General features: G+C 48.7%; 1 protein-coding gene across 4 annotated transcripts; it reads right to left on the bottom strand.

Annotated features, from left to right (window-relative positions):
- Positions 1 to 15,456: 15,456 nt before the first annotated feature.
- Positions 15,457 to 56,952, bottom strand: RIPK2 (receptor interacting serine/threonine kinase 2). 4 transcript variants are annotated; one of them, XM_079796277.1, is made up of 12 exons: positions 56,547 to 56,952; positions 52,069 to 52,222; positions 49,461 to 49,616; positions 33,159 to 33,316; positions 32,150 to 32,199; positions 29,468 to 29,629; positions 24,222 to 24,307; positions 21,006 to 21,092; positions 19,984 to 20,077; positions 18,511 to 18,660; positions 17,371 to 17,747; positions 15,457 to 15,471 (listed from the first exon to the last, which is right to left on the bottom strand). In XM_079796277.1, the coding sequence occupies exons 1-11, from the start codon at positions 56,717 to 56,719 to the stop codon at positions 17,410 to 17,412; spliced, it is 1,608 nt and encodes a 535-aa protein (XP_079652403.1). In that variant the 5' UTR covers positions 56,720 to 56,952; the 3' UTR covers positions 15,457 to 15,471; positions 17,371 to 17,409. The 4 variants fall into 4 exon arrangements, with proteins under 4 accessions (XP_079652403.1, XP_079652402.1, XP_079652401.1 ...); XM_079796276.1 differs by lacking the exon at positions 15,457 to 15,471 and adding an exon at positions 15,486 to 16,436; XM_079796275.1 differs by lacking the exon at positions 15,457 to 15,471 and having other exon boundaries at positions 17,346 to 17,747.
- Between the last annotated feature and the right edge of the window lie 14,888 nt (positions 56,953 to 71,840).

The following is a 71,840-nucleotide window of genomic DNA, read 5'->3' as shown; positions in this document are numbered from 1 at the left end:
CACTCCGCTACTTGCTGGGTTCCCGGGGTGTGTTGACCCCGCCCCCGCCCTCCCACTTCCGGGACCTCCCCGCCTGCATGGCTCCAGGTGAAGTCCGAGCCCTCCGGACAGGGATGACTCTCAAGGTTACTTAGTTCTCTGGTCACAGACTTGCGGGACTTCTCATTGCCACTCCCAACTTAATGCACCCCAAGCTGGTTGCCTCTAGCCCAGTGGTCGGCAAACCGCGGCTCGCGAGCCACATGCGGCTCTTTGGCCCCTCGAGTGTGGCTCTTCCACAAAATACCACATGCGGGCGCGCACGTACAGTGTGACTGAAACTTCGTGGCCCATGCGCAGAAGTCGGTTTTCGGCCTGGGCGAGTCTATGTTGAAGAAGTGGCGTTAGAACACTCAGGGGCCAAAGAGCCGCATGTGGCTCACGAGCCGTGGTTTGCTGACCACTGCTCTAGCCTCTTCTATCTCAGAAAATGGGATTATCACACAACCACATTTTAAAGCTCAGACCTTGGGACTTGTCTTGAAGCCTCTCTCTGCCCCATCCCCGATGTGGACAAGTCTAGTTCTTGTCCTTCTTTCGGCCACTTGTCTGCCGCCAAGCCCCTGGTCCCAGCCACACAGCCTCCCCCATGTTATGTGGTCTTGGGGTCGGAGGGATCAGACACAGACCCTAGCGATGGTTTTTCTAAGTGTAATGGAGGGTGTGCGGCGAGAGGGTGACGGATGGGCTTTGTTCAGGCTGACGTGGCTGCCAGGCAGAGAGGCTGGGCTCGCAGCCCAGGAGTGCAGTGGGGATGGAGAACGTTGTCACTGAAAATCCTCCTTTGGAGGCAGAATGACAGGACTAGCGATTCCTGGGACATGCAGGTGGGGAGGGAAGCAGGCTTGGGCGTGGCAGGGAGGCATGGAAGGCAGCTGGACGTGGCCTTCCCTGAGGAACCACGGGGTGGGCAGGTGAGCGTCCAGGTCAGGGGGAGCCCCTGATGTCTACGTGTCCAAGCTCAGAGGGAGGGGCGGCCAGAGAAAGGGTGCAGAGCACGGAGGCAGGAAGGCCAGGCCAGACGGGAGTAAGAGTAATGCCTGCAGACCCGGACCGGAGAGGAGCCCACCTGGACACGAGCAGGCTGCGGTGTCTGAGGGAGGAGCCGCTGGAGAAGGAGCGCCACGGCCACATCACACCGGCGCCCTGGCGACTCCCCTGGCCTGCGGGGCGCCTGCGCCCAGTCCCTGCGAGTGGCTGGCATGCAGGCTCCGCTTTTGTTTGATGAGTCGTTGGTCTGTCTCTGCCACTCTGCACGCACATCTCTACATCCGTTTACCATTTTAACTGTCGGCATGTGTGTTCCTTTACGCCTGGAAGGGGGCAGCTGAGAGCATGGCCACGTCCTGGTTCTTTCCCGGCTGACGGTCCCGACACAGAGCCTGGTACACAGGCCTGTAAGGTGGTTAGCGCTCAGTCAGCCAGGACCGATGCATCTGTGGGATGTGCTCACGTTGGTTCCCCTTGGCTTGGGACCACGTTTCGTTTAGTGTAAAAAATGCAGGTCTGGGCTTCAGTACAGCAGCCACGCGTGTCATCAGGGGCTCGGCGATGAAGGAGGAATCATCTGTTCAGTAGCAGAAAGGGTTTGAGAGCTGGCTGGGGAGGTCCAGTGGTTGCAGCATTGCTGACGACTCAGCAGAGACTCAACTGGTAGCTGGTCCCCTAGGAAGGTCACTACCCCGTGACTCCTCACCGTTTCCTCGTCTCTGCGTGGGGTAATGACAGTACATGCTCAGAGCTAGTGGTCCTTGCAGAGGCGCCGGACAGGGCAACGGCAAGAACTTAGGTGCTCGCTGCTGCATCGCTGTTGACAGGTTCAGAAATCATCCCGCTCACGACCCTGGTCTGTGTCTCTGGCTGGTGCTCTTGCAGGATCTCCAGGAACCTCCTGTCTCATGTCTCCAACTGGGGTCCACAGACCTCTCCAATGTGCTATATCCAGAACAGGTCTCTGCTCCACCCCTACACCCAGCATCAACCCAACCCAACCCAACCCAACCCAACCCAAACCAACCCATCCTGAACCAACCCAACCCAATCCAACCCATCCTGAACCAATCCAAACTAACCCATCCTGAACCAACCCAACCCAAACCGACCCATCCTGACCCAACCCAAACCAACCCATCCTGAACCAACCCAACCCAAACCAACCCATCCTGAACCAACCCAACCCAACCCAACCCATCCTAAACCAGCCCAACCCAACCCAACCCAACCCAAACCAACCCATCCCAAACCAACCCAACCCTAACCAACCAACCCAAATCAAACCAACCTAAAACAACCAACCCAATCCAACCCAAACCAACCCATCCCAAACCAACCCAACTCAACCTAACGCATCCCAAACCAACCAACTCAACCCAACCCAACTAACCCAAACCAACCAACCCCAAACAACCTACCCAATGCAATCCAACCCAATGCAATCCAACCCAAACCAAACAACTCAACAACCCAAACCAACCCATCTCAAACCAACCCAATACAAACCAAATCAACCCAAATCAACCCATCCCAAACCAAACCAAAACTTACTCTCTTTTCCATCCACTAAATTAGTCAGGCCCAAACCTAGAAGTAGTTCTTAGTCCTCCCGTGACCACACTGTGCTGGCTCTAAGCCTGAAGTGCATGTGGAATCTGCTCTGGTGTCTGTCTAAATTGCCCATGCTGTCCAGCCTCTAAGTGGAGCCCCCTTCTGGCTCCCTGCCTCCCACACAACCACCATCCATGACATTAATTACTCCTTAGAACTCTTTGGCTATTTCCCTTCATGTTTAGAATAAGATTAAACTTCTTCCTAGAGCTAAATGCACTCCAGTCCTAGACTTCATTCATCTCTTTGTTCTCCTTCCATCCCTCTCCGTGGCCTCAGCCATCATGCCCCATGAGCCTGGGAAGGGCTCCCGCCCCCTCTCCCCACCCCTGTTCTCCTTCACACTGAACTCAGTGCTCAGTGTCACAGCTGAGAGGGGTTACCTACCAGCCCAGGAAAATTAATTCCCTCCATTTCACACACAGATTCTCTTGTGAGACCTGTTCATGTCATTTGTAGCTCTTTGTAGAATTTGCAAGGATCTTCCTTTGTGTTGTTTGTTTGGGAGAACATTGTTTTACTCAGCATGAGAAGGTAGTTTCCGAATGATATATGAAGGAAAAGTTGTGTTTACGTCGTGGAACCAGGAGCCCAATTTCCAGGGTTTCAAAATGCCCAGTTTGGTGTAGTCAGTGTAAGGACAGATGCAAACAAAACTAGCGGCCTCCTTCTCTCCAGTGAAGATGTTTCCCTCCCTCATTTCTACTCAGAACCCGACGTTAGGAAGTGTTGATGTTAAGCACTGCCTCACTTACTGGGATGCACACAAGTATTTCCCTTGCTCAGCCTGCAACCCAGCTGGGTCTTTCTCAGGGGCCTGGGGCCCCTCGGAAACGCAGTCACCGAGCAAAGACAGCCTGCCTCCTTGTCTGTGGAGGGTCTGACCCAGCCGGGTGGGGGCTGCCTGGCTCCTGAAGACACGATTTTATTTCCCCTTTGGATATCGAGAATTGGCTCACACCGATGGTCACTCCAGTGGCCGGGAGAGTCTAGGGTGGACTGGGTGAGAAACGGTGTGTCCGGGCCCCGGATGGGCGGACCGGCGGCTGTTTGCCTGGAGAGCGTGGGGAGCAGGGGTGTCTGCGGGCTTCTTGAGCATGTTTCCGACTGAGAACGGCCTCGGTGCACACCACGTGGCTTAACGCTTACGCAGTGACTCAGCTTCCTTTCTCTCCTGCCTTTGAAGAGAGAAGCTCTGGGTTTGGGAGAGATTTTATTTTTAATTATATTTCTGATAGCAGTAGTAAATATACTTCAGGTTTAAAGAAAACTTTAATTGTTAAGTTCTTAATACAGTATGTCACTGTTGGCAAATAAAATATCTAGTTCATTGATTTTTTAAAAAGTTTAGTTGTCCTTCATGGTCACACAGCATCTTGAGGGCAATTGTCTATGTGCTGATCGATTTCCCTTTTTCTTTGGTGGGAGCACTGTGCAGCCTAAAATAACCAACAGAAGAGACCATGACATCACCAGCTGGGCCTCCTGAACAGGCCCTTTAAGGAGCAAGTTTACCAGGAAGAACCGGCACAGCTGTCGGACACATCACATCTGCTTTCGTCCGAGGCAGTTACACGGTGGGTTTCATCACTTTACCTTTTGCACTCGGATGTCGAGTGTGACTCGACACGGTTAGCATCGGTAGCAGCTCGTATGTCGAATGTTTCAAAAAACATCACACCATGAAAAATTATAGAGATTAAAATTACTCTTTGAATGTATCAATAATTTGAAATATAAAAAAATCCAAATAAATAAGTTTGTATGAAAAGAAACTCCAGTTTTTTATTCTACTGCCGCGCTTTGTAAAACCTGGGGTATTTAAAAAATTAAATCCCGAGTAGAATAAAGGAATCGAGAAAAAAGCAAGCGAGTGTGAAGGGCTAACTGTCACTGTCCTTCCTCAGTGGCGGCGGCGAGACTGATAACAGACCAGGAACCGGGACAGGGGGTGTGGTCTGCACCGTTCTGTTGGCGGTCGGTGCTTCTGAAATGGCAAACGTCGGCCAGAGGCTAATCTGGGAATAAAGTGCCTGACATTCTCCTAGGACTCGGGACTCGGCGCCTCAGGGCAGGACAGGTTTCCCGACCCCTGAGTCCCCGCTGAGGCTGACTGACACCCTGATAGAGGCAGATAGGAGAAGAGCAAACCCATTTCATTGACGGTTCCATGGAGCCTCCACAGCAGGACCAGGGCCAAGGAAGTTTCCAGAACAGGAGCCATTGGCACGACTGGGGGTGTGGGGAGGGTGGAGTAGTGCAGAAGTACCGGGAAGATGAGGGTTTGTGGGTACAGATTTCTCGGATCCGGTGCCCTCGGTGGGTATGTGACCTGTTTGTGGGAAGAAGGTGATGGGGGCTGTCCTGCTTCCCTGTTTTACCAAGGCCTTCAGGTGAAGATGCTCAGCGGGCCACTCGGTACTGTTTTGGGTCCTGGACCCCTTGGCCTCTACTGCAGGTTCTGAACACACAGCTGGTTTTGCTCCAAGTGCAGCGCCATGAGGGAGGTGCTCTGGGGAGCTGTGAGCTGGAGGGAGGGGCTCCCAGGAGGGGCTGTGAGCTGGAGGGAGGGGCTCCCAGGAGGGGCTGTGAGCTGGAGGGAGGGGCTCCCAGGAGGGGCTGTGAGCTGGAGGGAGGGGCTCCCAGGAGGGAGGGGCTCCCAGGAGGGGCTGTGAGCTGGAGGGAGGGGCTCCCAGGAGGGGCTGTGAGCTGGAGGGAGGGGCTCCCAGGAGGGGCTGTGAGCTGGAGGTAGGGGCTGTGAGCTGGAGGGAGGGGCTCCCAGGAGGGAGGTGCTCCCAGGAGGGGCTGTGAGCTGGAGGGAGGTGCTCCCGGGAGGGGCTGTGAGCTGGAGGGAGGGGCTCCCAGGAGGGGCTGTGAGCTGGAGGGAGGTGCTCCCAGGAGGAGCTGTGAGCTGCAGGGAGGGGCTCCCAGGAGGGGCTGTGAGCTGGAGGGAGGTGCTCCCAGGAGGAGCTGTGAGCTGGAGGGAGGGGCTCTCGGGAGGGGCTGTGAGCTGGAGGGAGGGGCTCCCAGGAGGGAGGTGCTCCTAGGAGGGGCTGTGAGCTGGAGGGAGGTGCTCCCAGGAGGGGCTGTGAGCTGGAGGGAGGTGCTCCCGGGAGGGGCTGTGAGCTGGAGGGAGGTGCTCCCGGGAGGGGCTGTGAGCTGGAGGGAGGTGCTCCCGGGAGGGGCTGTGAGCTGGAGGGAGGGGCTCCCAGGAGGGGCTGTGAGCTGGAGGGAGGGGCTCCCAGGAGGGGCTGTCACCCAGGGCCTTCAGCAGAGCATGCGTCCTCCCCAGGAATTCTGTGTACTCCTAGAATCCTCTGTTCCTGGTAACAGGAGTGTTGCTTACAGCACCAGGAAGGAGACAGACACATCTCCATACTTCTAAATTAAATCTGGCTCAGTCTTGCCTGAGGGGTTGGGGGAAGTCTGAACCAGTGTTTTCTCAGAGTCGTGAGGGCCGTGCCCGCTGGCAGGTGGGCGGGAGAGCTCTCATCTGCCCCTTAGCCTGCCCTCTGACTGGCTGCTTGCTGCCTCAGCTGTGCCGTGGGCGCGGTCCTTCCGAAGGCCATCCACACTGGCTCAGGCCCTAGGACCCAGGAGAGCTTCCTGATGCGCCGGGACTTTGTAGGCTCGTGTCCACCAGGAAAACAGAAAACAGGGTGTTGTATGGCTACATGCCTAGAAAGACTTTCCGTACTAGCTGCATTTGTTGCAGTCACGTTTTCCTTCTGATTGTAGCAGAAATCAGCATTAAAACACCTCCCCAGCCCGGCCCTGTCCCGGGGAGCCTGGACAAGTGTGCCAGCCGCCGCGTCCCCCTCCCGCCCAGGGCTGGTCAGCTTCTTGCCCAGGAGCCCCAAATTCGGAATCTCTCAGCACCGCCGGGAGGGACGGAAATGGAGGAGTCGGAGCTCCTTTAACCTTCTTGGGGGGCCAAGGGAGCTCCCTCTCTGTGCTTGCACAGTTCTGTCCCCCAAACCACTTTTCCAACGTTGTTTTCTGTCCCTTTAACCTGTGCACCATCTACTGAGGGCAGAGGTGGGAGAGGGTGTGGCCATCCTGCCAGCTGAGCCTTTCTTAGTGAGCTCAGCCCTCAGCCAGGCACAGCCTCGGGGCGGCGTGGGGGGCACTGCTCAGGGCGGCGTGGGGGGCACTGCTCAGGGCGGCGTGGGGGGCACTGCTCAGGGCGGCGTGGGGGGCACTGCCACAAGGGGCCTCTGAGCCTGAGGAGAGGCCCCTGAGCCTCGGCCTGCAGGTCCGGCTCAGCCTCTGAACGCCCAGGAGTCACGCCAGGGGCGGCCGTGGCGGTGGGCGGCACCTGTGGAGACGCTGGTCGCCGGGCCGGGCGTCCAAGGGGAAGTGGGACAGCTGTCAGGAAGGACGTTTGGGGTTGTTACCTTGCGGTTCATAGTTCAGAACTTTTCCAGATTCACAAGTGTGTCTATAGCACAGTAACTTCTGATTTTAAAGATACACACAATCAAATCTCTAAAATATTACTTAAGGATTTAGGGTTGTTTTCTGTTTAATCTTTAATTTTCTACGATTTGTTTGTTTTCAGATGTTGAATTTGGGGTTCTTTCTACAAGGGTGTCACAGGAGAGCTTGAGCAGTGCCTCTGTTTCTATGTGAGGAGAGAAGGTCGCTTTAATATTTAAACTCTCACTGCCAAAATAATGTGCTTACATCAAAACACACATTTTAAATGAAAACAGAACAAAACCACACACACACACACACACACACACGCCAATGCTTTACAAACTGCCCTGGGAGGAGAGATTTTGGTCACACTTACAGCTCCACCGTCTGGAATGATGGATAATGTGTCCGCACTGAAACAAAGAGCGGTGACCGCTGAGCTTGGCGGAGCTGGGAGGAAGCCTGTGGCACCTGCAGACTTTGTCCTTGGCCCGTCCAACATCCTAATTTTAAAAGGCACCTGTCAGCTCTGTGTGACCAGCTGGCGATCCCGGATCTAGGAATCAAACTATACTGAGTGACTGGGTCTGGGGATCAAAAGTTAGAAAAGTTAGTTTAAGGGGGATAAAGGCCAAGTGTTTTATGTGGACCTAAAAACCCAACTCAATCTCCTAAAAGGCCTGTGTTCGTGACACGGCGTCACGACCAACTCCCGACTCACCAGGAGGCGCACTGATGGTCCCGCAGCAGCTGCAGCTGGCGGGACTTCAGGAGCGTCGAGGGGCGCCGCGGGGCAGCGGACACGGCCCTGGGGGACCCTATACGCACAGATTTAATTGTGCGCTGGGCCTCTAGTTCTGAGTATAAAAAAGGAGAAGAAACGGGGAGGGGGGAACAGCATGATAAGAGGTTTTTGGCTGACAGTTAAATGTCAATCCAACAGTGACATGTGACTGCTGGCACGTGGCTCTTGGTTCATTAGCGATACGGACAGACCGCTGTGCGGGCGAGAGCTCACCAGGGAAGGGCCCTTCTTCAGAGGGACACAGCCCTCGGAGGGAGCGGGGAGGGGGACACAGCTATTGGGGGAGAAGGGGGACACAGCCCTGGGGGGAGAAGGGGGACAGAGCTGTCAGGGGGAGGGGGACACAGCCCTGGGGGGAGAAGGGGGACACAGCCATAGGGGGAGAAGGGGGACACAGCCCTGGGGGGAGAAGGGGGACACAGCCATAGGGGGAGAAGGGGGACACAGCCATAGGGGGAGAAGGGGGACACAGCCCTGGGGGGAGAAGGGGGACACAGCCCTGGGGGGAGAAGGGGGACACAGCCATAGGGGGAGAAGGGGGACACAGCCCTGGGGGGAGAAGGGGGACACAGCCATAGGGGGAGAAGGGGGACACAGCCCTGGGGGGAGAAGGGGGACACAGCCCTGGGGGGAGAAGGGGGACACAGCCCTGGGGGGAGAAGGGGGACACAGCCATAGGGGGAGAAGGGGGACACAGCCCTGGGGGGAGAAGGGGGACACAGCCATAGGGGGAGAAGGGGGACACAGCCATAGGGGGAGAAGGGGGACACAGCCCTGGGGGGAGAAGGGGGACACAGCCATAGGGGGAGAAGGGGGACACAGCCCTGGGGGGAGAAGGGGGACACAGCTGTCAGGGGGAGAAGGGGGACACAGCCCTGGGGGGAGAAGGGGGACACAGCCATAGGGGGAGAAGGGGGACACAGCCATAGGGGGAGAAGGGGGACACAGCCCTGGGGGGAGAAGGGGGACACAGCCATAGGGGGAGAAGGGGGACACAGCCCTGGGGGGAGAAGGGGGACACAGCCATAGGGGGAGAAGGGGGACACAGCCCTGGGGGGAGAAGGGGGACACAGCTGTCAGGGGGAGAAGGGGGACACAGCCCTGGGGGGAGAAGGGGGACACAGCCATAGGGGGAGAAGGGGGACACAGCCATAGGGGGAGAAGGGGGACACAGCCCTGGGGGGAGAAGGGGGACACAGCCCTGGGGGGAGAAGGGGGACACAGCCATAGGGGGAGAAGGGGGACACAGCCCTGGGGGGAGAAGGGGGACACAGCCCTGGGGGGAGAAGGGGGACACAGCCATAGGGGGAGAAGGGGGACACAGCCATAGGGGGAGAAGGGGGACACAGCCCTGGGGGGAGAAGGGGGACACAGCTGTCAGGGGGAGAAGGGGGACACAGCCATAGGGGGAGAAGGGGGACACAGCCATAGGGGGAGAAGGGGGACACAGCCATAGGGGGAGAAGGGGGACACAGCCCTGGGGGGAGAAGGGGGACACAGCCCTGGGGGGAGAAGGGGGACACAGCCCTGGGGGGAGAAGGGGGACACAGCCATAGGGGGAGAAGGGGGACACAGCCATAGGGGGAGAAGGGGGACACAGCCCTGGGGGGAGAAGGGGGACACAGCCATAGGGGGAGAAGGGGGACACAGCCCTGGGGGGAGAAGGGGGACACAGCTGTCAGGGGGAGAAGGGGGACACAGCCATAGGGGGAGAAGGGGGACACAGCCATAGGGGGAGAAGGGGGACACAGCCCTGGGGGGAGAAGGGGGACACAGCTGTCAGGGGGAGAAGGGGGACACAGCCATAGGGGGAGAAGGGGGACACAGCCATAGGGGGAGAAGGGGGACACAGCCCTGGGGGGAGAAGGGGGACACAGCCATAGGGGGAGAAGGGGGACACAGCTGTCAGGGGGAGAAGGGGGACACAGCCCTGGGGGGAGAAGGGGGACACAGCCCTGGGGGGAGAAGGGGGACACAGCCATAGGGGGAGAAGGGGGACACAGCCCTGGGGGGAGAAGGGGGACACAGCCCTGGGGGGAGAAGGGGGACACAGCCCTGGGGGGAGAAGGGGGACACAGCCCTGGGGGGAGAAGGGGGACACAGCCCTGGGGGGAGAAGGGGGACACAGCCATAGGGGGAGAAGGGGGACACAGCTGTCAGGGGGAAGGGGACACAGTCATAGGGGGAGAAGGGGGACACAGCCCTGGGGGGAGAAGGGGGACACAGCCATAGGGGGAGAAGGGGGACACAGCCATAGGGGGAGAAGGGGGACACAGCCATAGGGGGAGAAGGGGGACACAGCCATAGGGGGAGAAGGGGGACACAGCCATAGGGGGAGAAGGGGGACACAGCCCTGGGGGGAGAAGGGGGACACAGCCCTGGGGGGAGAAGGGGGACACAGCCATAGGGGGAGAAGGGGGACACAGCTGTCAGGGGGAAGGGGACACAGTCATAGGGGGAGAAGGGGGACACAGCCCTGGGGGGAGAAGGGGGACACAGCCCTGGGGGGAGAAGGGGGACACAGCCCTGGGGGGAGAAGGGGGACACAGCCATAGGGGGAGAAGGGGGACACAGCCCTGGGGGGAGAAGGGGGACACAGCTGTCAGGGGGAAGGGGACACAGTCATAGGGGGAGAAGGGGGACACAGCCATAGGGGGAGAAGGGGGACACAGCCATAGGGGGAGAAGGGGGACACAGCCATAGGGGGAGAAGGGGGACACAGCCATAGGGGGAGAAGGGGGACACAGCTGTCAGGGGGAAGGGGACACAGTCATAGGGGGAGAAGGGGGACACAGCCCTGGGGGGAGAAGGGGGACACAGCCCTGGGGGGAGAAGGGGGACACAGCCCTGGGGGGAGAAGGGGGACACAGCCCTGGGGGGAGAAGGGGGACACAGCTGTCAGGGGGAAGGGGACACAGTCATAGGGGGAGAAGGGGGACACAGCCATAGGGGGAGAAGGGGGACACAGCTATTGGGGGAGGAAGGGGGCACAGCCGTCGGGGGAGGGGGCACAGCGGGTGAGGGGCTGTGTGGGTGACAGCTTCCACCATCAGGGGGAGTTTCTGAGAGGAATGTCCGGCCGCTCAGCCTCCTGTGGGTTCTCGGAGGCACACCCAGGCATGCTTGTCCCCGTCCACCAGGACTCGGCACCGATGGCATCAGATGTAAGCGATGAGGAAGGAAACCAGTGACGAGGATGCGGCCGTTAGAACCATTTTCCAGGAAGAGGACTAGAAGGGAGGGCGGTGAAGCGAAGGGTTTGGTTTCACAGGAACCGAGAGGTCTGAGAGGAAACCGGTCCGTGGAGACGAGGGTGTCGGGGAACCAGGCTCCGGGCGTGGGAGGTGCGTGCGGCGTTAGAGGAGAAACGTTCTGCTGGGACTGAGATGCTGGTGGGATGGCCAAATGCGAACAGTTACTGCTCTGCTCTCCCGACGGTCGTATTTTTCTGCATAAATCAGATCAGTGTCTGACTGGGAGGTGGGGAGGCAGAGGGTCAGTGACGGGGAGGGGGCGCGGTGAGCAGCGGCCTGGCCTCCCGGAGGCCGGCTCCCTTGCGGCCTCAGCTCAGCCGGCTCCCTGCCTCTGGCCTTCCTCCGTGGAGAGCCGCGCTGTGGCTCCCGCCGGGTGACCGGGCGCTCCTGTCAAGTGATCTTTCTAAAATACCAGTGTGACAACGCTGCCCTCGGAGGTCAAGTTGGATGCAAAACGTGAGTTGTGCCCGTCGGAGAGCCGTTCGAGACGCAGGAGCCAGAAGCGGCCCCGAGAGACGCTGCCTCACACACAAACCTCCTGCTTTTAACAAGGGCTGCAGCGCGCATCGGGCATTCCCGGCTCCCGCCGAGCCCACAGAGGCCGGCGGCCATGGGTCTGCGTGTCCGGCCCCACCAGTGACGCCAAGGCGCTCGCGGTGCCGCTCGGGCTGTCCTCCCCCGTGCGCGGTGCCATCCCAGCCTCCGCTGGTTCACACACAGGGTCCGGGCTGTGAGGTCCCTCCCGGAGCCACGGCACCCTAACCCGGCGTCCTCCTGCCGGGGGGCCCCGCCCAGGACCAGCGTGGACCTCGGCACTCAGCTCCCCTTTCGTGAATGTTGTAAGTGAGCCTCTATGTCGCACAGAGAACTTCCACCAGTGTCACATGCAGAAGGTCATTTCCAAACAGTGCACTTTGGAAAAATGAGAAGATCATTGCTGTGCTGTGGCTGAAGGTCTGAGCCTGAAGCCTGTTCTCTGTCAACAAGGGGGTTAAAGGTGACGGCTGGGACCCCTCTGTGACTTAACTAGAAGGTGGAGGAACTTCCAGACCACAGGCCCCAAGGCCAGCGAGCTCCGGGTCCCCAGACCTCAGGCAGCTCCGCCCCCGACGTCAACCGAGCACCCCAACGTCACTGAGGTCCCCCGACGTCACCGAGCGTCCTCGATGTCACCGAGCGCCCCAACATCACCAAGCGCCCTGTCACCGAGGTCCCCTGACGTCACCGAGCGTCCTCGATGTCACCGAGCGTCCTCGATGTCACCGAGCGCCCCAACATCACCGAGTGCCCCCGACGTCACCGAGGTCCCCCGATGTCACTGAGCGCCCCAACATCACCGAGCGCCCTCGAAGTCACCGAGTGCCCCAACATCACCGAGCGCCCCCGACGTCACCGAGGTCCCCCGATGTCACTGAGCGCCCCAACATCACCGAGCGCCCCAACGTCACTGAGGTCCCCCGACGTCACCAAGTGCTCCCAACATCACCGAGCGCCCCAACATCACTGAGCACCCCCAACGTCACCCAGTGCCCCCAACGTCACCGAGCTCCCCCGACGTCACCGAGCGCCCCCATGTCACCGAGCGCGCCCGACGTCACCGAGCGCCCCCAACGTCACCGAGCGCCCCCAACGTCACCAAGCGCCCCAAATGTCACCGAGTGCCCCAACATCACCGAGCGCCGCCAACATCACCGAGCGCCCCGACATCACCGAGCGCCCCCGACGTCACCAAGCTCCCCGACATCACCGAGCGCCCCCGACGTCACCGAGCTCCCCGACATCACCGAGCGCCCCAGCGCCCCCATGTCACCGAGCTCCCCTGATGTCACCGAGCACCAGGTCCGCAGGCCACGGGCAGCACAGCTGCTGCTGCACCCGGAGTGTCTTGGGAGCTGTGATGCCAAGACGTGGTGCCCTCATTTGTCTCCAGCTCATCCCAGGGAGTGACCACGAAAAAGACATTCGAACGTGCCTCCTCCATGCTAGGCCTGCTTCTCATCTGACATGGTATACTCGGCATACATGTTATCCTTTTCCTAAACACACCTACTGCACACCCGTCACCCCTTCCCTAAGCACACCCACTGCACACCCGTCACCCCTTCCCTAAACACACCCACTGCACACCCGTCACCCCTTCCCTAAACACACCTACTGCACACCCGTCACCCTTTCCTTAAACACACCTCCTGCACACCCGTCACCCTTTCCCTAAACACACCTACTGCACACCCGTCACCCTTTCCCTAAACACACCTACTGCACACCCGTCACCCTTCCCTAAACACACCTCCTGCACACCCGTCACCCTTTCCCTAAACACACCTCCTGCACACCCGTCACCCCTTCCCAAACACACCTCCTGCACACCCGTCACCCCTTCCCTAAACACACCCACTGCACACCCGTCACCCTTTCCCTAAACACACCTTCTGCACACCCGTCACCCTTTCCCTAAACACACCTCCTGCACACCCGTCACCCCTTCCCTAAACACACCTCCTGCACACCCGTCACCCCTTCCCTAAACATACCTACTGCACACCCGTCACCCCTTCCCTAAACACACCTCCTGCACACCCGTCACCCCTTCCCAAACACACCACCTGCACACCCGTCACCCCTTCCCTAAACACACCTACTGCACACCCATCACCCTTTCCTTAAACACACCTCCTGCACACCCGTCACCCTTTCCCTAAACACACCTACTGCACACCCGTCACCCCTTCCCTAAACACACCTACTGCACACCCATCACCCTTTCCTTAAACACACCTCCTGCACACCTGTCACCCTTTCCCTAAACACACCTACTGCACACCCATCACCCTTTCCTTAAACACACCTCCTGCACACCCGTCACCCTTTCCCTAAACACACCTACTGCACACCCGTCACCCTTTCCCTAAACACACCTACTGCACACCCGTCACCCTTCCCTAAACACACCTCCTGCACACCCGTCACCCTTTCCCTAAACACACCTCCTGCACACCCGTCACCCCTTCCCTAAACACACCTCCTGCACACCCGTCACCCTTTCCCTAAACACACCTACTGCACACCCGTCACCCCTTCCCTAAACACACCTACTGCACACCCATCACCCTTCCCTAAACACACCTCCTGCACACCCGTCACCCCTTCTCTACATACACCTACTGCACACCCGTCACCCTTCCCTAAACACACCTACTGCACACCCGTCACCCTTCCCTAAACACACCTACTGCACACCCGTCACCCCTTCCCTAAGCACACCCACTGCACACCCGTCACCCTTCCCTAAACACACCTCCTGCACACCCGTCACCCCTTCCCTAAACACACCTACTGCACACCCGTCACCCCTTCCCTAAGCACACCCACTGCACACCCGTCACCCTTCCCTAAACACACCTCCTGCACACCCGTCACCCTTTCCCTAAACACACCTACTGCACACAGGTCACCCTTCCCTAAACACACCTACTGCACACCCGTCACCCTTTCCCTAAACACACCTACTGCACACAGGTCACCCTTCCCTAAACACACCTACTGCACACCCGTCACCCCTTCCCTAAACACACCTCCTGCACACCCGTCACCCTTTCCCTAAACACACCTCCTGCACACCCGTCACCCTTTCCCTAAACACACCTACTGCACACCCGTCACCCTTTCCCTAAACACACCTACTGCACACAGGTCACCCTTCCCTAAACACACCTACTGCACACCCGTCACCCCTTCCCTAAACACACCTCCTGCACACCCGTCACCCTTTCCCTAAACACACCTACTGCACACAGGTCACCCTTCCCTAAACACACCTACTGCACACCCGTCACCCTTTCCCTAAACACACCTACTGCACACAGGTCACCCTTCCCTAAACACACCTACTGCACACCCGTCACCCCTTCCCTAAACACACCTCCTGCACACCCGTCACCCTTTCCCTAAACACACCTCCTGCACACCCGTCACCCTTTCCCTAAACACACCTACTGCACACCCGTCACCCTTTCCCTAAACACACCTACTGCACACAGGTCACCCTTCCCTAAACACACCTACTGCACACCCGTCACCCCTTCCCTAAACACACCTCCTGCACACCCGTCACCCTTTTCCTAAATGTCACGCTGCACATGGGCTACAATGAAACCTGGCTGCAGGGGTGGCAGCAGGTCTACAAGGGCTGACTGCAGGTCCCCCGGGACCCTCGGCTTCATCTTCTGAGTCACCATGCGTGGTTATCTGTGCATGGCTACATGCTCCCTTATGGTAAGTCATGGGCGACAGTGATTGCTGTGCACGGACCACACGCAGAGTGGCGGGAAGGCCGAGTGTTTAGATCTAGGCAGAATGGAAGAAGCAGGGCAAAGTTCACTTTACCACTCAGAGGACCACATCATCAAACCGATACGAAGGCTAATTGGAAAGCATCAAGATTTAAAATAATTGAAATTTTAGAATATGTGTACAGAAAGGGTAAAACCTTCAAAAGAAAAGACACTTTTTTTCTCAATTTATTTCTCAAATTGAACCTTTATCCTCGCACTTTAAAAACGATAGGCGTGGTAACAGACAGCTCACCCACTGCTCCATCTCTCACGTTAATTCCATATTCCCAGAGGCACCGCAGGTTAATGTCAAGCTCCAACATGGAGATGGAAATACATATTTTTAGTAAAATATTTAGCTGCCTCAACGCCATCAGTCATTTCGCTTTTCCTCATGTTCTCACACTGAGGGGGCAGTGCTCCTGAGAGCGGTGCTTTCCCATCTGTCCTGTGTCACGCTTTCTGCTGACATTGCTAACAAACATTTTCAGGGAAGGGCATTTTCACTTAGTGACATAACCCAATTAACCAAAAAAGAACTCACTATATCTTAAAAAAAAAAAAAAAAAAGGCCACCCAGCCAGTGTGGCTCAGTGGTTGAGCGTCAACCCAGGAACCAAGAGGTCAGGGTTCGATTCCCGGTCAGGGAACATGCCAGGGTTGCAGGCTCGATCCCCAGTAGGGGGCATGCAGGAGGCAGCCGAATGATGGTTCTCTCTCATCAATGTTGCTATTTCTCTCTCCCTCTCCCTCCGCTCTCTCTAAAAATCTATAAACCATATTAAAAAAAAGGGAAAAGAAAAAAGCCGCCCTGGTGGTATTATGCAGCCGTTAAAGAGGACGGGCGAGGTACTGCGTGACGGACCGAGGCTGCTCCGGGCACAGAGCAGGCTGCTGCTGCAATGCTGCGAAGGAACGCCGCCCCAGGTGAGGGAAGGAGGGGCAAGGACCAGCACCTGTCCACACCCAGGCTGTCGGCTGAGGGCAGAAAGGGAGGTAGAAACACATGTTGAAAGATGAATATTTTTCTTTATATACTTTGTATTGTTTTACCCATAAAAGAAGAATTCAATAAATAACATTTAAAAATGTAATCTGGCCCGGCCGGCGTGGCTCAGTGGTCGAGTGTCGACCTAGGAACCAGGAGGTCGCGGTTCGATTCCTGGTCAGGGCACATGCCTGGTTGCGGGCTCGGTCCCCAGGAGGCAGCCGATCAGTGATTCTCTCTCATCATTGATGTTTCTCTCTCTCTCCCTCTCCGTTTCTCTGACATCAATAAAAATATATTAAAGACAAAAACAAAAACATGTTCTGGACCACAGTCTAATGCACACCCTGTAGGAGAGGATGGAGCTGGATGGCCGGTCAGAAGGCTGTGCTCTGCTGAGTGTAGAGGGCGCAGTGCAGACGCGAGACAGCTCACACAGCCATGCAGAACCCAGAGTGAATGTGAGGCGCTTCCATGGACGTGCCTGATGCCGACACAGTCACCGTGTACAGGAAGTGCGCAACATCACATTGGAAAGCAGCTCCCATTGCCCCGGCCGGTGGTGGCTCGGCTGCGGGGAGCATTCCCAGTCAGGGCACATACCTAGGTTTCAGCTTCGCTCCCCAGTCAGTGTGTGAATGGGAGGCAACCAATCCATGTTTCTTCCTCCCTCTCGCTCTCCTCTCCCCTCTCTCTAAAATCAATAAAAATAAATAAGACAAAAAAAATAGTTTCAATTAACCAAAGAGACAAAAATTGAACTATGTAGCAAAATGCATACCTTCTACTATTTTAATTTTAAAAAGACTGTAATGTCATGGAGGAGACTAATATTTACCTGAAGGAGAAACTTCATTAAAGCTACTAAGACTCACATGGATTTCATAAAAACAATCTGGTCAGGGCAAGAGAAATATAAAATACCTTTTAATAAGCTGACTTTTCTTCTTGAAAACGAGTCCCCTATAAGCTTTTGTTTTGAATTAAGAGTAGGGATGGTGACCGAGAAGCGGGCAGCATGTCCGGGTAGGGCTGGAGGCCCATCTGCTTGTTGTCCTTCAGCTTCTGCACTATGACTCTGGCAAATCCCTCTCCCTGGATGTCAGTGGTGTCCAGCAGCTGCCTGACTTTGGCGGTCCTCGTGGGCTTGGTGCTGATGAGTTCATAGTCCTCCTTCATGATCAGGTCCCGGGACAGCAGGGCGTCCAGCGCCTGGTTGAGGCAGGCCTCGGTCATCTGGCTCACGACATCCTCCCTTTTGCTCTGGATCCACTGCTGGGCCACCCCGGGCTGCGAGCGCTCTGCAGGGAGCCGGGGACAGGCAGAGGCGAGGACAGACACGTGCAAGGAAGAAAACAGGATGAAAACAAACGAGGAGGCACAGACCTGTTCTCACTGTGACTGCGGATATGGAAAACCAGCATTTTGGGGGATGCTGTTAATTTTCAGGAAACATTCAGATATTTGAGTTATCTCTTCTCATCCCTCCCGGAAAAGCACTGCCTTTTTATCTGCTATAAATCGTGGGGCAAAACCATTTTCCAGGTTTTTAAAAAATGTGTAAAAGATACCTGCATATTTGTTAGATAAACAAAAGCAACTTTGCCTTTAGTAACGTATCCGGTCACCCCTTCACCCAGCCGCCTTCCCTCCCCAGACCTTGAGGGATTGCCACTGAGCTGTGACCACGCGGCCACTGAGCGGTGACCACGCGGCCACTGAGCTGTGACCACACGGCCACTGAGCGGTGACCACGCGGCCACTGAGCGGTGACCACACGGCCACTGAGCTGTGACCACGCGGCCACTGAGCGGTGACCACACGGCCACTGAGCGGTGACCACGCGGCCACTGAGCGGTGACCACGCGGCCACTGAGCGGTGACCACGCGGCCACTGAGCTGTGACCACGTGCGGCTGCTGGGGCTGGAAGTGCTTCCCGACTGCAGAATGCACGTGTTTGCCATCTTGGGGAGTGAAGACAGCACCACTGACCTGGCAGACCTACTGGGCAGAGTGCAGAGCTGAGCGGCATCACTGATGCGTGTCTCGCAGCCGAAATTTACCTGAGTTTCCCTCGGCTGAGAGGGGGTGTATTGCCAAGGAGCACGGGGCGGTGTCCTGGTCACAGAACAGGGCCGTGGGCGCCGCGGACACATCATCCCAGCTGTGGCTGGCCGGGCGGGGAAGCAGGGCGGAGCGGTCCTGGGTTTTTCCTGAAAGACAACATTGCCGCTGGGAGGACGTCCCAGCTCCTCCTGCAGCTCCGGGCAGCACGGGCCACGCGGGGGAGGACAACAGTGTCCACCGCGCTGCTGCTCGAGCTGCGTGCACACCTGGGTTGGAAATAAAGGCTCTTGAGAACAGGAGGGCTTACACCGAACGCTTTCCCAGACTCTCCCTGTCTGTCTGTCCATGTGAATGACACCTCATGGATCTTACTTCTCTCGCCGCCCCCCCTCTGCGTCTCCGCAGTTTGAGCTGTCCTCTAACTCGGTGTGTGACGTGTTTCCCATGCTCTCCTTGGTACCCAGCCACCGCAGGGCCTCAGCGGTCACCTCTCTTCCCAAGTCCGTGTAATTACCTTTTCTGACTTCACAGAACCTCCGTCTCCCATTTTAAGCAGCCAACTGGACATCGCCCTCATGCACGCTGCTGAACGCCTCATTAAAAACATTAAAACTTAATACCTGAACTTTAAACCCGTCTTGGTCACTAGCACCCATGCTCTCCCAGTCCCGGCTTCTCTGTCCCTCCTGCCAGAGGAGGGCCTCACCCTATCGGGGACCACACCCGCCCCTCCTGTGCTCTGATCAGGCCTCCTAGTCTCTCAGCTGTCCCCCCCACCCCCCATCTCCTTGCTCTCCCCAAATAGACTAGAGTCCGGCCAGGACAAGACTTCCTACAGCAAAGGACTTCACCCTGTCACTCCCTTGCTCAGAAGCGTGCAGTGGTGGCTCCCCACCCAAGGGAAAGCCAGACAGCGCAGCCTGGTCGGCCTCACCACACCTGGCCTCCCTGTCCGTGCGCCCCGCGAACCCGAGCCCCAACGCTGTCGCTGGGCCTGGAATGCCCACCCTTCGTAACGACGGGTTCAGCCTCCTCCAGCAAGTTCTTGGTGATGGCAGAGCTGAGCAGAGCGACGTGAAAACACGGATCAAAACACCTGCTCCCAGCGCGGACGTGCAGCTCCTGGCCATGGGACCCAGAGTCCCTTAGGCTGCTAGGAAGACGCCCTCCCCATCCACAGCTCCGGCACCTCCCCTGCACCCCCTGCGGCCACACTGTGTGCACGCAGACACACTGCTCCTCTTTCTCACAGAGACTGTTCCGTATTTCCCTGTACTGCCCAGCAGCATGCCTTTCACACGTGAGGGGGTCTCTTGAACACCCCAGGACTGTACTGTCTGTCCCTTTGTGAACATGCGCCATGGATGCAAATGGGAGACGTGTGCCATACAAACCGATTGTTTGCCAAGAACATCAGCTTGGAAGAAAATGGAAAACGGTAAGCCGTACCGACTACAAACCGTACGTACCAGATGCACAGTCACTGTGCTGAGGCGCGGACAGGAACCCGGCGGCTCCGGGAGAACTGCTGCGTCTATGACGCTGAAAAGACCCACACGATTCCTGAGGCAAACAGGGACGCAGGGTTTAGGTTAAAGAAAAGTCATTTAAAGTTATACAGCTTTAATCTCTAAACAGTTCTTGCTTGTGGCTTATCATAAGCAAAGAATCAAAACGACAGTTATACCGTACAAAGAAAAAACCACATATATCAAATAAACAAAAAAACCTGATTTTTAAAATCAACTTAAATTGGGGGTGTACAATAATTAAATATATTAGAAATCATAACTTTCCCAGTATTTGCTATATGATTTTAGAGGCTCTGTACAGTTGGTGAGAAATTTGAAATCTGCAACTCTGGTTACCTAAGCAGGTGCCCCCTCTGCCCACAGCCCCCCCCCGCCCACGGAGCCCACGGAAGTGGCGGAGTCACGCATGCGCCTCGACCAGGCTTCCGCCTCGGGCGCCGGGCTCTCCCGGTGATGTCTGCCTCTCTATCTACAGTGTGCACGGGGGCTCTGAGAGCAGGAGGTGGTACGGAAAGCAGATCTAAAGACCATGGGCGGTGCGGCAGCGCTCATTTTGAAGGTCTTTTCTGAATCTGCAAAGTGAACATACGTGTTCTTAAGAGAAGTGACCGATGCAGGAAGCCCGGGTGAGTGCCTCTCAGACCTTCCTCGCGACAGCATCACCGTGGCGCCCTCCTGCCGCTCCTCCCGGGAGAGGGAAGGACAGGCAGACGGACAGTGCGGAGCTCGGTCAGGACGGGCCCAGCACCACCGGAGCAACGTCCCCCACGCCGACCCGCGGGGACACAGCGCGCCACACAGGCCGAGGGATGGCGGGCGAGGAGCAGGGACTGGATGAGGGAGTTCCAGCCGTCAAGGCCCTGGGCCATGGGCAGATGCCAGGACCTCCCCGGACTTAGATGGGATGACCGTCCGTATTCTTCTCATGTTTTGAGTTTATCAGCCGAAGCTGTGCTTACCTCTTGTGGACTGTGACTTAGAGAGAGGTTCAGAGACACGTCCGATTTCTTGTCACCTAAGCGGACAGCACTCAGATCGCTCTGCACCTGGAGCGGACACATACGTGTGCTTTAACTGGAGTAACAAATCACATGAGTAAAATTCTCAAACAAATCAGCTTATCCTAAATGGTGATCTTTGTTTTCAACAATTTCTTTATGAAAAACCTTAAATTTATATTCTATTCCTGGCCCCGTGTGGGCTGGCTGTGTGGGCGTGTGTCATTGACATCCACGCACCTTTGTGCAATGGCAAAGAGATTCCTGTCCTACGAGTTTCACAGTACTGATATAAGGATTTGAAATATATATCTTTTTTATTGATTTCAGAGAGGAAGGGAGAGGGAGAGGGAGAGGGAGAGAGAGAAACATCAATGATGGAAGAGAATCACTGATTGGCTGCTTCCTACACACTACTGAGGATTGAACCTGGAACCAGGGCATGTGCCATGACCAGGAATTGAACCATGACCTCCTGGTTCATAGGTTGACGCTCAACCACTGAGACACACCGGCCGCGCAACATAAACTTTTTAAAAAAAAGTTAAAGAATAACTATAACAACTCTAAGTGAAAACAATACAGTAAGTTAAAAACAATGAGGAAAGTGATGCTATTATTAAATAACTAGAGGCCTGGTGCACGAAATTCGTGCACAGGGGCGGAGGGTTCCCCTCAGCCCAGCCTGTGCCCTCTCACAGTCCGGAGCTCTCGGGGGATGTCTGACTGACAGCTTAGGCCCGCTCAGTCAGACATCCTTAGCGCTCCTGCCACCACTGCTGCGCTTGCCAGCGTGAGTCTGGCTTCTGGTTGAGCTGTGCTCCCCCTGTCAGAGCGCACTGACCACCAAGGGGCAGCTCCTGCATTGAGCGTCTGCCCCCTGGTGGTCAGTGTGCATCATAGTGACTGGTCATTCTGCCGTTTGATCGATTTGCATATTAGCCTTTTATTATATAGGATATTCAAGTACTTAAAATTATATAACTTAAAGTACTTTATTTAAAAAGCCAAAACTTCTAAAAATTAACAGTTTTAAATACAGATCCTAATATGAGTTGTTTGGGGAAAAAGGAACTGGAATGGTTCTTTTCCACTTTAAAACCAAGAAAGCAGATCCTTCTGTCCACCTTGCTTAGAAGAAGAGAAAGTTATGAGGAAAGAAAAGAGAACTGAAAAGATAAAGCAAAAAGAAATGTTGAAGTTTGTATCTACTAAGAAGTGGAGAAAATGGAATGTTCTGGAAAACACTGTCCCTACTCATAAGTGGATAAGTCAGTAAAAAGTTATCAAAAGCATTAACAAAGTTTCTCCTTAGTTCCTTAGATCACTCAGGCTCCAACTAGCATTGTCCCATCAATTCTTAGCTTGGTTAAGGAAAGCCGTTTCCTTTATGCATGTCCCTTCTACATCACAGGCTGTCGTCAATCGACCCTGCAAACGGGACCATGTCACATTTCAAAGGCAACATAAGGAAATCCAAGTGCTGAGCTATGCTTACTCTGCCCCCGAGGGACTGCAGTGGCTTTTTAAACAGCTTTAATGTTGAGAAAACCTGCAGTGTTGGGTTCCTTCAGTTCTTCTCATCTGCACGAGCCAGGAAGACAACTGCCCTGGACCCACATCAACAGAGACAGTTTACACAACATCCAGTGACAGGATAACAAAACCAAAAAGCAATTTAAAAATAAACATTTTGTGTATTAACCCTCAAATAATACACAAAATAAAATGCACTTAATAAAAGTCCTACAGCTTAACTTACTATACATCACAGAAAAGCCAAGGACACTGGACAAAGAGAAGTCTAAGGACCCAGACAGATTTAGGGAAACACGTGTGGATTAAAAAGTTGATTTAAGGAATTCATTGTACACACTGGCATTCATGACACGTTATTTTTTCCTTTCTGTCTTATTTCTTTTCTTTCCTCTCTTTTTTTTCTTTATTGTTTAAAGTATTACAGATGCCCACTTTGTTTGTTTTTTAAAAATATATCTTTATTGATTTCAGAGAGGAAGGGAGAGGGAGAGAGAGATAGAAACACCAATGATGAGAGGGAATCATTGAGCCTTTTGCATGCCTCACACTGGGGATTGAGCCCTGACCAGGAATTGAACTGTGACCTCCTGATTCATAGGTCGATGCTCAACCTCTGAGTCACCTGGCTGGGCATGTTTGTTTGGTTTTTCCACTGAACCCCTCCCCCCGCACCCACCCCTCCCAGGCCTTCACCACTCCATTGTCTGTGTCCATCCGTGCATGTAAGTTCTCTGGTTAATCTCTCCCCACCTGGCCCCCACCCCCTGCCTTCCCTCTGAAATCCGTCAGCCTGTTTCATGCTTCCATGTCTCTGGATCTATTTTGTTCATCAGTTTATTTTGTTCATAAGATCATGTAATATTTGTTTTTCTTGGCTCATTTCACTTAGCATAACACTCTCCAGGCCCATCCTTAAAAGATAAGAGTTCTTTCTTTGTTACTAGCTGCATAGTATTCCCTGGTGTAAATTACCACAGCTCTTTTATCCATTCATCTGCCGATGGGCACTTGGGCTGTTTCCAGATCTTAGCTGTTGTAAATTGTGCTGCTATGAAATAGGGGTGCATATATCCTTTCTGATGGGTGTTTCTAGCTTCTTGGGATATATTCCTAGAAGCGGGATCACTGGGTCAAATGGCAGTTCCATTTTTAATTTTTTGAGGAGACTCCATAGTGTTTTCCACAGTGGCTGCACCAGTCTGCATTCCCACCAGCAGTGCACAAGGGTTCCCTTTTCTCTACATCCTAGCCAGAATTTGTCATCTATTGATGTTAGCCAATCTGACAGGTGTGAGGTGGTACCTCATTGTCATCTCTCTGATAATTAGTGACTCTGAGCATTTTTTCCGTATGTCTCTTGGCCATCTGTATGTCCACTTTGGAGAAGTGTCATGACACATTTTATATTACAATGTAATATACAGGAGTTCTGGAAATGCCTGGAATCTGGAGGTGCCATCCGAATGGCATGGAAAAGCCCTCAGTGACAGAAGGACAGCATTTATAATCTCTGACAAACTCCGTCCCAGTACAGTAGCCCATACTTGTGAAAAGTACACAGGTAAGAATTACGAACTAAACTGAAAGTCATAGTTGTTTAAAGTCTGATTTCCAGCATTTCATTTAGCAATTATTTACCTTGGTTTTCTTTAGTTGCAAAACAGCTTCAAGAAAAGTTATCTCTTCATATGTTCTCAGGACTGGCTCAAGTTCTATTAAACATTCTAAATAAGAAAAAAATTAGAGTTCAGATTGCATCCAGTCATTAAATCAGCTAATATTTAACTGATAAGGCCCTAAGTCAATTTTTCCCACTAATGACAATTAACTGTCTTAACAGCCTTTATTACAGGCATAAAGATATCATATATACACCATAAACAAAAGCAAACGTAAAATGGATTAAACTTAAATATAAGACCCAGAACAATAAAAATTCTAGAAAAAAACAGGCAATAAACTCTCTGACATCAGTGTTAGTGATATCTTTTTAATATTCAGATTTTCCTAAAGAAGCAGCATCTAGCCTCCGCATGTCCCATCTCTCTCTAAAAGGCCCCAGGCCCAGTGTGTCTCCTCAGACAGGCCAACAAAAACAAAAACAAACAAGTGGGACTACATAAACAAAAAAGTTTTTGCACAGCAAAGGAAGCCATCAACAAAATGAAAAGACAACATACTCAATGGGAGAAGATTATTTGCAAATAACCTATCCTATAAGGGGTTAATATCCAAAATATACAGTATAAGGAACACATACAACTTAACATGATCCAACTGAAAAATGGGCAGAGATCCTGAACAGGCATTTCTCCAAAGAGGACATACAGATGACTAATAGATACACGAAAGTCCTTAGCATCACTAATCACCATGGAGATGCAAATTAAAACCACAATGAGGCATCACCTCACACCTGTCAATGTTGATCATTAACAAATAGCAAAAAAGAAAAAGAAAAAAATCAACATATAGGAAGTGCTGGTGAGGATGTGGAGAAAAGGGAACCCTCGTGCACTGTTGGTGGGACTGTAAATTGGTGCAGCCCTGTGGAAAGCAATATGGAGGTTCCTCAAAAAATTAAAAATAGAACTTCCCTATGACTCAGCAATCCCACTTCTAATATTTACCCAAAGAAAACAAGAACACAAATCTGAATAGATATGTGCACTTCCGTGTTCACTGCAGCATTTACGAAGCCCCGACGGGGAGCAGCCTCGGTGTCCACTGACAGCGGGGATCAGGCTGCGGCACACTTCCCAGTGGAATGCATAGACCGGCCACGCAGAGCAAGGAAATCGTGCCATCGGAGACAACATGGGTGGACCTAGGGGTGTTATGCTAAGTGAAATAGGTAAGACAGAGAAAGACAGATGCCAGATGATTTCATTTATATGGGGACTCTAGAAACAAAACAGACTCATAGATACAGAGAACAAACGATGGTTGCGAAAGAAGAGGGGAGCAGGGAGATGGAAAAAATAAGACAGACATCTAGATCAATGAAACAGAAACAGAACTGAGAGTCTAAAGTTAAATCCTTCCAATTATGGTCAACTGGCTTTTGACAAAATTGAAAAGGACATTTAACGGGGACAGGATAGTCATTCCCACCAATGGCGCTGGGACAGTGGGAGAGCCACATGGACACATAAACTTACTCTTCCCCTCACACCAAATGTGGACTGAACTGGAAACGGAACAAGCACCGAAGTGGAAATAGAGGAGAGTCTTCATGTCCTGGGTTAGGCAAAGAATTCTTAGACATGACATAAAAAACAGGGTCCGTGCAAAATTGATAACTGAACTTCAAAATATTGAAAACTTTTATACTTCAAGAGACACTATTAAGAAAAATGAAATACTGGCCACAGACTGACAGACCACCTCTGCATGTCCCGTGTCTGCTGAAGGACTTGCGTCTAGAATATACAAAGAACGCTGGGCGACTTAATCAGACAAATGACCCAATTTAAAATGGGCAAAAATAAAATTTCACCAAAGGGGAGATACAAACGAGTAAAAGCGCATGAAAACAGGTTTAACATCATCAGTCATTAGGAAATGCAAATTAAAACGACAGTGAGATAGCACTCCACACCCACGGGAAGAACTGCAATTAGCGCGCAGACAGCGGCGAGTGCTGACAGCCAGGCAGACGCAACCTCACGCCTGCTGATGGGAACGCACGTGATGCAGCCACCGTGGAAAACAGTTCGGCAGTTTTTAAAAAAATGGCAGATAAATTTATCATAAACTGAGCAATTGCACTCACAGGTAGTTACTGAGAGCAATGGAAACACATTCACACGGATCGGCAGGTGAGCAGTCACAGCGGCAATGTTCCCAGTGGCCCACTCGTGGGGACACTCAGAATTACCATCATCACTCGGAGGAAATGAACCTGCTGCTCGAGGGAGAGGCCAGCGCTCCCGATAGAAAACTGAGCGCCACACGGAGGTGGTGGACAGGGCCACACAGGAAGTGTCACTCACACGGAGGTGGTGGACAGGGCCACACAGGAAGTGTCACTCACACGGAGGTGGTGGACAGGGCCATTGCGGGCCTGTGGCACTAGGCAGAGTATGGAGGAAGGAGACAAGGACCTGGATGGGGGCTGAGGCTCTCTGACAGTTGGAAGCTGAGGGGAGGAAGAGAAATGATGGAGGAGGAGATGTATTCTCTTGTGTCTTGAAACCACCAGAGGAGAAGATGTCAGGATGATCATCTAAGATAGCAACCCCCAAGCCTTTAGGGCTCGGACTCTTCAATTACCCAGCACCCCAAGAGCTTCTGCACACGTGGCCATGTCTCCTGATATTTAGTGTATGAGAAATTAAAACAGAAAAGCTTAAAACAAGAGTACCGTATTTTCCAGCGTATAAAACGACTGGGCGTATAAGATTTTCCTGGGTTAAAAAGTCGTTTTATACGCCGGAAAATACAGTAGTCCAATATATCTCATCCATTATATCTAATCCCATCAATATAGTCCAATATACCGTATTTTCCGGCGTATGAAACGACTTTTTAACCCAGGAAAATCTTATACGCCCAGTCGTCTTATACGCCGGAAAGTACGGTATATGAGAACACATTGCGTTATCTGTTAGAGCAATGATACCATCACGCCTTGTTTAGCTTCTGCAAAATCCACTCTCGAAGGATGAGTAAAAAGGGAAGCGTGTTCTGCATTTATTATTTTGAAAACAGTGCTGGTTCTGAGAACCCGAGTCTCTGGGAGCAGCCCCGGAGCCCCGCCTCTCCAGACAGCGGGTGCTTCCGTGGGAAAGCTCGGATCTTTCAGAAGCAGTGTGAGCGCCCAGTTTGGGCCATTGACTGGAAGAGAAACCGGGGCCCTGGCTGGTTTGGCTCAGTGGACAGAGCGTCAGCCTGCGCACCGAAGGGTCTCGGGTTCGATCCTGGTTAAAGGCACGGACCTCGGTTGCAGGCTCCTCCCTGGTCTGGGCCCTGGCTGGGTGCGTGCAGGAGGCAATCAATCGATGTGTTTCTCTCACATCGATATTTCTGTCTCTCTTCCACTCTCTCTAAAAACCAATGGAAAAATATCCTCGGTAAGGATTAAAAACAACAAAGTAAAATAAAGAGAAACCAGGGACTTCCACTTGGCCAAGATGGAACAGGGACCGATTTACCCTCCTGCCTGAAAAAGCCAAAAAAGCCAGACAAAATATATGAAAGAGTGGGTTTTTAAAAAATATAGTTTTATTGATTTCAGAGAGGAAGGGAAAGGGAGAGAGAGATAGAAACACCAATGATGAGAGAGAATCACTGATCAGCTGCCTCCTGCACACTCCCTACCAGGGATCGAGCCCACAACCTGGACATGTGCCCCGACTGGGAATAGAACCATGACCTCCTGGTTCATGGTTGATGCTCAACCACTGAGCCTCACGGGCCGTGCAAAAGAGTGGTTTTTAAGACAGCGGCTATCGGGCAACAAGGACAATGACCGGAGAATGAGGGAGCCTTAGGACTGCAGGCTCACTGCCTGGGAGAGGGACCTGCGTGAGGTGGAGGCTGCGGACAGGCAGACAGCTCACAGGCAGAGAGGAACAGCACACAGAAGGCCAGAGATGCTCGCGGGCTCCTCCGGGGGCCAGAGCCCTGACCCATGGGGTGCGGGAGTCAGTTAGCCATCACCCAGTCGTCAGGGAGCAACGGGAAACCCAGGAGGTGCGTGGAGAAGTGGGTGCTGCTGGCGCATGATCAGCAGGAGAGCCAGGCTTTCAGGAAATGGGAAGAAGTAACTGCTTCGAAGGGCTCTGGGGACAAGGGAGGTGCGTGCCCTCCCACAGCTGTGGGAGGTAAGAGACACGGTGAGCCCGTTATTTTAGCAGCTTCCGGCTTTCACTATAATGCTGATGAACACTGGACATGAGTTTTGAATGGAAAATATATTTCATTGCTTATTTGGAATGAATATGCCAAGTGTGTGGCTGTCCTTTTATTTTTTATAAATCTTTGAAATGTAAAAATTTTCAATTTCTGGGAAGGCCAAGTCTCAGTTCTTCCATGGATCTTGCCTGGGTCTCACCCTAGAGCTCTGCCCCGAGGTCATGCAGGGGTCAGACAGGCCTCCTCCGGTGCCTGCACAGAGGTCCCTGTGCCTCCCAGGCAGGTCTCACCTGGCCTCATTCCCATCTGCAGGACAAGCACTGGCTGGGAAAGTCTCCTGGCTGGTCTGCCTCGGGCCACACAGCAGCAGGAGTGACTTCTACACTCCCAGTGGGTCAGCTCCGTCCAGGAGACACCCCTCCATGGCTCCCACTTCCTGGGGACAGCCAACCCTCCATGAAGCGGCAGCCTCTCCTCCCTTCTCCACACGCATCCCACGTGACGCCCTTCCCTTTTCCTCCAGCCGCTCGGCCTGGCTGTGTTCTCTGCGTTAAGACGGCTGCCTCCTTTTCAAGCTTTGAATTTCACTTCTAAGTAAGAGGCTCTCGCTCCCCTCCCTCACCTCCTGCCACCTGCTCACTGCCTTGCAGGACTTGAACAATGTCTGGCTTGGTTATCTATTTGTTTTTTTCTCTGCTTTCAGCCAGGATGCGCTCCAGGGACGGAGCGACTTGGTCACGGTCACCACTCTGTTCCCCGCGTCACCTCAGCGCGCACCAGGCAGGCGCTTAGGCACGGCGGAGGCTGGAGGAATGGGTGACTGTCCCTTTCGGATTTCTTTCCTATTAGGAGCCTCAGTTCCGCTCCAGCAGCAGTGACCCCTGTGCAAATGCCGTGACTAACAAGAGGGGAGAAAATAAAAACAGTAACTTTGAGCTGGCCATCTAACTTGTGAAACTTTTCAGGAACATTTATTTAGCCTCTGAACTGCTTGTAACTCAGGGTCCAGGCCAGGGGTGACTCACTGAGGAAGGATGGCCGTTCATCCGGGTTCTGTGCCCATCCGCCTTCGATAAGCGAGACCATCCGCGCTCGATGGGGAGTCCCGGGGGGCAGGCTCTCTTCGCTGGTGTCGGGGCGGTGTCCTTGTGACACACTGTACATAATCTGCAAAGGGTTGGTGACGTCTATCGAAACAAATATACGTCATTCATGAGAGAATTTTTATGATCCAACATGCTAAATGCATTCTAAAACCCACCAAGTGAAAATGAGGGACCCTTACAGTCTTAGGACTAATTCACTGCCCTTTCTGCTAAAGGAACAGGTGCGTCCCAGCCATCGTGGGCTTGCCTGACTCCTCCGAGGAGTGTGAAGCATTGCTGCCCTGCGCTGGGCGTGGGATTGATCTGGGCAATAGGCTGTGAGCAGCGCTGAGCTGAGCTGAACTTATTAGATCCAGAAGGGCTACAGCAAGCATGTCAAACTCACGGCCTGTGGGCCACATGCGGCCCACAATGAATAGTTTTGCAGCCCAGCCAATAGAATGGTATGCAAGAAACGTTTTAATAACTTAATTTTTACAATACCCTGTTATACACAATCTATAATAATAAAAGGATGATATGCAAATCGACTGAACGATTGAATAGCAGAATGACCATCTGGACTACCTTCCGGATGACCACACTGAAATGCACTGGTGCCATGCCAGTCGAGTCGGGTGTGATGTGATTGGTTGGGGGCTCCCACCATCGCCCTGCAGAGGGAGGCCCAGGCCACCGGCCAGTGGGGCGATCGATGGGGGGGAGGGGGGCGAGGGGTGGTGGTGGTGGTGGGGTGGGGAGGGCTCCACGATCGCCCTGCAGAGGGAGGCCCAGGTGCTGTGGCGGGTGAGTGGGGCCAGCCAGTGATCACCCTGCAGAGGGAAGCCCAGGCCAGCCAAATGATCATACCCCACGCCTGTTGCGCGCAGAGGGAGGCAACCGGTGGTGGGGGACGGGGGGGGGGGGTTTGCACCGCACAGATGGCAAGCAGTGGCAGTGGCAGAGGTGGGGCCAGCTGCCAGCAGCCAGGGAAGGAAAGCCCCGATAGGCCCTGATTGCAGGCGAGGCCTAGGGACCCTACCTGAGGAGTCCCGGATTGCGAGAGGGCGCAGGCTGGGCTGAGGGACACCCCCCTACCCCCACCATGCACGAATTTCATGCACTGGGCCTCTAGTTATTAATAATGAACTACAACGTTCACTAATGACTGATGACTATAACGGTGCTGCATTCATTTCCCTTATGCGCTTTAGGCACAGGCGCGCCATTTCTCTCCACTAATACCAGCAGCGAATATTTTAGCAGCCGATGGCCACGTCATTGGTCTTGGACTGACTTGTTTGGTGCGCACAACAGGAAATATTTTGCTTTTGGAGAACAAGAAAAATAGGTTTATTTGGGTTACGCTTATTAATTTGTGCAGTTACTCAGTATCTGGTAAGTTAATGTTTAAGAAAAAATATTAATTTTTATTAAAATGTTCTATTATTTTGTTAATGATGACTCATTTATTTCAGCCCTTTGTGTTCAGCATGTCTCTATCGAAATAAACCTATGTTTCTATGAAAATTGAAGCTTTTGTTTTTTTGCGGCCCACATAAACTTAAACCTTGTTCATTTGGCCCGTGTTAGCCTGTGAGTTTGATGTGCTTGGGCAACAGCAACTAACACCCAATGTAACTGAGAAATACCATTCTGTTTTGTAAGCTGCTGAGACCCTGAGGTTGTCTGCTGCACAGCAAGTGACTTATATAAACTTCAAAATAAGAAATGGCCCCAGCCGGCAGATCAGTGGTTAGAGCATCAGCTATTTCACCACGGGGTCACGGGTTTTAAAAATATATATATTTTCATTTATTTCAGAGAGGAAGGGAGAGCGAGAGAGAGAGATGGAAACTTCAATGATGAGAGAAAATCACTGATTGGCTGCCTCCTGCACACTCCATACTGAGGATCGAGCCCACAACCCCAGCATGTACTCTGACGAGGAATTGAACCGTGACCTCCTGGGTCATAGCTCAACCACTGAACCACGCCAGCCAGGCAGGGTCACAGGTTTGATTCCAGGTCAAGGGCATGTGCCTGGGTTGTGGGTTTGCTCCCTGTCGCCAATCAGGGCTCATGTGGGAGGCAACCATTCAATGAGTCTCTCTCACATTGATGTTTGTCTCTCTACCTCCCTCCCCCCTCCTTCCTTTCCTCTCTCTGAAAAAGCAATGAAAAAGATATCCTCCCATAAAGGTTAACAAAAAAAAAAAATTAAGAAATAATCTTTTCAGAAAATTTAAGAATTATTCTTTAGTGTTTTCTGGTCTTTATATGGGAGCACTAATTAATTTTTCATATGAACAGTTTTATAGCTGGAATAAATCTTAGGAATAGGAATTACAAATTCTCATTTTACAGAGAACAAACTGAAGGCTCAAGAAATTTAATAGCTTGATGATAGAATTACTGTCAGAGCAAGAATGAGCATCTGATTTTCCTGACCCTGAATCTAGTCTGCTGCTCAGTGTACACTGGGTTCACGGTGAGTTATGTCTTTTTTAGTGTGTTTTCCACAAAATGGACGGGGGCAGACTTAATGCAGATGAGCCGCAGAGGTTCTGCATGTGGCCCACCAGCAGGACATCACTGAGGAGGAGGTCAGCGCACACTCACCCTCAAAAGGCTGTTTTCTGGATAAGACTTCCCACATGATGACTGCATAGCTGTTGAATATAAAATGTACACAGCAGGTTACAAACCAGCCCGCATGGTAAACTGGAACACCAAATCTAAAAGTTGACCGGGGAGATACTGCTTTGGAAAGTGACAAGGTAGTGAGCTGCTGTATTAAGAATCAGCATATGCAACCAAGATGATGAATATTCAGTTTGTTTTGAAAGGGAATTAATCTTGCCCTGGCCAGTTTGGCTCAGTGGATAGAGCATCACCCTGCAGACCAAAGGGTCCTGGGTTCGATTCTGGTCAAGGGCACACACCTCGGTTGCAGGCTCCTTCCTGCTGGGCCCTGGTTGGGCATGTGCAGGAGGTAACCAATTGATGTGTTTCTCTCACATCGATATTTCTCCCTGTCTCTTCCACTCTCCCTAAAAATCAATGGAAAAATATCCTCGGGTACGGATTTAAAAAAAAAGAAAAAAAGAAATGGAATTAGTCTTAATTTGAAAAATTAGGAAGTTACTGTTATAAAAACTTGAAGTTATATGCATAAATAACTTATGGACCATTTAATAATCATTCTTAAACACCTAGATAAGCTATACCCTCTAATTACAGGATTTTATTATTCACACAAAATAGAGAGCAATAAAAAAAGGCTGTCCTTTCTGTATGGACTTTGTTCTGCTTTTTGGGGTAGTGTCCCCTCCCCCACCTACATCAAAGTCACATTTTAGTGATAAAACCCTGGAGCATTACATTATAAATGGACAGGACAATAGATGCGCTTCAAAATGTTTTCAAGGATCTCAATGTGGCTTAAAGCAAGGTGTCGTTAAATTCAGAAACACTAGTCACCGTGGCTCTCCTCTGTTTCCCCACACGTGGGCTCTCCTGTTTCCCCACACGTGGGAAAGAATGAAGATCACCCTTCCCAATGCAGCTTCCCAATGCTGACTGCTCGCTCCGGCTCTCAGCGGTGAGCTCTGAGCAAGTAGCGCCGCACCTGTATATGTCGTGCTTGACGCTGGCCCTTGCCTTCTGCCCCGGCTCGTAGTTCTCGGGCGGCATGTAGATGATGGTCCCGCCTTCTGGGGCAGCCTTACTATTCCGTGACTGTGACAGGGACATCAGGCGCCACTTCGATAAGCCAAAATCTGCGATCTGTGATGGAAGAGTCAGGGATCGAATTTAAAGATGTTCTCTTTAAACAATATTATATACATTAACATTTTATTTCTACACACCCCACTAGGTTCTTGGATTCCATAGTGCCGAGCCCAGTAACACCGATGCAGTTTAGCACAGTACCGCAGGTTTGAAAGGCAGGCTTCCGGAGAGGACAGGGAGCGTTTCCCTGTGTTCTGAGTGCGTGCACACGCTGTTTCTGACAAGCAGCTTCAGAGCATGTGCTTTTCCAATCCACCTGCAGCTCACAGAGCTAACCTCCTCATCGCCTGGGAGCGTCACTCAAGTTATCATCACTCAGGCTTATATGTTCTTATTTATAACGCTCCAAAAATAGCATCCTTGCATTTGAGAAAAGCAGAATCCCTACAGTGTACAGTTCGTTATTCTGTGATTTATGCTCCTCTCCCATGAACCACTGTCTGTGGGCAGCAGTGTCATTAGCACATAAAGCACTTATGTCCACGCCAACGAGCACCTAAAGAAGCGCCACGGACCGAGCCCGTGCTTCTGCCTGCCCTTCAGTTTCATCTGCTTGTAAATCCCCTGCATGTTACACTCTATCTGACAACTCAGTATGTAAAAGGTACCTTATTTTTTAGAAATGGAAGACAAACGGTAAGAACAGACACAAGCTCAGCGGGCGAGAGGCTGTGGCCCTGCAGCATCGCTGTGTCTTCAGACCCGATGCTGCGGAGCTCCCAGGAGCAGGGGGCAGCTGCAGCCAGGACGCCACTGAGCTTGTTGTTTAACGCCTATATTTTCACTCGTTTTACCAGAAGAAATCTTTTGTTCAGTGTGTAGATGAATCTGAGATACAATATGGTCCCACTCCAAAGAGGGAGGGGTGGGACAAGAGCAAGTGTTAACATTTCTCTGAGCCTCGACGACCCATCTGTGGCTGGGGAGTGATAATTCCGTGTAGCATGGGGTTGCACAGAGGGAACTAAACGGGCTGAGCAGGCATGGCTGAGGTGCTCCTCCCCGGACTGCATCCCTGAAGGTTGCTCTGTTCACACAGTAACCAATCTCAGAGCCAGGCTCAGGCCAAGGCTCTGGGTGTGAGGGCTCCAGGGCGCGCATCCCACTCAACCCCCACCCGGCACTGAACCTGCTCCTCCCTCCACCTCTGAAGGCAAAACACCACTCCCGGCGCCATCTGCAGGGACAGAAGCATCCAGGACAGTCAAGTTTATCCTCCTCAGAGAGAAAAGTGCTAAAAAGTTAGGGTGTAGCCTCATTTATACCTGAGCCCTCATTTATACCCGAGCCCTCATTTATACCCGAGCCCTCTCCGTGTGGGCCTGGGTGGGGTGGGAGCAAGCAGCCTGAGCGTGCTTCCCGTTGCCCCTCTACGCACACACAGCCTCCTCTTTGTCTTTCCCACCGGGCCTGCAGACGGCCAGGGTCCTCGCTCCTGCTGATTGAGTTTGGCTTTCACACGGGCCAGGCGTCTCCCTTCCTGTCACACAGCGTCCCAGAGGAAAGGCAAGGCTCGTAGGCTGGGTCTCCAGCAGAAGGAAAAGGGGAGCGCGATGGGGGAACGCAGCTCCGCGCGGCCTGATGACCCCTCAGCCATGCAGGCAGAGCAGCGGCGCCCCCACACAGGATCTCCGCATGCATTTCCAAGCTAAAGGTTTTCTTCTCAAACTAAACGTGAAAATACACGACTCATGCCAACAGCCACCATCCCGCCAGCCTACCGGATCAGCCCCCTCCTTCTCACACTGTCCTTCTGCGCGAGGCAAACAAGCTGCGAGGAAGCCCCTGAGTGCTCGGACTCCTGGGAGGACAGACAGAACCGCAGACACACACACTTTACTTTCAAAGACGCCTGTCACTGCTTCATTTGTATCTAAGACCCCCTAACGGACACCTGACCAACAGAAAACCAAATGGAATGTATACTTTTTAAAGTGGCAAAGTCTCAACTGAGCTTAATTAGTAGTAACATTTTTGTTTTCTTTGAAAAAATATGTATTGTTGAGAGTATTACAGATGTCCTCCCCCACCCCAGTCCCCACCCCACCCCTTCACCACCTTACAGTCTGTGTCCATAGGTAAGATCTTTGGTTAATCTCTCCCTGACCCCCTCCCCACTTCCTTCTGAGATTCGTCAGTCTGTCCATGCTTCTGCTTTTACTTTATTCACCAGTTTATTTTGTGCATTAGATTTTTTATTTGTTTATTTTGATTTTTAGATTTAATTGTTGATAGGTATTTGTTGCCATTTGTTCATAGTTTTTGTCTCTTCCTCTTCTTAAAGAATACCTTTCAGCAGTTCATATAATCCTGGTTTGGTGGTGATGAACTCCTTTAGCTTTTTCTTATCTGTGAAGCTCTTTATCTGACCTTCCATTCTGAATGATAGTTTTGCTGGGTAGAGTACTCTTGGTTGTAGTTTCTTGCTACTCATCACTTTGAATATTTCTTGCCATTCCCGTCTGGCCTGCATAGTTTCTGTTGAAAAATCAGCTGACAATCGTATGGGTGCTTCCTTGTAGGTAACTGTTTTTCTCTTGCTGCTTTTAAGATTCTCTCTCTGTCTTTACCCTTTGCATTTTAATTATGATGTGTCTTAGTGTGGTCCTCTTTGGGTTCCTCTTGGTTTGAGTTCTCTGTGCTTCCTGGGCTTGTAAGTCTATTTCTTTCACCAGGTGGGGGAAGTTTTCTGTCATTATTTCTTCAAATAGGTTTTCAATATTGTGCTCTCTCTTTTCCTTCTGGCAATGCCATAATGCAAATGCTGGTACGCTTGAAGTTGTCCAAGAGGCTCCTTACACTATCTTCATATTTTTGGAAACTTTTTTTTTAACTCTTCTGATTGGATGTTTTGTGCTTCCTCGTATTATAAATCGTTGATTTGATCCTCAGCATCCTCTACTCTACTGTTGGATCCCTGTAAATTATTCTTTATTTCGGTTAGTGTATGCTTAATTTCTGACTGCTCTTTTTCATGTCTTTGGTATTCTCACTAAGATCCTTGAAAGTCTCATGAAGAACCTTGAGTAACCTTGTAACTATGGTTTTGAACTCTGTATCCAGTAGTTTGCTTGCTTCCATTTCTTTCATTTGTGACATGTTTGTCTCCACATTTTGACTGTTTCTCTGTGTTTGTTTCTATGCATTAGGTAGAGCTGCTATGTCTCCTGGAGTTGGTAGAGTGGCCTTGTGTAGTAGGTGTCCTGTAGGGCCCAGTGGCTCAGCCTCCCCAGTCACCTGAGCTGGGCACTCTAGGTATGACCCTGTGTGGGCCGTGTGCACAGTTTTGTTGTAGTTGAGCCTTGATTGCTGTTGGTGTCACTGGGAGGGATTGACCTCCAGGCCAACTGGCTGTGAGGACCAGCTGCGACTACAGTGGGAGAGCTGCTATGCAGGAGACACCCCTATGGAGCAGGCCTTGCTTCAGTGGGGCTTTGGTGCTCACTGAGTCTGCCACTTGAGTGTCTCACTTGTGGCTGTGTAGAGTTGTAATCTGCTATGGTCTGAAGCTATCTATGGGTGCATTGGCTCTGGGGCCTCCAGGGAGGTACAAAGTCAGCCACTACCTGGCAGGAGCCACAGAGGGATCTGCAGGTGGCTGCTATTTGCAGTTTGTATTGGGTTTGGAGGTGCCCAGATGAGGCCCAGCTGTACAGCAAGGTAGGCTGCTGCTAGTGGCAGGTCTTGGGCCTTTTATTGATTTTGGGGTACGCTGTCACCAGCTGCAGCTTAAGAAACTTTAGCAAAGTATGAAGCCTGAGCCAGGACGGGCCATTCACATGGAAAAGCTGCTGCAAACAGCTTGGGTGGCCTGTGAATTGGACAGGACGGGGTCTCCGGGACTCCCAAGGGCAGAGCCAACAGTGTGCTCTAGGCTGATGGAGACTCCCATATGGTTGCTAGTCAGCCCTGAGATAGGGGAGGTCCCAGCACAAGAACAATGACCCCTGAAAGAATACGTGTCTGGAAGAAGGCCTCCGTGTCCCTCAGCCCCAATCCCCGCTGGTTTTACAGCCTAAAGTTACAGGGACTTCTCTTTCCAGCTCTGGAGCCCTGGCCTGGGGGGCTGGTGTGGGGCTCGGACCCCTTGCTCAAGGGAGGCCTCCAATGAGATGATTTCCCTCCCGATTAAAGAAATGGCACACACATGGGTGTTGGACCAGCCCATTCCACGCCTCTGCCTCCTACCAGTCTAGTGTGCTTTCTTCTTTACTTCTCTAGTTGTAGGACTTCCATTCAGCCAGCTTTCAGGTGGTTCTGAATGATGGTTGTTCTGTTGTAATTTTGTTGTTGTAATTCAGTTGTAATTTTGATGGGTTGTGGGAGGCAGCGAGTACAGGCATTTATCTATGCCGCCATATTGGTTCTTCTCATACTTCAACATTTTTCTTTTAGATACTGTTTCTGGTTAGCATTCCAGTAAGAAATCGTACTTAAAAAATCTGTAAAATGGTGTAAATTTACATTTAATTTTATTAAGTACTTTTACAGATGTTTTGCACTTCATTTAAAGGTCCTTCCAAGAAGATAAGTAGATTGATAATTCTTACATTTTTGTGAGTCATGATGAATTTTTACTTTTATTGTATATATATATTTTTAATCCTCACCCGAGGATATTTTTTCCATTGATTTTTCGAGAGTGGAAGGGAGGGAGGGAGAGACAGAGAGAGAGAGAAATGTTGATGTGAGAGGGACACATTGATTGGTTGCCTTCTGCAGGTGCCCTGACCCAGGCTGGGGATCGAATCTGCCACCCAGGTATGTGTCCTTGACTGGGAATCAAATCTGTGACTCTTTGGTCCTTGGGCTGATGCTCTAACCACTGAGCATGGACAGGGCAGGAATTTTTGCTTTTTAAAAAAAATATGGTTTTATTGATTTCAGAGAGGAAGGGAGAGGGAGAGGGAGACAGAAATATCAATGATGAGAATCATTACTGGCTGCCTCTTGCACACCCCCTACTGGGGATCAAGCCTGCAACTAGGCAGGTGCCCTGACTGGGAATGGAACTATGACTTCATGGTTCATGGGTCGACACTCAGCCACTGAGCCACGCTGGTCAGGCTGACTTTTTGCTTTTAAGGGACATGTATAAAATAAACAGTGAAGACACACAGTTACATACAAGAGAATGTTGCTAATTTATAAGAATAGTCACAGTTCTATGTGTATGTGCTACAGTTAATTAAAATTTACAAAAATACATTAAGCCAAACTATTTAAACATTCTATTCATATCAAAGAGAGACCAAGGGTGCTCTACTGATCAATGAAGAGAAAGATGATCGCCTGTTACTTTGCTTCTGTTTTCTCTGGACTGAGACACAGAAAGCCAAGTCCAAGGAGGTCGAAAGGGTTATAAAATGCAAGTCTTAGGTATTTTACATACACTTCAGGTTCTTGAGAATTTTCAAATACTTCCCAGTACCATCAGTGTTCTTTGTGGGATAGCATATGAGAAAAGTGAAAGTTATTCTGATTTTTAAAAAGGAAAAATATTATTGATTTCACAAGTCTACATACTGGCGGGAGACTATCCTTAACCCCTGGTTTAAAAATTTTAGAAAATTTTATAAAACGGATACTCTATGAGAAATTAATGAAAGAACCAGCAAGAATTCATGAAAAACAGAAGTTAAACGGAAACCAGCAGTCAATTTCAGACCTCAGGCTACTGCTGTGCCGCGCGTGGACAGTCCCCGAAGCACAGCGCTCACAGGACTGCTCACTGAAGGAAAGAATGCGGACTCCATTCCTCCTTCCTCAGTGTTACTACTGACAGCGTCAATGTGAAAGCAAGTTGTATATCACAAAACGTTCCAAAGTGCTTAATAACAGCATCCTTGGCCGTAAGCTGGCAGGCCTCTCTGGTACAGAGATCTGGAAGTCACTCCTTTGGTCATTCAGCAGATATTTACCGAATCCTTCTATATGGCAGTTCGCAAAATAGACTGCATTTATGTCTTCTTGGAGCTCACATGCCAACTGGGGGAGATGGCCAGTGAACATATTAATAAAAATATGTGTCAGATGGTGGAAACCACTGTGGAGAAGCTGAAATGGAGGCACGAGGGGAAGGGGACCTGGCAGGGGTCCAGGGCCCCCCGTCTGAAAATGAGGCTGCAGACAGGAAGGAGCCTGCGGGTGTCTGGGAAACAGTCATACATTCTACGGACAAAATGGGGACAAGTGGGTGCACACCAGTGCTCTTAGGGTTACTCCAAACGAACAGGATCATTCCCCAGCAGTGCTGACTGACGGGACCTGAGGGAGTTCTTAGCGCCGCGTAGTGCAGCTCTGATCAGAGCTCTGCGCCGTTAACATTAATCATGACTCGACACAAAAAACGGGCTAATTAAATTTTAGGATGACACAAAGCTGGGAAACAAATCGCAACCCTTGGAATACAGAGACAGCTTTCAGAAAGGTCCTCAAGGGTAAAGTGACCGCTCAGGCTTGACAAGACCAAGCCCTGATGTCCAGGTTGTACTCTGTAGAGCACATGCTACGGAGATGTGGCTCGAGCGGTAATACATGAAAGGAAGAACCTCTCAGGGCTTTCTGTTGACACGGACCCCAACCTGCCTGTGGTGATATGGCTGCTCCCCCAAAGCTAATAAATTATTAAGGAACTGTTAAGTAACGTCTTTAGGACTAGGGTAAGGGACACTTCCCTTCAATTCTACAATGGAGAGTATTTTGTTCAGTTCTGAGGATCAAAATTTAAGAGTGACTGAAACACAGATTCATCTAGATAGCACCTGGGATTCAATCCAGGGTAGAAGGAAACTGGTTCAAGAGCTAGGGGTGGTAGCAGGGAGTCTGAGAGCAGAGCGATAGCCATCCTCAAATAGGGGCAGGGCTGTCCTGTAGAGGCAGAACTGGAGCCCGTGGGCAGAAGCAGCAGGGGAGGAGTGTTGGTTGATCACCTAAGAAAATGTCAGTCATTCCAGGTTGGATGTTGAGACTCCCTCACGGGATAACTGCCCTGGGGGCTAGGGATGGCTGCAGTGAGGCCGCAGGGGCTGAAGCAGGGTTCCCTAACGGATGTCATCGACTAGTCTCTCTTTCTAGCAAGGCTGAGGAAGTGCTGTCAGTAAAGGTTTATTTTTCACTTAAATTTTCTTACATTTTTTTGTACTAATTTTTCTATTGTTCCAATTTCCCTATTAGTTATTTGTTTGAACATTTTTGATATTTACAACAATCTTTAATCACATATATTATTGTAAGAAATGTAGCAAAATATTATATAAAAAAGAGCTACATTTAGTATTACGAAGGGTAATTGAAATCCCTGTATCTGCTGCCTTTAGATGCCTACATCTTTTCCTTTATACAAAATTAATTCAAAGTAAAAAAATTAACTCAAAAGCATAAAATGATACAACTTTTAGAAGATAACCTAGAAGAAAATCTTCAATACCTATGCTTACTGAAGAGCGCTTAGTCATGACAGCGAAAGCATGACCCTAAAAGAAAAACATGGTAAGTTGAACTTCATCAAATGAAAGATTTTTCTTTGTGAAAGAACCTGCTTAAAGAATGAAAAGAGATAGGAGAGAAAAATGGCGGCAGAATAGACAGACGTGTTCCGAGCCTTGTCCCGGAGCAGAAAGAAAGAACAGCTGAGGGTCGCACAGGGAGTGGTTATGGGCGAGTTAAGGGACAGCTAAACTCCAGGAGAAGGTGGGGGACTGCTGGATGGGGTTCCCCTGACCGGGCAGCCCCCACTGCGGCGGGGTCCTCACCCGGAGCTACGGGCTCGGACGCGGAAACCGCGCCATCTTAAAAGGGAAAGCGGATCTTATCGGAAGCCTGAAAACCCACAACTGTGGCAACCACTGAACAGCTGTGAGCCCCAGAATACTGGTCCCCAATCGGCGCAAACATGCGGATTCAAAGGAGCTCTTCACTCCACCATGGAAAGGTCAGATTTCGCCGGGGATAAGGTGAGGTCTCTGGTCCCGGCAGGAGAGAGAAACATGCGCTTTGCGGGAGCAGGAGGACCGGTGAAGTCTGTGCCTAGAAAAATCCATGGCTGTTGGGGCTGGCGTGATCCATGAATGTGGAAGGGGGTCCTCAGAGCTGCTAACAGAAGGGATCTCTAAAAATAACCCATTTTGATCTGACACGAAGGGACAGCCTAAGAATAGCAAAGGAGTGCAGGCTGCTTAGACTCGCACGCAGACCCGCTGTCCGCACACGTGGGCTTTCTCCGCTTCTGATTACTAAGCCCAATACATAGGATCACCCAGGTGGGGGCATCCTGGGAGACTGCGGGGGAAGTGGTTTTTCTGGAACCTGGGGATCGGAGCGGGGAGCGACCATCGGAGAGCCAGCTCTGGGGCAGCCCACCTCCACAAACCGGTATTGAGTGCCACAGGGAAAGAAGGCTAGAGAGGCCATAGAGACCGGAAGTCAATCCAGAAATTCTGCCACCCAGGGGCTGAACCACAAACTGACTCTTGTGTAATAAAAAAAAAGGAATACGAGAAATTAAGACACCGCCTGCCTAAAAATCAGGACTGGCTTACAAGACTGAGGAGCAGTGGAATGCAGGGAACTGCAATACTGTCTGGACTGGGAAACAGGCATGACAAACAGAATAGAGGAAGTGAATGACCTTCACTACTGCACATTTTATTTATTTTTATTTTTTTATTTTCATTTTTTGCATCTTTTACTTAAGAAACTAATTTTTTTCTTTTTTCCTCACTTGACTTTACCTTTTTAATTATTACATTTTTATTTTCAATCGGTATTATTACTACTACTATTTTACCTTTATTTTTTTTAAGTGTCATTTTATTTTCTCTTTATTTTACTTTGGGATTAGTGTTCTACCTTCTATTTTCATCTTTCCTTTAGCATCATTTTACCCTACCTCAACTCTACCTTTATGCCATCACTCTCTTCCTAACCTTTCTCCTGTTGGTGTCCTGTTTATCTTAACCCTTTCCTGCTTTAGATTTCCCCTATTCTTTCTGTTTACCCCCTGCTAAAATTTCACCCTACTTATATATCTAATTTCCAACCCCCTGCTCCAAGTCCATACACACCTCTCTCTTCGCTGTCCAACAATTGTTTTTCTCTCTGTCCTTTTGTGGTTGTTTGCTTGAATGTTGATTATATCGAATTTTTATGCTTTTTTGTGACAGTGTTTTGCTTATTCTTTTTTTGTTGGCTTTGTTTTTGTTTGTTTTTTACTTCTGTTTTCCCTTTCCTCACTTAATATTAGTTGGTGTTGTAGTTTGTATTAATCTCCAGATACTTGTTGCTGGCATTTGCTGGGATTAGTGGTTGTTCTGTTGGAGTTTTCTCCCCATATATATAGTTTGTTCCCCTTTTCTCTCTTAGTCTCATTCTTGTCTCTCTTACTTTTTTTTTTCTTTTCCCAATTTCATTTTGACACTCATTTTTTTTCTTTCTTTTTACTCTTCTTCTTTCTCTCCTATCTCCTATTTTGCCTTTCTCTGGTGGTCACCTTTATGGGGGTAATTAACATCATGAATACATTTCTGTTCAGTGCCTTGTGTGTTGTACCTGGTTGTGTTGTATTTTGTGCCTTTAACCCTTTGCACTTGCTTGCTTTTTTCTCGATTCCTTTATTCTAATGCTAACTGTGTCGAGTCACACTCGACATCCAAGTGCAAAAGGTTAAATCAACGCAGGAGAGAGAGAACTACATAACCAGACATCCGGAGAAGAGAAACCATAGGGAGACAAAGAAACAGCCCGCATATGAAAGAAAAGCAGGCATCACCAGAAAAGGAAGTAAACGAAATAGAGGCAAGTGACCTATCAGAGAAAGAATTCAGAGAAATGGTCATAAGGTGGCTGAAAAGAATGGAAGAAAATTTGACAATATGAGTAAGAACCAAGAAGAAATGAAAAATGACATCACTGCTGTAAAGAACTCAATAGAAAGCATCAAGAGTAGACTAGAAGAAGCAGAGGACTGCATCAGTGAGCTAGAAGACAAGATGGAAAAACATACCCAAGTAGAGCAGCTTCTAGAAAAAAAAATTAAAAAGCAGGAGGAGAGCCTAAGGGAACTTTGGGACAACACAAAACAAAACAACATCCACATAATAAGGGTTCCAGAAGGAGAGGAAACTGAGCAAGAAATAGAAAACCTGTTTGAAGAAATAATGACAGAAAACTTCCCTGATATAGGGGAAAAAAAACACACAAATTCAAGAAGCTCACTGAGTCCCAAGCAAAATGAACCCCAAAAGACCGACACCAAGGCACATTATAATTAAATTGGCAAACACCAACGACAAAGTAAGAATCTTAAAAGCGGCCAGAGAGAGACAGGAAGTTACATACAAAGGAACCCCCATCAGACTAGCAACTAATTTCTCAACAGAAACTCATCAGGCCAGAAGGGAATGGAATGAAATATACAAAGGAAAGGTCTTAATCCAAGAATACTGTACCCAACAAGGCTATCAATCAAAATTGAAGGTGAAATCAGGAGCTTCACAGACAAAAAAGGACTAAGGGAATTTATCACCACCAAACCAGCAATGCAAGAAATGCTAAATGGTCTGCTGTAAAAAAGAAAAAGAAATAGGAAGCAAAGAAGGAACACAGAGGTAAAGAATAAAAATGGCGACAAATAAGTACCTATCAATAATAACTTTAAATGTAAATGGATTAAATGCCCCAATCAAAAGACATAGGGTAATGGAGTGGATGAGAAAACAAGACCCATATATCTGCTGTCTACAAGAAACCCACCTCAGAAAAAAAGACGCACACAGACTGAGGGTGAAAGGATGGAAAAAGGTTTTCCAGGCGAATGGAAATGAAAAAAAAAAGCTGGGGTAGCAATACTTATATCTGACAAATTAGATCTCAAAGTGAAGGACATAACAAGAGATAAGGAAGGCCACTTCCTAATACTAAAGGAAACAACCCAACAAGAAGAAATAACTCTGGTAAACATATACACACCCAATACAGGAGCACCCAAATACATAAAAATACTCCTGGAGGATATCAAGGGAGAGATTAACAGCAATACAATCATAGTAGGATACTTTAATACCCCAATATCACCATTGGATAAATCCTCTAAACAAAAAATCAGCAACGAAACATCAATCCTAAATGACTCACTAGACCAGATGGAATTAATTGACATCTTCAGAACATTTCTCCCCAAAGCCGCAGATACATTCTTCTCAAGTGCACATGGGTCATTTTCAAAGACAGACCATATGTTGGGACATAGGCAAAGTCTCTTCAAATTCAAGAAGATACAAATCATACCAAGCATCTTCTCAGATCACAGTGGCATAAAACTGGAAGTCAACTACAATAAAATAATCCAAAGAAATCAAACACATGGAGACTAAACAGCATGATATTAAACAATGACTGGGTTACCAGAGTGATCAAGGAAGAAATAAAAAACATCATGGAAACAAATGATAATGAAAACACAACAATCCAAAATCTATGGGACACAGTGAAAGCAGTCTTGAGAGGGAAGTTCATAGCTCTCAAGCCTACTGCAAAAAACAAGAAACAATGGTAATAAATTACCTAACCCTACAAGTTAAAGAGTTAGAAAAAGAGCAACAAGAAAAGCCCAGTGTAAGCAGAAGGAAAGAAATAATAAAGATCAGAGCGGAGATAAACGAGATAGAGACCAAAGAAACAATACAAAAGATCAACAAAACCAAGAGCTGGTTCTTTGAAAGGATAAACAAGATTGATGAACCTCTAGCCAGGCTCACCAAGAAGAAAAGAGAGAGGACCCAAATAAACAAAATCAGAAATGAAAGAGGTGAAATAACAACAGTCCCCACAGAAATACAAAGGATTGTTAAAAAATACTACGAACAACTCTATTCCAACAAACTGGACAACCTGGAGGAAATGGACATATTCCTAGAAAAATATAACCTTCCAAAAATCAATCAGGAAGAATCTAAACAGCTCAATAGGCCAGTAACTATGGAAGAAATTGAAGCAGCCATCAAAAAGCTTCCGGCAAACAAAAGCCCAGGACCAGACGGCTTCACAGGAGAGTATTACCAAACATTCAAGGAAGAACTAAAACCTATCCTCCTCAGACTATTCCAAAAAATTCAAGAGGAAGGAACACTTCCAGGCTCCTTCTATGAAGCCAGTATCACCCTAATACCAAAACCAGATAAAGACAACACAATGAAAGAGAATTACAGGCCAATATCCCTCATGAACATAGATGCCAAAATTCTTAACAAAATTCTAGCAAATCGGCTCCAGCAGTACATCAGAAAGATCATACATCATGACCAAGTAGGATTTATCCCAGGAATGCAAGGATGGTACAATATCCGCAAATCAATAAACGTGATACATCACATAAACAAATTGAGAGATAAAAATCACAGTCATATCCATTGATGCAGAAAAAGCATTTGACAAAATCCAACACCCTTTCTTGATAAAAACTCTCAACAAGGTGGGAATAGAAGGATCATACCTCAACATAATAAAAGCTACATATGATAAACCCACAGCAAACATCATACTCAATGGGCAAAAACTAAAACAATTTCCCCTAAGAACAGGAACAAGACAGGGATGCCCACTCTCACCACTCCTGTTTGACATAGTACTGGAAGTATTAGCTATTGCAATTAGACAAGAAGAAGAAATAAAAGGCATCCAAATTGGAAAAGAGGAAGTAAAGCTGTCCTTATTTGCAGATGACATGATATTGTACATAAAAAACCCGAAAGACGCCATCAAAAAACTAATAGACATAATAAATGAATTCGGCAATGTAGCAGGATACAAAATTAATGCCAAGAAATCTATGGCCTTTCTATACACCAATAGTGAACTTACAGAAATAGAGCCTAAAAAAGCAATCCCATTTACCATCGCACCAAAAAAATTAAGATATCTAGGAATAAACTTAACTAAGGAGGTAAAAGATCTATATGCGGAAAACTACAGGACACTGAAAAAAGAGATAGAGGAAGATGTAAACAGATGGAAGAACATACCATGTTCATGATTGGTAGAATCAACATCATTAAAATGTCCACGCTACCCAAAGCAATCTATAGATTCAATGCACTCCCCATTAAAATACCAACGGCATATTTCACAGACCTAGAAAGAACTTTCCAAAAATTCATCTGGAATAAAAAAAGACCCCAAATAGCCACAGCAATCCTGAGAAAGAGGAACAAAGTAGGAGGGATCTCAATACCAGATTTCAAGCTGTATTACAAAGCCACTGTTCTCAAAACTGCCTGGTACTGGCACAAGAACAGACATATAGATCAATGTAATAGAATAGAGAATCCAGATATCGACCCAAACCACTATGCTCAATTAATATTTGACAAAGGAGGCATGAACATACAATGGAGTCAAGACAGTCTCTTCAATAAATGTTGTTGGGAAAATTGGACAGATACATGCAAAAAATGAAACTTAGATCACCAACTTACACCATACACAAAAATAAACTCAAAATGGATACAGGACTTAAACATACGACAGGAAACAATAAAAATACTAGAGGAATCCACAGGCAGCAAAATCTCAGACACATGCCGAAAGAACTTCTTCACTGATACTGCACCTTGGGCAATGGAAGCTAAAGAGAAAATAAACAAATGGGACTACATCAAAATAAAAAGCTTTGGCACAGCAAAAGAAACTATCAACAAAACAACAAGAAAGCCCACTGTATGGGAGAACATATTTGCAAATGTTATCACTGATAAAGGTTTAATCTCCAACATCTACAGGCCCCTTATACAACTTAATAAAAGGAAGATAAATGATCCAATAAAAAAATGGGCAAAGGACCTAAGTAGAATCTTTTCAAAAGAAGACAGAAGGAAGGCCAAGAGACACATGAAAACATGCTCAAATCACTAATTATCCGAGAGATGCAAATCAAAACGACGATGCGGTACCATCTCACACCTGTCAGAATGGCTATCATCAACAAATCAACAAACAACAAGTGTTGGTGAGGATGCGGAGAAAAAGGAACCCTCATGCACTGCTGGTGGGAATGCAGACTGGTGCAGCCACTGTGGAGAACAGTATGGAGTTTCCTCAAAAAACTGAAAATGGAACTCCCATTTGACCCAGTAATCCCACTCCTTGGAATATATCCTAAGAAACTAGAAACACCAATCAGAAAGGATATATGCACCCCTATGTTCATAGCAGCACAATTTACAATAGCTAAGATTTGGAAACAGCCTAGGTGCCCCTCAGCAGATGACTGGGTCAGAAAACTATGGTACATCTACACAATGGAATACTATGCTGCCATAAAAAAGGAATTCTTACCATTTGCAGCAACCTGGATGAAATTGGAGAACATTATGCTAAGTGAAATAAGCCAGTCAATGAAAGAAAAATACCACATGATCTCACTCATTTATGGATAATAAAGAACATTATAAATCGATGAACAAAAACATAGACACAGAGACAGTAAAGCATCAAACAGACTGTCAAATTACAGCGGGAAGGTTAGGGAGAGGTGAGGGAGATAAGAGATCAACTGAAGGACTTGTATGCATGCGTATAAGCATCACCAATGGACGCAAAACGCTGGGAGGTGAGGGCATGTATGGGAGTGGGGTGGGGGGGGTAATGGTAAGATATGTACACATATAATACCGTAATAAAAAAAGAATGAAGCCGAAGCCGGTTTGGCTCAGTGGATAGAGCGTCGTCCTTCGGACTGAAAGGTCCCAGGTTCGATTCCGGTCAAGGGCATGTACCTTGGTTGCGGGCACATCCCCAGTGGGGGGTGTGCAGGAGGCAGCTCGTCGATGTTTCTCTCTCATCGATGTTTCTAACTCTCTATCCTTCTCTCTTCCTCACTGTAATAAATCAATAAAATATATTTAAAAAAAAAAAGAATGAAAAGAACAAGCTATGGACCAGGAGAAAATATTTGCAAACTACATATCTGATGAAGGACTCATATCAAGAAAACACATACAACTCTCAAAACTGACAGTAAAGAAAACCTCAAAAATCCCATTAGAAAATGGCTTCAGACATAGCATTTCACTGAAAAGGTACATAGATGACACATAGCACATGAGAGGGTGCTCATCATTAGCTATTAAGAAGATGCAAATTAAGACCACAACGAGCTATTAAAATACATTTATCAGAACAGCCAAAATAAAAACTGGTGGTAACTCCAAATGCTGGTGAGGATGTGGAAAAGCTGGGTCTTAGGACGCATTGCTGGCGGAACATAAAATGGTGCAGCCACTCGGATGGAAAGTAGTTGGATAAAATAGATCTTAAAAAGCTAAACGTACTCTTACCATGTGACTAAGCAGTTGGGCATCTATCCTAGAGGAATGAAAATTAATGTTCATTCAAAAAGTTGTACAGGAGTTTTCGTGGGAACTTTCTAGTAATTGCCAAAGACTGGAATGACCAATGTCTCTCAACAGGTGAATAAACAGGGGATGTTCCCATTCTGTGGGATACTCTTCAGCAATAAACAAAGAACAATTACTAATGGAAGTAACAACTTGGATGGATCTCAAAGGCATTATGTAAGTAAACAAAGCCAATCTCAACGTATCCCACACTATGATTCTATTTATAAAGCATCCTCCAAATGATGAGATGGAAGAGATGGAAAGCAGATGGGTGGTTTCCAGGGCCAGGGGTGGTGCAGGGCAGGGAGGGGTGTGGCTGGAAGGAGCAGCATGAGTGCTCTCTATGGTGTGGGGCACTGAGCACAGGTGATCAGGTGACACAGACCTACATATGTCCTCGTACCAATGCCAAATTCTTGATCTTGAAATTGTACTGTCATTATGTGTGATGCAACCATTGGCAGAAAATGAGTAAAGGGCACATGGGACCTCTCTGTATTATCTTGGAAAGTTGGTATGAATCTATAACAAATTCAAAATGAAAGTTAAAAAAGGTGTGCTCCACAATTTCAGTCAAGAATGTAATCATTCTGTATTTTGTGCTGTAATGGGTCTATCTCTGTAGTGTAATAGGGCCATGGAAAAGGGAGAGAGATTCATTTGGCCAGGTGAAAAAATTACTAACGTCTTTTCAAAGCTACTAATCACAAGGATGCACACAACTTAAAAAAAAAAGTAATGACCTTAACATGAAATTCATTATCCAATAAGATATTCTGAGTCTTCAGGTCATGATGCAGAAGAGGAGGGTTCATATTATGCAGGTAGTTCACGCCCAGGGCGATTTCATGAAGGATGCGGAATCTCAGCGGCCAGGCGACTTCCGGATATTCCGTTTTCTTCATATATGCAAGAAGACACAAAACCAAAGTCAGTGGCCAAATTTCTATACATTCACACTTAGGAAATTAAATATTCCGTAAGAAATACAGCATAAACTAAGTCAAAACATATGCTCATTTATTTAACATAGTAACAAATTTGACATCAACATCACTGTATCCTCTTTCCCTTACTCTTTAGAGAAAATAACTTATTCCCTTTTAGTCTATATTGGTAATGTAACTACATGATATTGGTTCTTCTTTTTTCAGTTGACACAGTTTCAATTACTTTTTAATCTATGTAATACTCATACATGTACACACATACCCACACCCACCTCCCCATTTTATGGCTTATATCAAGTAGCCTGTGCACACACGTGAGCATACACACACATAATTTGTTTCTAGTACATACCAAACCATTTATTCAAATTAATGTTTTAATTTTCTGATTAATATAAAATTAATCATTGTATCTATTAAAAAGTATGACCATATTATATTTATTGACTAAGCATTAATATTTCACACTTTTACTAATATAATTAATTTATTTCCATTTCAACTTGAAAAATTAGCCTTGAATTTTGTTTTTATGAAGGAGACAAAGTTCATCTTTATTTATAAAGCATATATAATACAGACATTGAAAGCAATGTTTTATATTTCTTGGTACTTACAAGTGACATCCATTTGAACTTTCATTAAATAAATTCTGAACATAAAATTTTAATGCAGAACCTTAGGAAAATGAGTAAACTCAGAAAAATCAGACATTTGGGGAAGATTCTCCAGGGAATCATCAGGCACCATGCCACTGGGCATATGTTTCCACACGACAGGAAGCAGTATGCTTCTACTGAAAGCTCCAAACCGTTCTGAGATCTTTTTTCCGCAAACGGACCAGCTTATAGTTCAGTGATCACCTGGCATGAACGTGGGTTGCAATACTTTGTGCTGACATTGTATTCTGACTTATTTCAGCAATCTTTCATGACGGCGGGGAAGGGCGCTTCAAGACAAACCCCCTAGTAACGCAATACAGCAAACCAAAGAAACACCAATCCTCATGTTGAACATTAGTTCCTCTGGTATACGCAGAGCCCCGTCCACTCAGTGGCTGAATCTTTTACTCCATCAAAAGGTAACTTTCTGAAAATTATGTAGGTGACAGGAGGGAGAAGTCCTCTCTGCACATGTGTGAAATGGGAACTTCTGGTCATGGCTCCTTCCAGGAGTTAGCAGTCCCTGTGGAGGTTCTAGAATTCTAGAGGCTCAGACCTGGCTGCCAGAACATCTACTGGGTGCTGGGTGTGGGAAGTAAACATCAGAATTCCTTCTTTCTCAAAAAGACGTTGTGCTGGATTAATACTTGCATCTTGGCTGCGGTGGTTACACACACCTCACACACTGACCCCAGCCTGCTGTAGGTGCTCACACCGCACATAGAACGTGCTGCGTCCCAGGCAAAGAGGAGGTCCCGCCCCCAGAGGCTGTGCTGCCCGCAGCCCCTTTCTCCCATCAGAACACGGATGGACAGGGATTTAGGATTTTACACTTCATATTACCAACTTTTAACTAAACCAACCTCGCTAAATAGACTGAGTGTTGTTGTTTTTTAATATAAATCAATTTTTATTGATTTCAGAGACGAAGGAAGAGGGAAGAGATAGAAACATCAATGAGAGAATCATTGATCAGCTGCCTCCTGCACGCCCCCTACTGGGGACCGAGCACACAACTCGGGCACGTGCCCTTGACTGGAATTGAACCCGAACCCTTCAGTCCGCAGGTTGACGCTCTATCCACTGAGTCAAACCAGCTAGGGCTAGACTGAGCGTTTTAAAAAGATTTAAGAGAAACTGCAGGTTGGAGATCACATCAACTCAAGCAAACAACCATAGATGCATACACATATTTTGAGAATGAGGATCCCCAAATTTGTTTACTGATGGGATTCACAATCAAATCCAGAGGAACTGGTACCTTGAGAAAAAAAGTAACTGGCTCACACCATTGTCAGTCATGGAAAAGCCAATGTATCTGGTACTCAGAGATAGATTTCTTTGGCCTAGTAATTGAGAATTTTATGAACTGGTACTACTGACATTGAGTTTGAATCCTAAGTTGTCTTCAACATAAAACAAAATCCGGCCTGATAGTGGACCATGCAGTGTGCCCTTTACCTTTTCTCTCTCTTATGCCTACCTGATTATACACGTGGACACTGGAATGCAGTGTAGAACTCAGCAATCTAAGCAAAAGAACCTCGACTCCTGAGCATACAAGACCTGACTTCACATTATTTTTAACAACACAAAAGAAGCCATAGATGGTGAAACTTTAGCACCGCATTGTTTTTAATTATTCTTATTTTGATTCATCTATATTGATCCCAAAATAACCAAAGCACTTTATAGCTTCATTAACAGAATTACAGCCACTGAAAATGTATAATACTTACCCTATGTAGGAGTTCATTTAATGATCCATTTGGCATGTATTCAGTAACTATTCCCAAAAATTCAGGCTCATTGCAAATTCCCAAAATTGGAAGAATGTAACTAAATCTAGCTTTGTGTAAAATTTCAGCTTCTCTTAAGACATCATTTCTTTCACTAAAGAAAAAAAAGGAAATTATCTTAAAGTAATGGAAAATACACAATCATCATGCCCATGATATCAAGTTAGCCTGGACTTTTTCAGTAATTAGCTTTTGACTTGTAAATTATGCAACTCTCTGTCCTTTAGTTTCATCATATTTAAAGTAGGGAAAACACCTACCCTGTATAGTCTACAGGTTTGTTTACAGACCAAAATAACTTCTATAAGCCACTGACAGGAAAAAGTGCTACGCCTAGGCTATCATTATGATACTTTCCTAGGAAAAGGAAAGAACACTATGGTAAGTTTACAAAGTCTATAGTATTAGAATGATTGGTGTGTGAACTAATTAAACTATTACGTTTATGTTGTATTAAGATGATCAGATTTGATTCGATTATATTAAATTTATAGTTGCATACCATGTGAAATTTCCCCAAATATCCTGACTATTAAGACATCTCAAGTTGTAGATTTAAATAACTAGGTACTAGTTGCATGAGGGTCAATGCGACTTAGGAATTATCCCCTGGGACCCAGGAAGAGAACACTGAGAACAGGTGAGTGCTTCTAACAGATGCCTGGGGGGACTCAGGGTCCAGGTCCATTTGCTTATTCCCACATAAAACAAATAAATATGGAACCTTAATTAAGAATAAAAAGTGCCAGCATTATGGAGAATATAAAGATGAAAGAACATAGTCTGTGCTCTCAAGCTGCCCAGAAATCTTTTTAAAGAAAAATAAATACTCATTGTGGTTTTGATTTGCATTTTCCTGGTGGTAAGTGATGCTGAACACCTTTTCAAATATCTGTTGGCCAACTGTATGCCTTTGGATGTGTTAATTATCGTGATTTGGTAACCTTTCCACAATATATGTGTGTCAAATCATCATGTAGTATACTTTAAATACCGGTCATACATGCAGTCCATGGCCACACAGGATGGTGGTCCTGTAGATCCTAACGGAGCTGAAGAATCCCTATGGCTTCGTGACCCTGCAGCCATCCTGAGGTTTAACCCTGTGCTGTTTTACACAGACACGCTGCACAGCTTATGGCCCAGGTGCAACGGGCTCTGCCACGCAGCCCCGGGAGCAGCAGGCGCCCCCAGGTCTGTGGAAGTGTCTTTATGACAACAGAATCGTCTAAGGATGCACTTCTTATACTGTATCCCTGTCATTAAGTGCCACATGATTGTATACAATTATATCAATTATATTTGCCAATTATTCATTAATAAAGTTAAAAATAAGGGAAGAAATTTAAAAAGAAAAATAAACACAAAATATAAGGCAATTATTCATTAATAAAATTAAAAATAGGTAAAGAATTTTAAAAATTTAAAACTTAAAATATAAGGCAGAATGTGATTAGTGCCACATAGACACAAACACACACACGTAATAAATGAATAAACAGAGGACCGTGGGAACCCAGAGGAAGACAGGAAACAGTGGGCTCGGGAGTCATCAGTCTTCAGGGACGTGGATTTCAACTACACTACGAATGGACAGAATCTCAACCTTTGGAGAAAGGACATCTAGGACCCATGTGGCCTCCAAGATGAGAGGGGCCTTGCCTTTTCATCTGTGAATCCGCAGGGCTGGACCAGTGCCTGGCCCTTAGGAGAGGTTTAACAGACAAGCACCAAATGTATTCAAGGAAGTTAGAGCGAGGGCTGTTTCCTGTGAATCAGGCCGCACAGCAGCCTGGAAGGGGTGGAGGTGACCAGGGCGGCAGGGCCATGTCTCAGAGTCCTAAAGCCGGAGGAGGGCATTGACACTATTTGCTAGTCTGAGTTGGGACTGCAGGTTTTTAAGCAGAGAAATGACATAAGCAGAACAAACTTTTAGGATTCACTTGGCAGCAGGATGGAGGATCAGCAGAAAGAGGTAGAGCTTGAGTCAGGCGTTAGCTATGATACTAGTTAAGATGTGAAGCAAAGCAAGTCTGAAACTGTAAAGGCCACAGTGGGAATGGAAAGAAAACCACCAGCTGACTAGGATGTCCAGGCTGTTGTGGTGAAAGAGGTGGGGGGTAGGGGGGGAAGAGGGAGAGGGAGGGGGAGGGGGAGGGGGAGGGGGAGGGGAGGGGAGGGGGAGGAGGAGGGGAGGGGGAGAGATGAGAAGAGAAGAGAAGAGAAGAGAAGAGAAGAGAAGAGAAGAGAAGAGAAAAAAAAGAAAAGAAAAGAAAAGAAAAGAAAAGAAAAGAAAAGAAAAGAAAAGAAAAGAAAAAAGAAAAAGGGAATTGAAGACGCCATCAGTTTTCACCCGGGATGAATGGGTAGGTAGCAGCGCTAACAGAAGAGATCAATCGCAAGAAGAAGCCTGCTAGGTAAGTGATGGTGATGAGTCGCACCAAGCTCTGCAAGAATGGCTGTTGCAATAAGAAAAGCAGCAGACATTCCAGACCAGATAATGAGGCCTGCTTTAAAAATAAACAAAGAGAAAAATAAAGCAAAAAATCTTAGTCATTTATGTTTTGAATTATATATAGATATATTTACATGTTTAAAATTGAAGATTTGGAAAAGGGTACACCCTTTTCTTCAGCCACTTTATATCCAAACCGTGAAGCAACCAATTAAATCAGTTTGTGAGAGCAGTTTTAATTAAACCTACATTCCCTAAGTTAAAACAGTTCTGTATTCGCAACAAAACAGTTACTGGGCAGCACGCAGGCAGGGAGACGTGAGGCACCTGAGCCTCCTGGACACTCTGAGAAAGACCCGTAGACAGACGGAGCGTGTGGGAGTCTGTGGCACTGCCCTCCTCCCAGGATGGGTATGAGGTCTTCTTCCTTCTACTCTGACCTACTGTGTGTCAGCCACTTCACAGGCACTGTCACAGCACACCAGCCTAAAACTGGGTTCATTACCCACTGTACTCAGGGCTCTGAGGCTCCAGTCGACGCATACTTTTCTAGAGGTTACACCAAGAGCAAGGGGCAGGGTGGAGCCAGATCTGAATTGCCCTGGCGGGACTCTACAGCCTGTGTTCCTTCCATTCCAGTGTGTGATCAGAGAAGGGGGTTCTTAACATCAGGTTTTGGGAATTCTGAGTGAGTGGGAAAACAGAAAAAGCCAAAAGAATTTCAAATAGGTTTTTACATTTTTAAACATAAAACTGTGAAATACAGCTTCTATAGACATATCACCAAAATTACCAGCCAAAAAACAATATGGCGTCTACAGGGTGTTTGCACAACCCACCCGTCCCATCTACTCATAAGGAGCTGGGAGAGTCGGGAAGGCCCTCTGGGGACAGAAATCAGGTATGGAGGGCTGACCGATCCCTAAACGTCAACTAGTTTTCTTTCAAGTGACCCCAAGGCACATGCAGACATCGTCCAGCCGGACCGGCCAGTCCATGTGCTGCCTATGCCCACTCGATCGTGCTCAGACCATGCATGCACCTGCTCCGCCGCTGCTCCCATCCGGGCGGCAAGTGGGAGAGGCTCTGAGGCCTGGTCTCGCCGGTCGCAGGCTGCTTTGACGACAGTTAGTTTCCTACGCACTGACGGAGAACTCTAGCTGGTGACAAGGGTCTGAGAAGCGTCAGTGAGTAAGGAAAGGGAACTTCCTCTTCATTCCTGGGCCCCACGTGGCACGAAGCTTTAACGGAGACCCACAGCGCAGGCTCCGTTCGCTTCAGACTGACCCTCACCGGCCCGCGGCGCTGGGCCCCGCGCCTCCGCAGAGCCGATGCCGCAGCACCCGCCGCTCCACCCCCGCGCAGGCGCCGCGGGGCCTCCGCACACTCGCCCGGAACGAACGCGCTCAGAATCACGCCCGGCGACAGCAGGCCGCGCCCTGCGTTGGCGAGGCCGGGATCGCGCGAGCCGGCAGGGCGCCGCCTCGGGGAGTCGCAGGCCTCCCGGGAGATCTGGGCCGTGCGGGCCTCATCCCAGCGCCGTCGGAACCGGCCGCCCGGCAGGGACCGGGGTTCCGGGCCGCGAGCTCGGCAGGGCCCGGCCCCTGAGCAAGGCGGGGCCGGCGGTGCGCGCGGTGGCAGCGCTCTCTGGGAACAGAAACTACCTCCCGCTTCTCCGAAGCCAGGCGGCCCGTGTCCGGCCGCGGGGAGCTCGGGTCAGGCCGCCCTCGGCGGAAACAGTCCTTCCTGGGGCGGGCTCTCCCGCGAGAACAGCCGGCTGCCGTCCAGCCGGCGACCGCGCCGCTCTCGGCCTCAGCGGGCCCCGCCCGGACGTCCCGACCCGGGCCACCCGCGGCGCTCGCGCTGAGTGCGGGGCGGACACGCTCGCGCATCGCCGGGGCCCGCAGCCCGGAGCGGGCGCCGCGCAGCCGCAGCCGCGGCCATGAGGGGGCGGGGCGCCTACCTGTCGAGCAGCGGCGTGTGGATGTGCAGGTGCTTCACGGCCACCTGCACGCGCCAGTCGGCGTGGCGCGCGGACGACACGGTGCCGGACGCGCCGCGGCTGAGGAAGCGCAGGTCGGCGAGCTTGTGGGAGGGCACGGCGGGCAGCGCGCTGCAGATGGGCTCGGCGCTCATGGCTCCGGCCGCGCAGCCGCTCCCGCGGCCCACGCCCGGCTCCGGCTCCGCCCCGCGGGCCGCCAGACCTCCTGCTGCAGGTGGGCACTAGGTCGCCAGGTCGCCCATGCCCGCGCGGCTGCCCGCCGCCGCTTTTCCGGAGCCGCACCGACTGCCGTCCGGACTGAGACTGGCGGCCAGCGGCCGCAGCGGTGAGGCGCCTCCTCCCCGCCCGCCGCATCCCGTCCTGCTCCCCGGCCCCGCGCAGGCCCCGCCCCCGCTGGCTCCTCCCCAGCCCCGCCCACTGGCCCATCGCAGGCCCCGCCCCTCACACTGGCTCCTCCTCAGCCCCGCCCACCCGCCCCGCCTCCTAGCCGGCCCCGCCCCCACGCGCCTGCCTGCTCCCGGCGCCTCTCCTCCGCGCCTCTCCGCTTCTCACCCGCTGGCTGGCCGGGCGACCCTGCCGGCCGCGGAGGAGCCGGGCGCCATTGGTCCCCTGCCCGGTGGGGCCGCGCTGTCCGCTCCGCTCCGCTGCCTGAGGAGCCGCGCGGGAGGCTCCGGCGCTGACGCGGCCTCGCACCCGAGGCAGCGCGAGCCCTGGTGTGGCCTCCCGCCGGGTCTGCGGTGGGGGAGGGGGGAGAAGGCGGCGGGCTCGCGCTCCTGAGCCCCTGGCCTGCGGACCTGTGGCCCCCGGGCCGCTCGCCTCAGTGACGCACTGCGGCCCAGCCGGCGCGGCCTCCAGCCCTAGTTTCAGGGGCGCCGTGTCCGTCCCGGGGTGCCTGGCGGGGTGCCTCAGTCAGCCCGGCTGCACTCCTTCCACGCCTTCACTCCTTCATTCACTCATTCACTCCATTCACTCCTTCACTCCTTCATTTACTCCTTCATTCACTCATTCATTCACTCCTTCATTCACTCCTTCACTCCTTCATTCACTCCTTCACTCCTTCATTTACTCCTTCATTCACTCATTCATTCACTCCTTCACTCCTTCATTCACTCCTTCACTCCTTCATTCACTCCTTCATTCACTCCTTTATTCTCTCATTTGTTCACTTATGCACTCATTTCACTCCTTCTCACACGCACTCTTTCGCAGTCGGCCAGCCACCCCATTCACTCATTCCCTGCTCCCTCCCTCACTTGTGCACTCATTCATTCTTCATTCGTTACTTTACTCGTTCTCTCACTTCCCTCAGCCACTCACTCGCACTCACATCCTCTCCTCACTTATGCACTCACTCATTCACTCGTTCAGGTAACAAAGACTTCCAGAAAAGAAGACCAGAAAACCAGTGGGAAAGAAATGACCCCAAAATAGTTGAGAAGCTTTGCCAGGCCACAAGCACTGGGGTCTGTGAGGACCCTGCGAAGCCTTCATTAGGCAGCTCGGGACCACGATCAGGAGGACTCCAAGCTCAGGAGGACTCCGAGCGGTTCAGACGGCCAGAACGGCCAGATCCTGGACCTCTTATGCGAAAGAAAGCGCAGCTGTGAGTGAAGTGTCTCCAAGTCCCCAAGGGCAGTAACTGGAACCTCGATTCTGTAGTCCGTCAAACTGCCCATCAAGTACAAGGGCAGAATGAAAACACACTTACAAGGAAGCAAGTACTTTCCATCCATCCACCTTAAAACAACAACAAAAACTACTAGAGGATGTGCTCTGACAAACATGGGAGAAAGTCAACAAAAAGAAAGACAAAGGACTAGGACAGTGGTCGGCAAACTCATTAGTCACAGAGCCAAATATCAACAGTACAACGACTGAAATTTCTTTTGAGAGCCAAATTTTTTAATGCCACTTCTTCAAAATAGACTTGCCCAGGCTGTGGTATTTTGTGGAAGAGCCACACTCCAGGGGCCAAAGAGCCGCTTGTGGCTCTCGAGCCGCAGTTTGCCGACCACAGGACAAGGACAATGTGGGTGGAGAAACCCCAGGATGGAAGAACTATCTTCAGTTTATCTACCGAAACCTCAAACCTTTACCTTTCATGATGGTTTTCACCATTATACAGTTTTAAAAATATACATTATTATTTATACTAGAGGCCTGGTGCACGAAATTCGTGCACAGGGGAGGGGGGGAGTCCTTCAGCCCAGCCTGCACCCTCTCCAATCTGGGACCCCTCGAGGGAGGTCCGACTGCCCGTTTAGGCCCGATCCCAGTAGGATCAGCCCTAAATGGGCAGTTGAACATCCCTCTCACAATCCAGAACTGCTGGCTCCCAACTGCTCGCTTGCTTGCCTTCCTGATTGCCCCTAACCGCTTCTGCATGCCAGCCTGATCACCCCCTAACCACTCCCCTGCCAGCCTGATTGATGCCTAACTGCTCCCCTGCCAGCCTGTTTGCCCCTAACTGCCCTCCCCTGCAGGCCTGGTCCCCCCTAACTGCCCTCCCCTGCAGGCCTGGTCCCCCCTAACTGCCCTCCCCTGCAGGCCTGGGTCCCCCCCAATTGCCCTTTCCTGCAGGCCTGGTCGCCCCCAACTTCCCTCCTCTGCCGGCCTGGTCACCCCTAACTGCCCTCCTGTGCAGGCTTGATTGCTCCCAACTGCCCTCCCTTGCAGGCCTGGTCCCTCCCAACTGCCCTTCCCTGCTGGCCTGATCACCCACAACTGCCCTCCCTTGCAGGTCTGGTCCCTCCCAACTACCCTCCCCTGCTGGCCATCTTGTGGTGGCCATCTTGTGTCCACATGGGGGCAAGATCTTTGACCACATGGGGGCAGCCATCTTGTGTGTTGGAGTGATGGCAAATCTGCATATTACTCTTTTATTAGATAGGATAGAGGCCTGGTACATGGGTGGGGGCCAGCTGGTTTGCCCTGAAGGGTGTCCCGGATCAGGGTGGGGGTTCCCTTGGGGCATGGAGCAGCCTGGGCAAGGGGCCTGTGGTGGTTTGCAGGCTGGCCATGCCCCCGGTGACCCAAGCGGAGGCCCTGGTATGTGGGATGTATTTACCTTCTACAATTGAAACTTTGTAGCCTGAAGCGGAGCCAAACCTCTTGCTTGCTCCGAGGCGGCAGCCATTTCTGTTTGGGACTTATGTATCTTCTATAATTGAAACTTTGTAGCCTGGAGTGGAGGCCTAGGCCGGCCAGGGCTGCAGAAGCTTGGCTTCCTCCATCGCCGGGGGCAACCCTAGCCTCCTGCTCTCTCCAGCTCTGTGGCTGCCGCCATTTTTGTTGGGATTTATTTATCTCCTATCATTGAAACTTCGTAGCACTGAGTGGAAGCCTAGGCCGGCAAGGGCAGGTGGAAAGTTTGGCTTCCTCCATTGCTGGGGAAACTCAAGCCTCTCTCCTGCTCTCCGTGGCTGCAGCCATCTTGGTTGGGTTTATTTGCATATTCACTCCTGATTGGCTGGTGGGCGTGGCTTGTGGGTGTGGCTTGTGGATGTAGCAGAGGTATGGTCAATTTGCATATTACTCTTTTATTAGATAGGATAGTTTAATTCCCATAATCAATTGGTGGAAGATAAAAAGCTTAAAGAATACTGAACTACATCAATTGACTGAGAAAAAAAATATAATGAAAGTAATTATGCAAATTAGGATAACATGAATTCACCTGTTGAAAATCCTATAAAATCATTGATTTGTTTTTCCATTGCTATTTTAGGAAATAGTAGCTTGAAATCTCTTATCTCTTCAATTTAGAAACAAGACTGAAAAATTGAAAAAGAAACCGCCTAAAAAGTCCAAGAATTTAAAACATCTCATTCTAATTTTTGTATTTTTAGTCCAAAAGCATCTAGTAAGTTTTAAAAGCAAACAGTGGCAAAGCCTCTATCCTATATAATAAAAGCCTAACATGCTAAGTGTCCAGTCGTCTGGTTGTCCATTCAACCAATCAAAGCATAATATGCTAATGATATGCTAAGGCCGCTCAACTGCTCGCTATGACAAGCACTGACCACCAGGGGGCAGATGCTCCGACTGGTAGGTTAGCTTGCTGCTGGGGTCCAGCTGATTAGTACTGAGAGAGACGGGAGGGACACGCACTGGAGTCCTCCCATGGCCGCTCACTGGCTGGCCAACCTCCTGTGTACCTCTCTGGCCCTGATTGTGCACCGGTGGGGTTTCTTGGCCTGGCCTGCACCCTCTCGCAATCCGGACCCTTCAGGGGATGTCAGAGAGCCAGTTTCGGCTCGATCCCGCAGGCCAGGCCTAGGGACTCCACTGGTGCATGAATTCGTGCACTGGGCCTCTAGTAATTACATAATAATGAATGTTCTGCATGAGAAAACCAACATTTGGGGCACATTTGGTATCTTTTACCCAAAAATCAATCTCAAATCTATTTGATATATTTGATGACATTGAGTCTATTGTTATGAAGAGCCAGAGAAGTACACATTTTTACAGTTAATGAGCACAATAATGTTTCTCACTTAATCATTCTAATTATGTTCAGACCTGAGATTAAACATGATGCCATTTAAAAATTGATTGATAACATGATGCCTTTTCTGATAATTAAACTAAACAAATTCTTCAGATGTCAGTTGGAAAAAGTAAATATTTCTCACACTTGAATTACTAGTAAAGATAATATTAAAATCAAGATGCAGAACACTTCTTAAACATTTTTTTCTGTTCTTTCTTTTTTTGTTTTGTTAATCCTCACCAGAGGATACTTTTTCCATTGATTTTTAGAGAGAGTGGAAAGGAGGGAGTGGGGGAGAGAAGAAGGGAAAAAGAGAGAGAAACAGCAAAACCATTGATGTGAGAAAGACACATTGATTGATTGCCTCCACATAAATTAGTTATGTCCCACATGTGCCCAACCAGGGTTGGGGATTAAACCCTCAACTCAGGTATATGCCCTTGACCAGGAATGGAACCCTCAACCCTTTGGTGGGCAGGGCCCATGCTCTAACCGCTTAGAAACACTGGCCAGGGCTAAATATATTTCAATCTAAAGTTGCATCTTTATCCTTTAGTCTTTAGAAAACAGTGAAATTATTATTTTTTAATTCCCAAGCCATGGGCCGTGTGGCTCAGTTGGTTGGAATATTGTCCCGTGTAACAGAAGGTTCGGGTTCGATTCCTGGTCAAGGCACATACCTAACTTTTGGGCTTGATCACCAGTTGGGGCATGTACAGAAGGCAACCAATTGATGTTCTTTCTCACATAGATGTTTCTCTCCTTTTCTCCCCTCCCCCCCCAAACCCCTTTCCCCTCTCTCTAAAATCAGTAAGCATATCTTTGGATGAGGATTAAAAAAAATTCCCAAGGAGGTTAAACTAACATCTTTCTGTGAAAAGTACTGAAAAGGAAAACAAAAGGTGGAGACACTCAGCACACTCTTCAACCTAATGCAAGAACACCTGACAAAGGGTCAGGCACCTACCTCACTGAGCACATCCTGGCAATAGGGGATTCAATGCATTTTGAGCTGGGCATTTTTTTTTTTCCTTTTTAAAAATTTTTATTGATTTCAGTGAGGAAGGAAGAGGGAGAGCGAGATTCATGGATTGGCTGCCTCCTGCAAGTCTGCCACAGGGGATCGAGCCCACAACCCGGGCATGTGCCCTTGACTAGAATCAAACCTGGGGCCCTTCAGTTCGAAGGCCGAAGCTCTATCCACTGAGCCAAACCAGTTAGGGCTTGAGCTGGGCATTTTCATTGGTTAGAGATTTCTATTGTTGAATTTCTCTAAGTTTTAGGAAGTCCTTTTATTCTTAGTATTACCTGCTTGTGTTACATTGAATAAGTCTAATTCTATCTAGACAATTTAAGCTTCGTTGTTCTTTCAACAAACAAAAGGAGATAACACTTTAAGGTGGTATCAGGGATTTGAAAGATGAGTACTTTGAAGACAGATTGTCATTTTTACTCTTCAGTATCTTCAGTTACGTTTATTTGGCTTTCAGACTCCGCAGTCCTCCTGTAAATCCACTTTTACTTTCTCATTATTCCCCTACGTCCAAACAGATTAGAAAATTTGATGTGAGATTGGATAGGGGGGAGGGAGAGTGACTGTGCCGGCCTCTGATCTGAATCTATTAGTGCCCTGGAAGACAGTATTCATTTTTTAAAGCAGTCTTGTTAAACTATTAATTTAGGTTGAGCCTGTGGTCAACTAAAACTATATATTTTTGTTTGTTAACTGTTTCTTTTCTTTTTCATTTTTTTAAAAAATATGAACTGCCTTTATCTTTTTAAAAAATGTATTTTATTGATTTTTTACAGAGAGGAAGGGAGAGGGATAGAGAGTTAGAAACATCAATCAGCTGCCTCCTGCACACTCCCTACTGGGGATGTGCCAGCAACCGAGGTACATGCCCTTGACCAGAATCGAACTTGGGGCCCTTCAGTCTGCGGGCCAACGCTCGATCCACTGAGCCAAACCGGTTAGGGCTATGAACTGCCTTTAAATGAGGTTTTCTCTCCTGTACTTGTGCAGTTGGCTGTTTTGGACTGAGTATTATGGGTTGGATTGTGTACGCCCAGGTTGAAGTCCCTAACCTCCAGTATATGTGGATGTGACTGGATTTGGAAACAGGGTTTCTGCTCCTGATTAAATTGAGATGAGGTCACGAGGATGGGCCCAATCCAATATGCCTGGTTTCCTTATAAGAAGGGGAAACTTGGACAAGAGACACATGTGGATAAAGGGGAGATATTGTAAAGACACAGGGAGAAAGCAATCTACAAGCCAAGAAATGCGTAAGGCTCACAGGCACTTGGGGAGAGGAATGGAACAGGTTCTTTCTCACCACCCTCCGAAAGAACCAACACTTTTAGCATCTTGATTTTGAACGTTGAGCCTCCTGAAATGGGGGATAATACATATCTGTGGTTTGAGCTACCAAGCTTGTGGTTCTTTTTTATGGCAGGCCCAGGAAACTAAAACACCCAAGGTACTTTTTTTTTTCCATTTGGAGAATATAGATAACAGAAATTCGAAAGCTAATATCAAAATCAGCAATTTTGCATTCATCTAATGCATGCACATTGCGCCATGCATTTTGTCATGATCAGAGATTCTTGAACCTCAGTCAAGATGCAGAGCTAGTCTCTCACCACATATATCTCCCTCATCCCACCCCGTAACAGTCATACCCCCCATCCCTGACCCCTGACCTGTTTTCCATCTCTATAATTTCGTCATTTCAAGAATGTTATGTTAGTGAAAGTGTGTGATTTTTGGAGGTTGGCTTTGTTCACTCAGCATAATGTCCTTGTGGTCCACCAAAGTTGTATCTTGTATCAGTAATTGATTATTATTTTTTTTATTATTATTGCAGCATAGTATTTCAGGGTAGGGCGCACCAAAGTTGTTTAACCATTCACCTGTTGACATTTTAGTTGTTTGCAGGTTTTCACTGTTACTAATAAAGCTGTGAGAACAATTGTGTGCAGGTTTTCGTGCAGACATCCATTTTCATTTATAAGACAGATGCCAGGAGTGTAGTTGCTGGGTGAATAGTAAGGGCATGTTTAGCTTTTTGAAGAGACTGCCACACCATTTTCCAGAGTGATTGTGTGATTTTACATTCCAGCCAGTAGTATATGAGAGGCTCCATCTCTCTGCATCCTATCAGCATTTAGTATTGCTATTATGTAGCTGTCTAGTAAGTATGGAGTAATAGCTCACCTGTAGACCCAATTCAATTTGAACTTAATCATGTTAACTTTTTCATATCGATGTATTCTTTAAGAAGAGGAAGAAGAAGGAAAAGGTAAAGATAAAAATTATGAACAACAAATACATATCTATCAACAAGTGAATCTAAAAATCAAGTGAATAAGAAATTTGATGAACAGAATAAACTGGTGAATATAATAGAATACCTTTCAGCATTTCATATAATACTGATTTGGCAGTGATGAACTCCTTTAGCTTTTTCTTATCTGTGAAGCTCTTTATCTGACCTTCAATTCTGAATGATAGCTTTGCTGGGTAGAGTAATCTTGGTTGTAGGTTCTTGCTATTCATCACTTTGAATATTTCTTGCCACTTCAGTCTGGCCTGCATAGTTTCTGTTGAGAAATCAGCTGACAATCGTATGGGTGCTCCCTTGTAGGTAACTAACTGCTTTTCTCTTGCTGCTTTTAATATTCTCTCTTTGTCTTTTGCTCTTGGCATTTTAATTATGATGTGTATTGGTGTGGTCCTCTTTGGATTCCTCTTGTTTGGGGTTCTCTGCGCTTCCTGGACTTGTAAGTCTATTTCTTTTATAAGGTGGGGGACATTTTCTGTCATTATTTCTTCAAATAGGTTTTCAGTATCTTGTTCTCTCTCTTCTTCTGGCACCCCAATAATTGGGATGTTGGTATGCTTGAAGTTGTCCCAGAGGCTCCTTACACTATCTTCATATTTTTGGATTCTTTTTTCTTTTTTCTTTTCCGGTTGGGTGTTTTTTGCTTCTTTGTATTTCAAATCTTTGACTTGATTCTTGCGATCCTCTAGTCTGCTGTTGGATCTCTGTATATTATTTTTTATTTCAGTCAGTGTATGCTTAATTTCTAGTTGGTCCTTTTTCATATCCTCGAGGGTCTCGCTAAATTTATCGGCCTTTTCTAGAAAATTCTTGAAAACCTTATAACTGTGGTTTTGAATTCTATATCCAGTTGTTTGCTTTCCTCCATTTATTTCATTTGTGACCTGTTTCTTTGTGTCCACATTTTAGCTGCTTCCCTGAGTTGATAGAGTGGCTTTGTGTGCTAGGTGTCCTATAGAGCCCAGTGGCTCAGCCTCTCCAGTTACCTGAGGTGGACACTCTTGGTGCACCCCTTTGTGGGCTGTGTGCACAGTCTTGTTGTAGTTAACCCTTGATTGCTGTTGGTATCACTGGGAGGAATTGATCTCCAGGTCAATTGGCTGTGAGGATCAGCTGTTTCTACGCTGGGAGAACTTCTGTGCTGGAGACACCCTTATGAGACAAGACTTGCAAAAGCCTCTGTGCTCAGCTTGGATGGGGCAGAGTCTCAGGGAAGAGCAGACAGCAATGGCTTCCCGTCAGCCCTGCCCTAAGAGGCCCCTGGGTCTCAGTGTCCCGTGGTAATCGCTGCAAGCACCTCTGAGAGAAAGCCACCCTCGAGTTTCGCCCACTGCCAGACAGTCCAGTTTCTCCCCGAATGAGTCTGGGTCCCCAGAGTCTGGCTCGGAACTGGAGTTTAGAGCAGTCAGGAGCTTTTGTCTCCCTCCCGATTGAGAAAGCCAGCCGCATACTCAGTTGCCAGCCCTCTCTACGTGCGCACCTCCATACCTCTGCCTTCTGCAGTTCCTCTGAGTCTCAGTGTGCTTTTCTCTTTCCGGACCATCCAGTTTCTCCCTGTATGAGTCTGGGTCCCCAGATTCTCACCTGGAACTGGAGTTCAGAGCAGTTGGGAGCTTTTGTCTCCCTCCCACTTGAGAAAGCCAGCCGCGTACTCAGTTGCCAGCCCTCTACGTGTGCGTGCCTCCATACCTCTGCCTTCTGTAGCCCCTCTGAGTGTCAGTATGCTTTTCTCTTTCCTTCTAGTTGTAGAATTTCCACTCAGCCAGCCTTTCTGTGGTTCTGGATGATGTCCATTTTGTCTTTTAGTTGTAGTTTTGAAATTGTTGTGTGAGGCAGAGTTTAGGTGTTTACCTATGCCGCCATCTTGGTTTCTCTCTGTATGACTATGATTTTTAATTAAAAAGAAGCACATGTACCAAATCAGCATGGTAAACATTCAAGAATTATAAAAACATGTGAAAATGAAAAGTAAGCCTTCCAGATTCTCTAGAACTCCAGTCCACCTCCCCTGAGGCAACAAATAAAGAATATGTGCCATAATACTAGGTGCTAGAAATACAAGGCTAACAAATTACACATGGTCCATTCTGTTAGTGTTCTAAGGGAGAGAGACCTGAAGCAATTACAGCCGAGTGTGCTCTGGCAGGAGAGTCCAGGGCACTCAGATACTAGAGGAGAGAAGCATGCACGGTGATGTAATGAAAGAAAGGCAGAGTAAATGGCCCAGTCACAGTTTGTAAATTACAGAGACAGAATTCTTGAACCAATCTGCTTGAATCAAAGCCCATGTTCTTTCTGGGAACTGCTTGTAATTATCAGTGGAGTATTCCACTTTCAGTTTCACTTTATATAATGTCTCAGGAGAGAAATTTACTAGCCAGAGGGAATTTCCCAGCTATAAAAAGATGGTGCTGGGCAAAAATTTATTATTAATAGGTATTTCATGGGAAATTCCACTTTCCTTTGACATTTTACTTGGCAGGTTTTCAAGAATGTGGAAAGCTATGCTACTAGTCACTCAGTCTGCATTTAAAACTTTCAGCCCCTGAATTTAGCAGAATATTTTGAGCAAAATATACTAAGGTATATTAACTTTTTAAAGCAAAACACACACGCTTTTTTTTTGCTTTAGGAAGTGACTGTGTGGAAGAGGTTGTAAGTTCAGCTCTCTTTGTACTGTCCTGTTTTGGGCAAACACAGACAAAGCTGTGGAAGAGGCAGCGCTACCCAGGCTGAACAGGTCATAAGAGGGCAAGTGGTGTGGAAACTATGGCTGACGCAGGGCTCCCACGTCAGCAGCTGAACAGGGGCCAGAGAGCACTTGAAGGTTTGCTGGGAAAGGAACTCTCAGGAAGCGAATGGCAATGTCTTCCCTGCTGCCGCAGCCATGTTGAACAACTCCAGGGATCACTGTCACACTGGGAGTGACTTCCCCATGGAGTACATTATGAATGGGCCCTGGACCTGTGCATTGTGGGGCCTATGGCCCGCTTACCTCCTGGGATTCCGAGTGGCTCATGATATAAAATGACTGTAAAAGGCATTTACAGGCGGTCCTCGGGTTACGTGGACTCGAGGTACGTCGTTTCATGGTTACGTCGCCATCTCCCATTTATTTATAAAAAAAAAAGAAAAAGTTCCGTCATTTCGACGTATGTACACATGTTTTTTTATTATTTATTTACCACAAGTAAAGGTCAGGAATTGTTATCTTTCTTTTAAATTTTTTTACTGTTTCACTTCCTTACTGCTGTGTCTGCTGTGAGTGATGTAGGCGGTTATGTAGGTGGGTTCTGACTTACGGCGAAAATTGCATCACATCGCGCCGTAGGAACGGATCTCCGAAGTAACCCGAGGACCTACTGTATAAGTAAACTAGTGGCCCAGTTCACGAATTTGTGGACCTTGAAAGGAACTGTGGGCGGCAAGGCCGCTGTGGGCACAGAGGCGGGTCTCGGCCCATCCTCCGCACACCCGCTTGGCCCCTCCTGCCTCGGCCCCCGGCCCCCTGTCTGCTGGCAGCCCCACTCCTGCCACGGCCGCTCCCACACACTGACAGCGCTGCCCCACTTTCATCCGCTGACAGCGTGGAGGGATCGGGACTGGCTGTGGGTGCCAGCAGGGCCGGCACCAGCAGTGGGTGCAAGCGGGGCCATCGCCGACAGTGGGTGCGAGCGGCGGCTGCCGGAACCGATCGCCCCTCAGGAGCAGGGGGAGGTGGAGAAGCCCTGAAGGGCGATCGGGGCTGGCAGTGCCGAGCCATCAGGAACGGTGCTGGGTGCTGGCAGCGGGTGTGAGCAGTGGCTCTGGCGCCGGCAGTGGATACAAGCGCTGGGCGGGACTGCAGCGTGCAGGAACAAAGAATTTTCAGTAACCACCAGAGGCTCGCCCCAATGACAGCAACTGGTGCCCTGCCTTAGTCTGGCGCCCCTGCTCACCTGCTTCACCATCCTGCTGTGGCCCATGCCTGCCATGTTCTGCGCATGCCCCCTGGTGGTCAGTGCATGTCATAGCCACTGGTTGTCCGGTTGTTCTGCTGTTCGGTCTATTTGCATACTAGGGTTTTATATGTAGAGATAATAACTATTCTTATCTGCTTTAATAAGGAAGAACACAGCCTCTCTCAGCTGGGAGCATGCCTGTCACTCACTGCAAATCTGTGAAGTCCTGTTGAATGTAAACACCGTCAGAGAACAGCAGCCTCAGACAAGACCACTTTGTGATGGCAGTGGAGCAAGAAAAAATAAGGCCACTTCGTGATCAGATCTGAAAAGACAAATAAGAAATAGTCCAAACCCCAAATGAGCACACAGCACCCTTTCCTGGCTAACAATGAGAACCTACTGCTTCTTGACCAATTGCAGCTTTAGCTTGATTTCACTCCTCTCATGGCCCAGAAAAGAATTAAGATACCCAATCAGAGAATTTCTCCTGCTTCCAGACAGCATCCGATGCAGGGAAGATCCCCAATTTCCTTGAATGCTCCTAAATTACCTAAGACAAGCCCTATCCTGTAGTAAGTTCTACTTCATAGCCTCTTACTGAGACACCCCATGCTTCCCCACAGCGTACCTTTCCCCTTGCAGTGAGGCAGGGAAGCAGCTTTCTAGAACAGCAGATGTGCCCCTGGTGGTCTTTGGCTGGAGGACACTGACAAGCTCATGGAGCAGTTACGGCCCAGCCAAGAGCCCTCAGATCTGCATCTCGGTCATTTAATACCAAAACACTAGGCACTAGACGCTCCTCTCCTGTTTGCAGATGCAGAAACAGGCACAGCGACATTCCTTACTTGTGTGAGGTCCCACAGCTGTTACACGGCAGAGCCAGCATTTGAACCAAGGAAATTCCATTGCTGTATCTTGAATCTGTTCAACTGCACTCAGGCAGTGAGACTAAGAGAGATGGAGTGTGAATTACGTTACAGGTCAACACTGTTATATGAGGAGTTATTGTACATGTGAGCAAGGATATGTTTTAAAGAAGTTCAGTCTAGCAATCAAACTATTGATGTGTCTCTAGTAATAGTTTACTAAAGTTGTTATGTACATCATTTTTATTCTTTAAAAGTCTTTCTCATAATAACAAGTTTGACTTGGGATATATATTGATATGAACTGAACCATTCTAGCATAAAACTATGGGGCTTTGGAATCAGATCACATGAGTTAGAAGTCTCCTCTTTCAGTAACCAAAGTGCATGACTTCGTTGGTATTATGTAATTTTGACAAGACTTACTCACTTCCTTCATCTATTAAGTAGTGAAAAAATACCTTTCTTAAGGCTATTATGGGAATTAAACAGGATTATGTGTATAAGGCTATACACAATAAATATTAATTTCCTTTCTCAAAGTATTTGGGGCCCTGCCAATTTTAGTTTAGTGGGAATTATCAAGGCTGGCTTATGAAATATTGAAAAGTGATTTGCAAATCAAAACGATGTGGCCATACTTTAGTTTCCAATGCACTCTCCATGAAGACAAGGGCCGTCTCTGTTTTGTTTGCCAGTGCCCAGGACATGGCGTGAACGTGATGACAGTGCCCCCAGGTGCACTGCAGGCCATGGGAGGATGCTGAGTGGCCAGCTGAAGACGGCCGTTCTTAGGTTAGAAGCATGCCGAATTATTAGGTGTGTTCATTTCAAGTTTCAGTTTTTTTTTTTTTTTAAAAAAAACGGTTTGCACAGTGAGTTTTGATCTACTATCCCTCCTGTGCCTGCTGTGACTTGTTCTTGTTTAAATAACCTCATGTGTAACATCTAAACTAAACAAGTGCTTAGCACTACGACAAGTTCATGTTTAAAAGTCATTGCAGTTCACAGAGGTAAAGTTATGAAAAAGTACCAGATTTTAAAAAATCTTTGCAGCCAACGTTCTGACAATTTTCTAAACTCTAGACTGTACCCCGTGCAGTAATACTTCCTGTCACCTTTTAGAAAATTAAAATTGTATTAAATATTTAAAACAAACCATGTACAACTGACAACACTGGATGGAAGGTGTTTTATTTCAAGCATAATTAGATATTAACTTAAGTTTATCCCTCTTAGTAGAATTAGTCAAAACTGTCACCTGATTGAATGACTAAATCCTTAAAAACTGGCTATGAGAGTGAAATATTAGCTCCCATAGATACAAATGTCTTACATTCTACCAAATAGTATATTATTAAGACAACCTTGTGGTGTAACTGTTATCCCTATTGAGATATGATGGAGCTAAAAAGTGATATTCTTTATCTGAAGTTCAGAACCAACTGAGAAGTAAGCAAAAGAGCGGTGGAGGTGGGGACCACAATGTGAACTTGCTCCCGAAACATGAAGAATGTGACTTAGAGCTATTGGCAAGTGGGCTTACTAATCCTGACCTACCGAACAGGCAGGACAGACCCAGCCTGCCCTGAGGAGGTGCCACACTATGCGTTTGCAGTATCTTCTCTGTAACTTGTGGGTCGCTCGGCAGAGGCTCTGGAGTCTCCACAGTGCTTGGCCTCAGTCACTCACATAAAACATGTCAGCAGGGGCGTGCTTGGTTGCAGTCTCGATTTCAGTGCCCGCGGTACCTATCCACTGTCCTCGTTCGTGAGGGTGACAGTGGGAACGAATGAGATGACACGCCTGGAAGTGCTTCATCAGTGTGACACAGGAACTAATTTCAATTCTGAATCATGGCTCTACCCTACGGTTTTTTTCATCCTGGTTTCATGTCATTTGAGGGTGAGCGCTGTGTGGCACATACAGAAAGAGGCAACGTATTTCCTGCCTCCAGGTGTTCCAAGAGAGGACCAGACAGGTTTTAGAGGCTTAGCATTTGTTCCATCCCTGGATGTTTTTCTGTTGACATAGTTTCTAAGATTACTCTTCTGTGAGAAGCGCAAGAAATATTTCTGCACTGACTGACACAAGCCAGACAGGCAGACCAGGTAATTGGCTACAACACTTTCATTCACACAATGTAGCGTGTGATCTTACACATGAACATTGGCACAATGCATGAAGAGTAACCACAGTGTCTTTTTGGATCTGGTTGCACAGTGAGTTTTGACCTACTATCCCTCCGGTGCCTGCTGTGACTTGTTCTTGTTTAAATAGCCTCATGTGTAACATCTAAACTAAACAAGTGCTTAGCACTACGACTTTGAATGCAGTTAAGCCACAGCCTGATCAAGGAGTCCTTTGAGAAGGCAGCTCTCCCTATACATTGCAGCAGGGAAGAAATCCCAGAGCCTCCTTGGCCCGAGCCTCCCTTCATGGCACTAACGCCACAGGCTGGCTGCCCAGGCCTATGGGGTGCTTGCTTTGACTGTCAAGCTTCCCGTACCACAGAGAGAGCATGCATTAGTGCTCAGGAAGTGCAGAGACCCAACAGCCGCCCACATTAGCCAGCTCTTAAAAACAAGCCAGTTGGACAGCAATCG

The sequence above is a fragment of the Cnephaeus nilssonii genome, assembly GCF_951640355.1.
Source record: "Cnephaeus nilssonii genome assembly, chromosome: 18".
In the NCBI taxonomy this organism is placed as follows: Eukaryota; Metazoa; Chordata; class Mammalia; order Chiroptera; family Vespertilionidae; genus Cnephaeus; species Cnephaeus nilssonii.
The sequence above is the reverse complement of the archived record's forward strand: the minus strand, read 5'-3'. Positions and strand labels throughout refer to the sequence as shown.

Bases quoted from the DNA above. Each gene is read 5' to 3' on its own strand.
- RIPK2 (XM_079796277.1), bottom strand. From the start codon at position 56,719: ATGAGCGCCGAGCCCATCTGCAGCGCGCTGCCCGCCGTGCCCTCCCAC. The intron at 32,200-33,158 runs GTGCGGCGCTAC...TATATTCAACAG, and splicing joins GTCAAGCACGACATATACAG to CTATGCAGTCATCATGTGGG. The intron at 20,078-21,005 runs GTAAGCACAGCT...TGTTTGCCTCAG, and splicing joins TAAGTCACAGTCCACAAGAG to GAATCGTGTGGGTCTTTTCA.